At 42.2% G+C, this 72,089-nt stretch overlaps 2 protein-coding genes and 3 long non-coding RNA genes across 5 annotated transcripts; 3 read left to right on the top strand and 2 right to left on the bottom strand.

Annotated features, from left to right (window-relative positions):
- Positions 1-323: 323 nt before the first annotated feature.
- LOC115147383 (probable GPI-anchored adhesin-like protein PGA18) lies at positions 324-1,570 on the bottom strand. The gene is made up of 4 exons (XM_029689611.1): positions 1,431-1,570; positions 1,285-1,340; positions 891-1,198; positions 324-776 (listed from the first exon to the last, which is right to left on the bottom strand). Exons 1-4 carry the CDS (start codon positions 1,457-1,459, stop codon positions 324-326), a joined length of 846 nt encoding a protein of 281 aa, XP_029545471.1. The 5' UTR covers positions 1,460-1,570.
- An 8,371-nt stretch (positions 1,571-9,941) lies between these two features.
- LOC115154165 (uncharacterized) lies at positions 9,942-13,066 on the top strand. The gene is made up of 3 exons (XR_003867840.1): positions 9,942-10,332; positions 10,801-10,867; positions 12,612-13,066. It is a non-coding gene; the product is annotated as an uncharacterized LOC115154165 (long non-coding RNA).
- A 12,160-nt stretch (positions 13,067-25,226) lies between these two features.
- On the top strand, positions 25,227-28,349 carry LOC115154125 (uncharacterized). The gene is made up of 3 exons (XR_003867826.1): positions 25,227-25,617; positions 26,084-26,150; positions 27,895-28,349. It is a non-coding gene; the product is annotated as an uncharacterized LOC115154125 (long non-coding RNA).
- Positions 28,350-39,693: 11,344 nt separating this feature from the next.
- LOC115147374 (mucin-19) lies at positions 39,694-50,695 on the bottom strand. The gene is made up of 4 exons (XM_029689598.1): positions 50,558-50,695; positions 50,412-50,467; positions 49,832-50,325; positions 39,694-39,813 (listed from the first exon to the last, which is right to left on the bottom strand). Exons 1-4 carry the CDS (start codon positions 50,584-50,586, stop codon positions 39,694-39,696), a joined length of 699 nt encoding a protein of 232 aa, XP_029545458.1. The 5' UTR covers positions 50,587-50,695.
- Positions 50,696-50,736: 41 nt separating this feature from the next.
- Positions 50,737-55,281, top strand: LOC115154011 (uncharacterized). The gene is made up of 3 exons (XR_003867809.1): positions 50,737-51,672; positions 52,141-52,207; positions 55,078-55,281. It is a non-coding gene; the product is annotated as an uncharacterized LOC115154011 (long non-coding RNA).
- The last annotated feature ends 16,808 nt before the right edge of the window (positions 55,282-72,089 follow it).

The following is a 72,089-nucleotide window of genomic DNA, read 5'->3' as shown; positions in this document are numbered from 1 at the left end:
CAAATTGTTTATTTAGCAAATCATGCAAAAGTAGCAGGAACACCAGGCTAAATCAAAAGCATAACCGGAGAACCTAAAAGTGTCAGCAATATCGGCAAATCAGAAGTCCATTTTAGTCGTACGGTTATAAAAAACATTTCTACCATTGTAGCGTCCACCCCTGTAAACAATTTGCATGGCGATGCACAAGTGAAGGAGATCCTCCTTTCAAACAAGAGAATTAGTTGGCACATTTCCCCATCTCAGTTACCTTTTCTTCAAAAGGAGGCACAGTAACAGGGGAAAGACGATTAAGGAGTTGGGCAAACCATATTATGATCTCCCTAGTTGAGTGGTCGGGCCGTCTGTTCAAGGCTTGACGCTTCTGCTGAGGCGCCGGGGCCGGAGGCTTCTGCTGAGGCGCCGGGGCCGGACGCTATTGCTGAGGCGCCGGGGCCGGAGGCTTCTGCTGAGGCGCCGGACGCTATTGCTGAGGCGCCGGGGCCGGACTTAACACTTGAAGAAGCATCGTGGCCAGTAGCTTCTGCTGACGTGACATTGCGGCCAGTAGCTTCTGCTGACTTGGCATTGCGGCCAGTAGCTTCTGCTGAGGCGCCGGGGCCGGACGCTTCTGCTGAGGCGCCGGGGCCGGAGGCTTCTGCTGATGCGCCGGAGGCTTCTGCTGAGGCGCCGGGGCCGGACGCTTCTGCTGAGGCGCCGGGGCCGGACGCTTCTGCTGAGGCGCCGGGGCCGGACGCTTCTGCTGAGGCGCCGGGGCCGGACGCTTCTGCTGAGGCTCCGGGGCCGGACGCTATTGCTGAGGCGCCGGGGCCGGACGCTTCTGCTGAGGCGCCGGGGCCGGACGCTTCTGCTGAGGCGCCGGGGCCGGACGCTATTGCTGAGGCGCCGGGGCCGGACTTCACACTTGAAGAAGCATCATGGCCAGTAGCTTCTGCTGACGTGACATCGTGGCCAGTAGCTTCTGCTGACTTGGCATTGCGGCCAGTAGCTTCTGCTGACGTGGCATTGCGGCCAGTAGCTTCTGCTGACTTTGCATTGTGGCCAGTAGCTTCTGCTGATGTGGCATTGCGGCCAGTAGCTTCTGCTGATGTGGCATTGCGGCCATAAACTTTAGAATTTGGACTAGGCACCACACTTGCTTGGGCATAGGATCCAGTTGGGTCAGGTCCAGTGTGGGCAGGATGCCCATGAGAATTACCTAGAAAACAAAAAGAGGTAAAATCCCAGCCTTAAGCTATCGGAACAAAACTGATTTGAACTGAAGTAGTGTAAACCAAAACACACCTTTAAGTGTAAAACAAGTTATCCCTCCAATTAGCAGGCAGCAAATCCAGGAAACACTACAAAATATTCAGACAGTTAAACACAAGTAACCAGTGAAAACTTTAAGACAAGGTAAATCAACCAGATGACTACATTGAAAAACTAACCTCAACGAGAGTCCAAAAGTTACAGCCATTTTAGTGATCAAAACCACAACAGTATTCAGAACTAATGCTAGCCAGACACCCTGCCAGAATATCTGTTGCTATGACTAACAGCTGTTTTGGTTGCACCTCATAAAGGAAACCCAGACCCTTCTAACCTGGCTGGCTAATTATGTACAGCTGTCAACCAATGAACTTCATTTCAATTGGTTCAATTTCCCAAATGCGATTAGGTGCTCTGGATTTCATTCAGCTGGTGTGCTGGAGGGTGGAGTTTGCACATCATGGACCAATCCAATGGTTTTAAAGAGTGAACTCTACCCACCCATTCCGGATTGAGCAAATTGTTTTTCAACAGGAGTCACCGTTGATGTATGGTGAACAACAGAGGTGATTGGACGACAAAAGAAAAACACCAAATTCAGTTCAACATTTACAGAAATCAGATAATTGATGAATGCATTTTCAATTTCATACATGTTCATGCGTCTGTAGTTGCCAAATTCTGATCTTTTTCCCACTAATTGGTCTTTTCACCAATCAGATCAGCTGTTTTGCCCATAACGTGGGGCAAAAGGTCAGAATTGGGCTGCCTGTGCAACCACAGCCTGTGTGGCTGGGACCAAACAGACTATGAGGGAGTTTGTGGTTGCGGCCAGACAGACTTCGGCCGCTTTCCAAAGCTTAGAAGTTGCTGACGTCTGACAGATCTACATCACCTTGATCGGTATTTTAAGTATCTACTAACCACATCATATGTCAGTGGACGACACAGTTGATGATGTGGCACGCAACCATTGGTTGTTGCGTCACCTCACCTTAGCTGTAGAAAGTGACCTATGGCTGTGTTACACAGGCAGCCCAATTCTAATCGTTTTTCCACTTATTGGTCTTTTGACCAATCACATCAGATCTTTTCACATCAGATCTTTTCATAGCTGAATGGTCAAAATACGTATTAGTGAAAAAAATATCAGAATTGGGGTGCCTTCCTAAGTTAGCCTATGAGGGAGTTCTACCAACCTGAGCCGAGGCGCACCGTTTGGTGATGTGAACGGACAAAAGCAGTAAGGGAGGAGCGCCCTTTCAAATCGTACAGTCAGTGGTGTAATGGAGGCTATACGCAGGTATACCACTTTGTTTTCAGTAGACATTTCGTATAATCAATTCTTAATCCCCACTGATGTGTATCAAAGTAGCATAGTGGAGGTAAACACTGTATCAATTCATAAGGCTGATGGAACGTATCAGAATGTTCAGCTTAAAATGTTGAAAAACTATTATTTCTTCACATTTTAAGCGCATGAATATGTACATGTCGGTAGACCTATGCAGAATGTTCCAAAATGCAGTTTACCTTCATATGAAGTGTGTGTGACTGCCTTGCTCAGTAGCTAACTAATAATCTAGTGTACATTATCAAACCTAACAAAAAATCCTTCTTCAAACACAAAACTCTTAGCTAGACATAAAATATATAAAGACTTGATATAGAAAAAAAAGTTGTATTATGCAGCATTATTGTTTGAGGTACAACAATTCTGATGAAAATTGCCTTCTTTTTTTCCTTTTTCTTGTCGCTTCCCCACGTGGAGGTTCCTGCTCTCTGATTGGCTCAAAGTCAAGTTGTCAGCCAAAGTCAGGTTCATCCGTACACAACAGGTATGTCTTTTGTTCTAGCATGATAAGGAACGGCCTCCTACCGTGATGAGTACCAATCCACACTCTGTCGACAGTCAGACAATGAATGCTAGACATTAAAAGAAAGTTGATTTGAACAACTAGAGAGCACATTTGAGTTTATAAAATATTTCCCTCAACATTTCTAATGTAGTATTTGGCTACTTGGCTACTTTGAAGCAAGGTAAGTCATGCCTCATAATATGAAGAAAAAAGGTCCAGGTTTCAAACAATTAAGGAACAGGAAAAATATAGTGATGGTAATGATAGACCTAACTGTCTTCTGGTAGATGGAAAGGCTTTCCCTAAAACCTTCTCTATTAAATGTTAACTAGCTACGAAGTAGCCTATACCTACCTGTCAGAATGATATCATAACTACTTGCACAGTATAGAGTGTTCACCGACTGTACCCTACCTAATACGTCCGATAATAAGCACCAAGATCTGTTGACAGAGCGGTGAAGCTTTCTAGGATATTTAAATGTACACGTTTTGGTGATTGTCTTCAAAGTTATTTTCCACGGGTCTCCAAAAGCAAAATTAACATAACCTGAATTAAATGCAAAAGGCCTTGAAAAGAAAAGGCTTGTGGTACGCTCAGTCCTCCATTGATATTTCACAGAGATACGCTTGATTTTGTGAGAAATCTTTAAAAAATATCCTTAATTTCGCATTAATATGAACAGCATATATGAAAATATTTACGTGTCGTGTCGTTAAATCGAAATCTATCTTACCTCTATACTGTTTTATGTCCTCTGGATTCTAGAAGAAAGACGACGGGTTCAACAGTGAGCCTGTCAGGTAGCCTTAATTCTGACACGGCAGTAGTAGAGGTTTCAGTAGTAGTTTCAGTAGTAGAGGTAATATTTCATTGTGGATATAAACATAGGTGTAATACAAAACAAGAGCCCTACTAACTTCTAATAGACCCTCCCCCATCCCCCTAATCCCTTCCAACCCCCCCCAACCCAGTCCATTCTCAATGACCCTACACTTCAATCTTTCCCTCTCTTCAACATACTTACAACAATATAACAACACATGCTCCACCGTTTCATCGACTATACACTCCAGACACAAACCATTCACATGTTTGCCAACCAGATGTAATGATGAGTTCAATGTACAATGTCTTTAGGGCAATCGAGCAAACACCACCTCTTCCTTCCTAATCTGAGCTTCGAATCTTGGCCCACCAACCTTTCTTTGGAGGGAATATAAATGCCGGCCCTTGTGCTCAGAGTCCCATCTCTTCTGCCTCTCACCTATCAAAATGGCTCTGATCTTACATTTGGCCTCACCTGTACCCAGTGTAACATTAACGTCAGTTATATCTCGTCTCAAAACTATTTTGGCTAACTGGGCTACAATTTCAATCCCTTCCACAACTGTACAGTTGTGGCCAAAAGTTTTGAGAATGACACAAATATACATTTTCTCAAAGTGTGCTGCCAAAGTTTGTATGATGGCAATACGCATATACTCCATGATGATATGAGGAGTGATCAGATGAATTGTAATTAATTGCAAAGTCCCTCTTTGCCATGCAAATGAACTGAAAACCCCAAAAACTTTTTCCACTGCATTTCAGCCCTGCCACAAAAGGACCAGCTAACATCATGTCAGTGATTATCTCATTAACACAGGTGTGAGTGTTGACGGGGACAAGGCTGGAGATCACTATGTCATGCTCATTGAGTTCGTATAACAGACTGGAAGCTTCAAAAGGAGGGTGGTGCTTGGAATCAATAATTCTTCCTCTGTCAACCATGGTTACCTGGAAGGAAACACATGCCGTCATCATTGCTTTGCACGAAAAGGGCTTCACAGGCAAGGAAATTGCTGCCAGTAAGATTGCACCTAAATCAACCATTTATCGGATCATCAAGAACTTCAAGGAGAGCGGATCAATTGTTGTGAAGAAGGCTTCAGGGTGCCCAAGAAAGTCCAGCAAGCGCCAGGACCGTCTCCTAAAGTTGATTCAGCTGCGGAATCGGGGCACCACCAGTACAGAGCTTGCTCAGGAATGGCAGCAGGCAGGTGTGAGTGCATCTGCACGCACAGTATGGCGAAGACTTTTGGAGGATGGCCTGGTGTCAAGAAGGGCAGCAAAGAAGCCACTTCTCTCCAGGAAAAAACATCAGGGACAGACTGATATTCTGCAAAAGGTACAGGGAGTGGACTGCTGAGGACTGGGGTAAAGTCATTTTCTCTGATGAATCCCCTTTCCGATTTGTTTGGGGCATCCGGAAAAACGCTTGTCCGGAGAAGACAAGGTGAGCGCTACCATCAGTCCTGTGTCATGCCAACAGTAAAGCATCCTGAGACCATTCATGTGTGGGGTTGCTTCTCAGCCAAGGGAGTGGGCTCACAAACGTATACCAATTTAATTGTCAACCAGTTTCACTGACTTCTGACCAATATTTACTTTTCTCTACCAAGGTTAGATCAACAACAGGATCTGGGAGTAACCATGGAGGAACATCCCCTATTACCAAAGAAGGGCCAACCTCCAACTCTCTCAAACCACTCTCATCAGCAAGCTTTCCAACTGTCCAACCAAAACCACTACCTTGTCTACTAGTACATTCCCAACATTCATCTAGAACAGTAGCAGTGGTATGCTAAACCTCTCTAAGCCTTTCAACCCAATAAGCTACCAAAAAATCTTTTGCCGTGTATCCAAAGGCATCTCAACTGCCTCCTCTAGTAAGGCACATACAGATGTTGATTTAAATGCACCAATACATATTGTTTGTTGTGACGTGACTTTCATTAATGTGATGACTGTTATTTATTTCATCCACTAACTATGTTTAATTGTTACCCGATTTAAATTACCATGAAACTATTAACGAGTTACCATCGCCCAAATTAAACTCTAGAAATGATATATTGATAAGTAACTTATTAATCATCACCTCATATCAGTCTCATTCTGAAGAGTCGTAACCTTCTTGGATCTGCTAGAACCCCAGCTTTGCTTATTATTCAGTACTATTCAAATTGATTTAATTATTTATTTACTAACTAACTAAATAATTACATGGAATACACATACAATGACATGAGACAAAAGTCCCTAGTGGACTGACAAGATATGACGGCTTATTACACAGAGGTGTGGAAAATAGAGAGAAAAAGGGAATTAATCGTGGATACATTGTATAACTATTGTCACATTAATCATAGACCTTGCACATGAACCACCACCCATTTGGGGTAAGAAAATAATGAATGTATTTATGTGTTGAATGCCTTTGTTTTTCGTCTATCTTGGTCAGAACCAAGCCCTCGCGTGGGTGTAAGGCTCTGATTGTCCACCAGAGGCCACATTGTCCTTCTTCTTAGTTGTCTGTGCTTGTAGTGGAGTGAATTCAGAGCAGATATTCAGATGTACCAATGATTATCAGAGATGGGATTTTATCCTTCCCACCTTGTATCTTTAGTCAGTTTGAAGCACTTTACACGCACAGTTGCAAACTGGCAATGTTTAGGTCTGGGAGTTATCTTCTTCGCCTCAGGTTGAGTTTTAAGTTCTAACCATTTCCCACATGTAACTAACTCTCCATGCTTTTCTGGTCTGTTATGTTAATTCTTAGCGAGTACTTTTAAGCACTCTGGCCAAAGGGGGGGTTCCGTCATGCTGGCATGAACTCTGACATCACTCGTGGTGGGGCTAGTCACTGTGCATAGTTTATATGAAAAACAATTCTCATTAGAAACTAAAATCACATTCCTATCTTAACATAGTTTCATCAATTTTCATATCACATAGACAACGTATTGGATGGAAACTTGACCGATAGAATGTATACACTTTCCGAGGTACAGTATTTTTCTTGATACCATTCTTAATGTCATAAAATAAACAATGTGACATGATTATTCTTTAGATCCCCAATGCCCATTCCAAACATTCTGATGTTATATTGTTCCAGTGTTTACTTTTTGGACATTATTGTTTTGGAGGGAAAAGGTCTTCTGTAGACAAAGGAACATTCCTTTACCAATACTGAAGAGTAAGAGGGAGATCATGTAGTAACCAAAAAATTTGAAACATAAAGATATATATTTTTAAGATTCTTCTCAACAATTTCAACAAATTTACTCAGTTACAGTTCATATAAGGAAATCAGTCAATTGAAAGAAATGAATTAGATTGTAATCTATGGATTTCACGTGACTGGGCAGGGGCGCACCCAATCATGAGTGTTTCCCACAAAATGGCTTTATTACAGACATAAATACTTAGTTTCATCAGCTGTCTGGATGGCTGACCACCACTTTACATGTGTTTACATTGTCTATTATAGTTTCCTCGTGACAGTGTAGAAGTAGTACTGCAACCTGTCCAGTAGATGGCAAGGTGTAGACCTGTTCAAAGCACTCAAATTGGATTCTGTGACATGTGGAGTCAGATTGATGCTATCAGATTATTTTCTGAAAAAAAACATTAAAAAACTTTTAAAAACTATCAGATCGATCAGACCCTGGCTAACAAAGGATCACAGAATCCAGATTTCCCCCCAAAACCTTTAAGCCACCATTGGGGACATCTACCTCTGTTCCAGATGTAGTGCTTTAATCAAACCTTGTACTATTAAGTCCACTTTCTGCTCACCACTTTGTCCATTCCTCCATGAACTCAGTAACTAGTTCATTGAAAAATTCCAGAAGACCACATTGAGAGTTGACATAAGGAATGTCTGAACGACTCCAAGCGGAGTATTTAACAGCTGAAAGTGATGAATGCATAGACGATTGTATCCACGTTCATGTGTCTGGCCAGACCAACATTGTGAAACAGGCATAATGTGTCCAGTTGTTTTAATGTTTCTGAATAAGGCCAAGGAGAAACTTTAGCGTCCCTGGGACAGGTTAGTGACAAGCAATGGGACGATGAGGTAAACTGCACTCACATTCTTTAGGCACCTATGGTAACAGGCCGATTACTGTAAGTCAAACACCCTACACAAAAGGGACAGGTAAAGTAGGAACATATGAGGGAGCGCTGACAATTTAGAACTTCAGCATTTGAACTACCAGAAACATTTGTTTACACAAGTGTTGTGAATCACATTCTCTTTTACTCCAGACCCAGTCTATTCCCAAACAGCAAGCACATGGTAGGCAGAAGAGAACCCCACATTTTAAAGACAAGGCATTTTGAAAGTCAAATTGTTTATTGATCAAATCATGCAAGAGTAGCAGGAACACCAGGCCAAATCAATATCATAACCGTAGAACATAAGTGTGTCAGCAATAGTAGCGTCCACCACTGTAAACAATTTGCATGGCGATGCACAAGTGAAGGAGATCCTCATTTCAAACAAGTGCATTGGTTTGCACATTTCCTCACCTCAGTTACCTTTGCCCTTTTCTTCAAATGGAGGCACAGTAACAGGGGAAAGACGATTAAGGAGTTGGGCAAACCAAATTATGATCTCCCTATCTAGCTTGTTGAGGGGTCGGGCCGTCTGTTCAAGGCCGGCCGCTTCTGCCGAGGCGCGGGGGCCGGCCGCTTCTGCCGAGGCGCGGGGGCCGGCCGCTTCTGCCGAGGCGCGGGGGCCGGCCGCTTCTGCCGAGGCGCGGGGGCCGGCCGCTTCTGCCGAGGCGCGGGGGCCGGCCGCTTCTGCCGAGGCGCGGGGGCCGGCCGCTTCTGCCGAGGCGCGGGGGCCGGCCGCTTCTGCCGAGGCGCGGGGGCCGGCCGCTTCTGCTGAGGCATTTGGACACAGCTTCACACTTGCCAGGGTATTGTGGCCTGTAGCTTCAGCATTTTGACCAGACACCACACTTGCTTGGGCATGGGATCCAGTTGGTTCAGGTCCAGTGTAGGCAGGATGCCCATAAGTGTCACCTAGGAAACAAAGAAAACACTGTGGTAAAACGCCAACCTTAAGCTATTGGAACTAGACTGTGATTTGAACTGAAGTAGTTTAAACCAAAACGCACCTTGAAGGGTAAAACAAGTTATCCCTCCAATTAGCAGGCAGCAAATCCAAGAAACACTACAAAACATTCAGACAGTTAAACACAAATAACCAGTGAAAACTAAGGTAAACCACCCAGATGACTATATTGAAAAACTAACCTCAAAGAGAGTCCAAAAGTCACAGCCATTTTAGTGATCAAAACCACAACAGTATTCAGAACTAATGCTAGCCAGACACCCTGCCAGAATATCTCTGTTGCTATGTTTAACAGCTGTTTTGGTTGCACCTCATAAAGGAAACCCAGACCCTTCTATCCTGGCTGGCTAATTATGTACAGCTGTCAACCAATGAACTTCATTTCAATTGGTTCAATTTCCCAAATGCGATTAGGTGCTCTGGATTTCATTCAGCTGGTGTGCTGGAGGGTGGAGTTTGCACATCATGGACCAATCCGACGGTTTTAAAGAGTGAGCTCTACCCACCCATTCCGGATTGAGCAAATTGTTTTTCAACCGGAGTCACCCGTTGACGTGTGGTGAACAACAGAGATGAATGTACGACAAAAGAAAAACACCAAATTCAGTTCAACATTTACAGAAATCAGACAATTGATGAATGCATTTTCAATTTCATACATGTTCATGAGTCTATAGCTGCCAAATTCTGATCTTTTTCTCCTAATTGGTCTTTTCACCAATCAGATCAGCTGTTTTGCCCATAACGTGGGGCAAAAGGTCAGAATTGGGCTGCCTGTGCAACCACAGCCTGTGTGGCTGGGACCAAACAGACTATGAGGGAGTTTGTGGTTGCGGCCAGACAGACTTCGGCCGCTTTCCAAAGCTTAGAAGTTGCTGACGTCTGACAGATCTACATCACCTTGATCGGTATTTTAAGTATCTACTAACCACATCATATATCAGTGGACGACACAGTTGATGATGTGGCACGCAACCATTGGTTGTTGCGTCACCTCACCTTAGCTGTAGAAAGTGACCTATGGCTGTGTTACACAGGCAGCCCAATTCTAATCGTTTTTCCACTTATTGGTCTTTTGACCAATCACATCAGATCTTTTCACATCAGATCTTTTCGTAGCTGAATGGTCAAAATACGTATTAGTGAAAAAAATATCAGAATTGGGGTGCCTTCCTAAGTTAGCCTATGAGGGAGTTCTACCAACCTGAGCCGAGGCGCACCGTTTGGTGATGTGAACGGACAAAAGCAGTAAGGGAGGAGCGCCCTTTCAAATCGTACAGTCAGTGGTGTAATGGAGGCTATACGCAGGTATACCACTTTGTTTTCAGTAGACATTTCGTATAATCAATTCTTAATCCCCACTGATGTGTATCAAAGTAGCATAGTGGAGGTAAACACTGTATCAATTCATAAGGCTGATGGAACGTATCAGAATGTTCAGCTTAAAATGTTGAAAAACTATTATTTCTTCACATTTTAAGCGCATGAATATGTACATGTCGGTAGACCTATGCAGAATGTTCCAAAATGCAGTTTACCTTCATATGAAGTGTGTGTGACTGCCTTGCTCAGTAGCTAACTAATAATCTAGTGTACATTATCAAACCTAACAAAAAATCCTTCTTCAAACACAAAACTCTTAGCTAGACATAAAATATAGAAAGACTTGATATAGAAAAAAAAGTTGTGTTATGCAGCATTATTGTTTTAGGTACAACAATTCTGATGAAAATTGCCTTCTTTTTTTCCTTTTTCTTGTCGCTTCCCCACGTGGAGGTTCCTGCTCTCTGATTGGCTCAAAGTCAAGTTGTCAGCCAAAGTCAGGTTCATCCGTACAGAACAGGTATGTCTTTTGTTCTAGCATGATAAGGAACGGCCTCCTACCGTGATGAGTACCAATCCGCATTCTGTTGGCAGTCAGACAATGAATGCTAGACATTGAAAGAAAGTTGATTTGAACAACTAGAGAGCACATATGAGTTTATAAAATATTTCCCTCGACATTTCTATGGTAGTATTTTGGCTTTAGGCTACTTTGAAGCAAGGTAAGTCATGCCTCATTATATGAAGAACAAAGGTCCAGGTTTCAAACAATTAAGGAAAGAATAAAATATAGAGATGGTAATGATAGACCTAACTGTCTTCTGGTAGATGGAAAGGCTTTCCCTAAAACCTTCTCTATTAAATGTTAACCAGCTACAAAGTAGCCTATACCTACCTGTCAGAATGATATCATGACTACTTGCATCAATCAGTGGTCTTTTGTTTGGCAAACTCCATCTCATGTCTTCTACAGAAACACTGCTAACCCAACAACAGTGCTCGGTGCCTGTACTACAGAAACACAGCTAACCCAACAACAGTGCTAGGTGCCTGTACTACAGAAACACAGCTAACCCAACAACAGTGCTAGCTGCCTGTACTACAGAAACACAGCTAACCCAACAACAGTGCTAGGTGCCTGCTCACTTGAATTAAAGGGTAACTACACAAAAAAAAATCAAAATTTCATAGGATTTTCCCAGACCTTAAAGGTGGTCTCCTGATTTTCTTTTTACTTTTTTGTGTACATCCAATGTTGTTGTTTTTATATCAAGAAAGGTTGACTTTGAAAGCAAAAACATGAAAATTTTAAAAATGGCAATAGTAGGCCTACCAACAGCCTACTTGCACAGTATAGAATGCTCACCCACTCTACCCATTGTGAGTGAAAATGTGCTTTGGTGATACAATTTTACTTTTAAATACATTTTTACCAAGACAGATATGAGTCTTCATGTTCTAAATCGTTCAGTGGGATGTTTCTTTAGCATATCATTATACACAAAAAGTGGGATTTCATCACCTTCTGTTGACAGAGCCACGCAGCTTTCTCTAATCATTTTTGTTTTGTTTTACGCGTTGTGATGATTGTCTTCAAAGTTGCTTCCGTGGGTCTCAAAAAGCAAAATGAACATGACAAGACCTGAAATAAATATAAAGGCCTTGAAAATAAAAAGCTTGTGGTACGCTCAGTGCTCCATTGACATTTCACAGAGATACGCTTGTTTTTGTGACAAATATTTTTAAAAGAACAGTAATTTTGCATTAATATGAACAGCATATATTAAAATATTTACATGTTGTTAAATCGATATCCATCTTGCCTCTATACTGTTTTATGTCCTCTGGATTCTAGAAGAAAGATGACGAGTTCAACAGTAGCCTTAATTCTGACACGGCATCCAGTTTAGCTGACACAATGACATATACAAGAGTTTCAGTAGTAGCGGTAATATTTAATTGTGGATATAAACATATTTGTAATACATTTAATTGTTATTAATGATTAAGACACATGCGTCCTCCGAAACACGACCCCGCCAAGCCACGCTACATTCTTGACACCTGCCCTCTTAACCCGGAAGCCAGCTGCACCAATGTGTTGGATGAAACACAGTTCAACTGACGACTGAAGTCAGCCTGCAGGTGCCCTGCCAACCACAAGGAGTCGCTTGAGCGCAATGAGCAAAGTAAAGACATAGATCAATGTAATTGTCAACCAGTTTCACTGATTTCTGAACCAATATTTCCTTTTCTCTACCAAGGTTAGATCAACAACAGGATCTGGGAGTAACCATGGAGGAACATCCCCTATGACCACAGACGGGTCAACCACCGACTCCCTCAAACCACTCACATCAGCAAGCTTTCCAACAGTCCAACCAAAACCACTACCTTGTCTACTAGTATATTCCCAACATTCATCTAGAACAGTAGCAGTGGTATGCTAAACCTCACAGCCTTTCAACCCAATAAGCTACTGACAATTTTTTGTATATCTCACCTGCCTCCACTAATAGACACATACAGATGTTGATTTAAATGCACCAATACATATCCTTTGTCGTGACGTGACTTTCATTAATGTAATGACTGTTATTTATTTAATCCACTATGTTTAATTGTTAACCCATTTAAATGAACTAATTCGGAATTTGGGGCAACATGGAAGAAGTTGTTTAACGAGTTACCATCTCCCAAATAAAATTCTTGAAGAAATTATTTTTCAATAACAGTCGTTTATTAATCATTGCCTCAAATCAGTCTCAATCTGAGCAGTCGTAACCTTCTTGGATCTGCAAGAACCCCAGCTTTGCTGATTATTCAGTACTACACATTGATTTAATTATTTATTTTCTAACTAACTAAATAATAACACAGACTACACATACACACTTACATGAGACAAAAGTCCCTAGTGGACTGACAAGATATGACGTCTTATTACACAGAGATAGAGAAGGGGGTTGAGAAAACACAGAGAAAAAGGGAATTAATCGTGGATACATTCTATAACTATTCCCACAATAATCATATATCTTGCACATGAACCACCGCCCGTTTTGGGTAAGAAAATAACGAATGTATTTATGTGTTGAATGCTTTCGTTAGTCGTCTATCTCGGTCAGAACCAAGCCCTCTCGGAAGTTTGTTTCGGTGGGCTCTTACGTGGTTGAAAGGCTCTGATTGTCCACCAGAGGTCACAACGTCCTTCTTCTTAGTTGTCTGTGCTTGTAGTGGAGTGTTTTCACAGCAGATATTCAGACGCACCAATGATTATCTGAGATGGGATTTTATCCTTCCCACCTTGTGTCTTTAGTCTGAGTTTGAAGCACTTTACACGCACAGATGCAGACTGGCAATGTCCAGGTCTAGTCTGGGCGTTATCTTCTTCACCTCAGGTTGAGGTTAAGTTCTAACCATTTTCAACATGTAGCTAACGCTCCAAGCTTTTCTGGTCTGGTATGTTAATTCTTAGCGTGTCCTTTTAGGCACTCTGGCCAAAGGGGGTGTTCCGTCATGCTGACATGAACTCTGAGCTCACTTGGGGCGTGGCTAGTCACTGTGCATAGTTTATATGAAGAACAATTATCTCATTAGGAACTACAATCTCATTCCTATTCTTAACAAAGAAAGAAATATAGATATATTGTTCCAGTGTTTATTTTTTGGACGTTATAGTTTTAGCGGCAAAGGTCTTCCGTAGACAAAAGAACATTCCTTTCCCAATACTGCAGAATTTTTGACAGAGTTTTAAGGTGTCAAAACCGGCCCAGCCCCCCCTCTCTTCTCTTATGTGGGTGAGATGGGTCTGGTCATCGTCAGCCATTTGCCAAGCTGATATGAGGCCCTGAATCCTCAGCCAGGAGAGTCATGACACCTTAAAGCTATTTACTGGATTCTGTCCAGCTTCTGAAGCCAAGTCTTTGCCTCTTTTCCATAAAGTATTTACCCGTAATCAATTGTCGTCCTGATTCGAACTCTATAAATATCTTTCAACGATTGTCTGTCAGCACCCCATTCATAACCAGAGACCGAGCTCATAAGATTCAGCACCTTCTTACACTTTATTTCAACATTTATGACATGATCTTTCCATTTACAGTACCAGTCAAAAGTTTAGACGCACCGGCTCATTCCAAGGTTTTTCTTTATTTATACAACTTTCTACCTTGTAGAATAATATTTTGTAACCAAAAAAGTTTCAAATAAATCAAAATATATTTGACATTGTTCTAAGTAGCCACCCTTTGCCTTGGTTGGCATTCTCTCAACCAGCTTCATGAGGTAGTCACCTGGAATGCATTTCAATTAACAGGTATGCCTTGTTAAAAGTCCATTTGTGGAATTTCTTTCCTTCTTATTACTGAGTTTGAGTCAATCATTTGTATTGTGACAAGGTAGGGGTGGCATACAGATAGCCTTATTTGGTAAAAGACCAAGTCCATATTATGGCAAAAACAGCTCAAATAAGAACATGAAGGTCAGTCAATCCAGAAAATGTCAAGAACTTTCAAAGTTTCTTCAATTGCAGTCGCAAAACCATCTAGCGCTATGATGAAACTAGGTCTCATGAAGACGGCCACAGGAAAGGAAAATCCCAAAATACCTCTGCTGCAGAGGATAACTTCATTAGAGATACCAGCCTCAGAAATTGCTTCCTGATTAAATGCTTCACAAAGTTCAAGTAACAGACACATCTCAACTTCAACTGTTCATAGGAGACTGTGTGAATCAGGCCTTCATAGTTGAATTGCTTAAAAGGACATCAATAATAAGAAGAGACTTGCTTGGGCCAAGAAACACGAGCAATGGATATTAGACCGGTGGCAATCTGTCCTTTGGTTTGATGAGTCCAAATGAGTCCACAGCCTTCTGCAGCGATATGCCATCCCATCTGGTTTGCGCTTAGTGGGACTATCATTTGTTTTTCAACAGGACAATGACCCACAATACACCTCCAGGCTGTCTAAGGGCTATTTGACCAAGGAGAGTGATGGCGTGCTGCAATACCCGACGTCAACCCAATTGAGATGGTTTGGGATGAGTTGGACCGCAGAGTGAAGGAATAGCAGCCAAAAAGTGCTCAGCATATGTGTGAACTCCTTCAATACTGTTGGGAAAGCAATCCAGGTGAAGCTGGTTGAGAGAATGCCAAGAGTGTGCAAAGCTGTCATCAAGGCAAAGGGTGGCAACTTTGAAGAATCTCATATAAAATATATTTTGATTTGATTAACACTGTTTTGGATACTACAGGATTCCATATGTGTTATTTCATAGTGTTGATGTCTTCTATTATTCTACAATGTAGAAAACAGTAAAAATAAAGAAAAACGCTTGAATGAGTAGGTGTGTCCAAACTTTTGACTGGTACTGTACACTGAAAAAATATAAACACAACATGCAACAATTATCAAATTGACTCAGTTACAGTTCATATAAGGAAATTAGTCAATTGACATATATTTAGAAGGTTGTAATCTATGGATTTCCACATAACTGGGCAGGGGCACAGCCAATCAGAATGAGTTTTCCCCACAAAAGGGCTTTATTACAGACAGAAATACCCCTTAGTTTCATCAGCTGTCCGGATGGCTGGTCTCAGACGATCCCACAGGTAAAGAAGCCGGTTGTGGATGTCCTTGGTTGACGTGGTTACACGTAGTCTGTGGTTGTGAGGCCGGTTGGATGTGCTGCCAAGTTCTCTAAATCGAAGTTGAGGCGGCTTATTGTAAAAAACTGAACATTAAATCCTCTGGCAACAGATCTTTTATTTTAGCTCATGAAACATGGGACCAACACTTTACAAGTTGCGTTTATTTTTGTTCACTACAGTTTACTCATGTCTCCCTATGAAAGTGTAGAAGTAGTACAGCAACCTGTCCAGTAGATGGCAAGGTGTAGGCCTGTTCATAGCACTCAAACTGGATTCTGTGACGTGGATCAGATTGATGCCATCAGATTATTTTCTGAAAAAAATGTTTATAAACTCAGATCGATCTGATCATGGATAAATGATCACAGAATCCAAATCATTCAGACCCCCCCACCACCAAAAAAAAGTTTCAAAGCAGCGCCAGAGGACATGTACCTCTCACAAATGTAGTGCTTTAATCAAACATTTTATTAGAGTCCAGACTTGCAGCTTTAGATTTAATTCCTCTATGAACAAATTGTCAGTAACTAAACGTCCCTTTTTCAGGATCCTGTCTTTCAAAGATGAATTGTAAAAATCCAAATAACTTCACAGATCTTCATTGTAAAGGGTTTAAACATTGTTTCCCATGCTTGTTCAATGAACCATAAACAATTAATGAACATGCACCTGTCGAACGGTCATTAAGACACTAACAGCTTACTGACGGTAGGCAATTAAGGTCACAGTTATGAAAACTTAAAACACAAGAGGCCTTTCTATTGACTCTGAAAAACACCAAAAGAAAGATGCCCAGGGTCCCTGCTCATCTGTGTGAAAGTGCCTTAGGTATGATGCAAGGAGGCATGAGGACTGCAGATGTGGCCAGGGCAATAAATTGCAGTGTTCGTACTGTGAGACGCCTAAGACAGCGCTACAGGGAGACAGGATGGACAGCTGATCGTCCTCGCAGTGGCAGACCACTTGTGACAACACCTGCACAGGATCGGTACATGTGAATATCACACCTGCGGGACAGGTACAGGAAGGCAACAACTGCTCGAGTTGCACCAGGTACGCACAATCCCTCCATCAGTGCTCAGACTGTCCGCAATAGGCTGAGAGAGACTGGACTGAGGGCTTGTAGGCCTGTTGTAAGGCAGGTCATCACAAGACATCACCGGCAACAATGTCACCTATGGGCACAAACCCACCGTTGCTGGACAAGACAGGACTGGCAAAAAGTGCTCTTCACTGACGAGTTGCGGTTTTGTCTCACCAGAGGTGATGGACAGATTTGCATTTGAGCGTTACACCGAGGCCTGTACTCTGGAGCGGGATCGATTTGGAGGTGGAGGGTCCGTCGTGGTCTGGGGCGGTGTGTCACAGCATCATCGGATGGAGCTTGTTGTCATTGCAGGCAATCTCAATGCTGTGCGTTACAGGGAAGACATCCTCCTCCCTCATGTGGTACCCTTTCCCCCCTTTCCTCATGTGGTACCCTTTCCCATGTGGTACCCATTCCCCCCAGAAATTTCTGGGAACTTTCAGCTGCCTTGTAGTGGAGCAACATCTCAAGAAAGAACTGGCAAAAATGGTGCAGTCTGTGAGGAGATGCACTGCAGTTCTTAATGCATCTGGTGTCCACAACAGATACTGTTACTTTTGACCCCCCCTTTGCTCCGGGACACATTATTCCATTTGTTAGTCACATCTGTGGAACTTGTTTAGTTTGTCTCAGTTGTTGAATCTTATGTTCATACAAATCTTTGTATGTTAAGTTTGCTGAAAATTAACACCTGACAGTGAGGATTTTTTACCCCCGAGTATAGTTGCTTGACAATCCTAAAATGTCAGAACGCTAAGTGCTTCTTGAAATTGTTTGAAGCCTTGATAACAAAAAGCAAAAGTAGTTAGTCACCAGCCAGGCTTAAGAAACAATTCATATTTACGTCTCTAGATAATTTTGTACAAAGTGAGATCTTAAGTGCACCTTTTAAAATCAAAAAGTTCCTGCCAGGTGCTTCTGCAAGTACAACCTCATTGTGGTCAGATAGAAATGGATTGTGCAGAAGACCACATTGAGAGTTGACATAAGGAATGTCTGAACGACTCCGAGTATTTTTTACAGCTGAATACGAGGAACGCATATACGATTGCATCCATGTGTCTGGCCAGACCAACATTGTGGAACAGGCACAATGTGTCAAGTTGTTTTGTTTCTGAATAAGGCCAAGGAGAAACTTTAGCGTCCCTGGGACAGGTTAGTGACAGGCAATGGGACCATAAGGTAAACTGCACTCACATTCTTCAGGCAACTATGGTAACAGGCAGAGTCATGTAAATCCAACACCCTACAAAGGTACAAGTCAATATGAACATTTGAGGGAGCTCTGACAATTTAGAGAACTTGAGCATTTGAACCATCAGAAACAAAGGTAAACAAATCTGTTTACACAAGTGTTGTGATCCACATTCACTTTTACTCCAGACCATTCCCAAACAGCAAGCACATGTTATGCAGAAGAGAACATAATATTTTAAGGACAAGGTATATTGAAAATCAAATTGTTTATTTAGCAAATCATGCAAGAGTAGCAGGAACACCAGGCTAAATCAAAAGCATAACCGGAGAACCTAAAAGTGTCAGCAATACCGGCAAATCAGAAGTCCATTTTAGTCGTACGGTTATAAAAAACATTTCTACCATTGTAGCGTCCACCCCTGTAAACAATTTCCATGGCGATGCACAAGTGAAGGAGATCCTCCTTTCAAACAAGAGAATTAGTTGGCACATTTCCCCATCTCAGTTACCTTTTCTTCAAAAGGAGGCACAGTAACAGGGGAAAGACGATTAAGGAGTTGGGCAAACCATATTATGATCTCCCTAGTTGAGTGGTCGGGCCGTCTGTTCAAGGCTTGACGCTTCTGCTGAGGCGCCGGGGCCGGAAGCTTCTGCTGAGGCGCCGGGGCCGGACGCTTCTGCTGAGGCGCCGGGGCCGGACGCTATTGCTGAGGCGCCGGGGCCGGACGCTATTGCTGAGGCGCCGGGGCCGGACGCTTCTGCTGAGGCGCCGGACGCTTCTGCTAAGGCACCGGGGCCGGACGCTTCTGCTGAGGCGCCGGACGCTTCTGCTGAGGCGCCGGGGCCGGACGCTATTGCTGAGGCGCCGGGGCCGGACGCTTCTGCTGAGGCGCCGGGACCGGACGCTTCTGCTGAGGCGCCGGGGCAACATTAACGTCAGTTATATCTCGTCTCAAAACTATTTTGGCTAACTGGGCTACAATTTCCATCCTTTCCACACCTGTACAGTTGTGGCCAAAAGTTTTGAGAATGACACAAATATACATTTTCTCAAAGTCTGCTGCCTCAGTTTGTATGATGGCAATTTGCATATACTCCAGAATGATATGAAGAGTGATCAGATGAATTGTAATTAATTGCAAAGTCCCTCTTTGCCATGCAAATGAACTGAAAACCCCAAAAACTTTTTCCACTGCATTTCAGCCCTGCCACAAAAGGACCAGCTAACATCATGTCAGTGATTATCTCATTAACACAGGTGTGAGTGTTGACGGGGACAAGGCTGGAGATCACTATGTCATGCTGATTGAGTTCGAATAACAGACTGGAATCTTCAAAAGGAGGGTGGTGCTTGGAATCAATAATTCTTCCTCTGTCAACCATGGTTACCTGGAAGGAAACACGTGCCGTCATCATTGCTTTGCACAAAAAGGGCTTCACAGGCAAGGATATTACTGCCAGTAAGATTGCACCTAAATCAACCATTTATCGGATCATCAAGAACTTCAAGGAGAGCGGATCAATTGTTGTGAAGAAGGCTTCAGGGCGCCCAAGAAAGTCCAGCAAGCGCCAGGACCGTCTCCTAAAGTTGATTCAGCTGCGGAATTGGGGCACCACCAGTACAGAGCTTGCTCAGGAATGGCAGCAGGCAGGTGTGAGTGCATCTGCACACACAGTATGGCGAAGACTTTTGGAGGATGGCCTGGTGTCAAGAAGGGCAGCAAAGAAGCCACTTCTCTCCAGGAAAAACATCAGGGACAGACTGATATTCTGCAAAAGGTACAGGGAGTGGACTGCTGAGGACTGGGGTAAAGTCATTTTCTCTGATGAATGCCCTTTCCGATTTGTTTGGGGCATCCGGAAAAACGCTTGTCCGGAGAAGACAAGGTGAGCGCTACCATCAGTCCTGTGTCATGCCAACAGTAAAGCATCCTGAGACCACTCATGTGTGGGGTTGCTTCTCAGCCAAGGGAGTGGGCTCACTCACATTTTTGCCTAAGATCACAGCCATCAATAAAAAATGGTACCAACACAATTTCAATCCCTTTCACACCTGTATGTGCTGGGACCCAGCAGAATCTCACTACACCCATTCTCTCAATTCTCCCCAATAACATGAATACCTCCAATAGTAGGTCACTCCTATTAAATTTACCAGATTATAAACTATTCGATACAGACAGAGAATCTAAGCATATTATCATTTTAACAGGTTGTACGTCCTCCACCCACTGGAGGGCAATTATTATCGCCAACAGTTCAACTTAGTAAACTGACAGTTCATCTGTTAGTCTTCTGCACATCAAATTCTGAAACGTAAACGCCTGCTCCTGTGAGCCCAACATCTGGGTCCTTGGAGCCATCTGTGAAAAGTTGTATAAAAGCATAAACGTATACCAATTTAATTGTCAACCAGTTTCACTGACTTCTGACCAATATTTACTTTTCTCTACCAAGGTTAGATCAACAACAGGATCTGGGAGTAACCATGGAGGAACATCCCCTATTACCAAAGAAGGGCCAACCTCCAACTCTCTCAAACCACTCTCATCAGCAAGCTTTCCAACTGTCCAACCATAACCACTACCTTGTATACTAGTATATTCCCAACATTCATCTAGAACAGTAGCAGTGGTATGCTAAACCTCGCAGCCTTTCAACCCAATAAGCTACAAAAAATGTTTTTGCCGTGTATCCAAAGACATCTCAACTGCCTCCTCTAGTAAGGCACATACAGATGTTGATTTAAATGCACCAATACATATTGTTTGTTGTGACGTGACTTTCATTAATGTGATGACTGTTATTTATTTCATCCACTAACTATGTTTAATTGTTACCCGATTTAAATTACTATGAAACTATTAACGAGTTACCATCGCCCAAATTAAACTCTAGAAATGATCTATTGATAAGTCACTTATTAATCATCACCTCATATCAGTCTCATTCTGAAGAGTCGTAACCTTCTTGGATCTGCTAGAACCCCAGCTTTGCTTATTATTCACTACTATTCAAATTGATTTAATTATTTATTTACTAACTAACTAAATAATTACATGGAATACACATACAATGACATGAGACAAAAGTCCCTAGTGGACTGACAAGATATGACGGCTTATTACAGAGAGGTGTGGAAAATAGAGAGAAAAAGGGAATTAATCGTGGATACATTGTATAACTATTGTCACATTAATCATAGACCTTGCACATGAACCACCACCCGTTTGGGGTAAGAAAATAATGAATGTATTTATGTGTTGAATGCCTTCGTTTTTCATCTATCTTGGTCAGAACCAAGCCCTCGCGTGGGTGTAAGGCTCTGATTGTCCACCAGAGGCCACATTGTCCTTCTTCTTAGTTGGCTGTGCTTGTAGTGGAGTGAATTCAGAGCAGATATTCAGATGTACCAATGATTATCAGAGATGGGATTTTATCCTTCCCACCTTGTATCTTTAGTCAGTTTGAAGCACTTTACACGCACAGTTGCAAACTGGCAATGTTTAGGTCTGGGAGTTATCTTCTTCACCTCAGGTTGAGTTTTAAGTTCTAACCATTTCCCACATGTAACTAACTCTCCATGCTTTTCTGGTCTGTTATGTTAATTCTTAGCGAGTACTTTTAAGCACTCTGGCCAAAGGGGGGGTTCCGTCATGCTGACATGAACTCTGACATCACTCGTGGTGGGGCTAGTCACTGTGCATAGTTTATATGAAAAACAATTCTCATTAGAAACTAAAATCACATTCCTATCTTAACATAGTTTCATCAATTTTCATATCACATAGACAACGTATTGGATGGAAACTTGACCGATAGAATGTATACACTTTCCGAGGTACAGTATTTTTCTTGATACCATTCTTAATGTCATAAAATAAACAATGTGACATGATTATTCTTTAGATCCCCAATGCCCATTCCAAACATTCTGATGTTATATTGTTCCAGTGTTTACTTTTTGGACATTATTGTTTTGGCGGGAAAAGGTCTTCTGTAGACAAAGGAACATTCCTTTACCAATACTGAAGAGTAAGAGGGAGATCATGTAGTAACCAAAAAATTTGAAACATAAAGATATTTTTAAGATTCTTCTCAACAATTTCAACAAATTTACTCAGTTACAGTTCATATAAGGAAATCAGTCAATTGAAAGAAATGAATTAGATTGTAATCTATGGATTTCACGTGACTGGGCAGGGGCGCACCCAATCATGAGTGTTTCCCACAAAATGGCTTTATTACAGACATAAATACTTAGTTTCATCAGCTGTCTGGATGGCTGACCACCACTTTACATGTGTTTACATTGTCTATTATAGTTTCCTCGTGACAGTGTAGAAGTAGTACTGAAACCTGTCCAGTAGATGGCAAGGTGTAGACCTGTTCAAAGCACTCAAACTGGATTCTGTGACATGTGGAGTCAGATTGATGCTATCAGATTATTTTCTGAAAAAAATTAAAAAACTTTTAAAAACTATCAGATCGATCAGACCCTGGCTAACAAATGATCACAGAATCCAGATTTCCCCCCCAAAACCTTTAAGCCACCATTGGGGACATCTACCTCTGTTCCAGATGTAGTGCTTTAATCAAACCTTGTACTATTAAGTCCACTTTCTGCTCACCACTTTGTCCATTCCTCCATGAACTCAGTAACTAGTTCATTGAAAAATTCCAGAAGACCACATTGAGAGTTGACATAAGGAATGTCTGAACGACTCCAAGCGGAGTATTTAACAGCTGAAAGTGATGAATGCATAGACGATTGTATCCACGTTCATGTGTCTGGCCAGACCAACATTGTGAAACAGGCATAATGTGTCCAGTTGTTTTAATGTTTCTGAATAAGGCCAAGGAGAAACTTTAGCGTCCCTGGGACAGGTTAGTGACAAGCAATGGGACGATGAGGTTAACTGCACTCACATTCTTTAGGCACCTATGGTAACAGGCCGATTACTGTAAGTCAAACACCCTACACAAAAGGGACAGGTAAACTAGGAACATATGAGGGAGCGCTGACAATTTAGAACTTCAGCATTTGAACTACCAGAAACATTTGTTTACACAAGTGTTGTGAATCACATTCTCTTTTACTCCAGACCCAGTCTATTCCCAAACAGCAAGCACATGGTAGGCAGAAGAGAACCCCACATTTTAAAGACAAGGCATTTTGAAAGTCAAATTGTTTATTGATCAAATCATGCAAGAGTAGCAGGAACACCAGGCCAAATCAATATCATAACCGTAGAACATAAGTGTGTCAGCAATAGTAGCGTCCACCACTGTAAACAATTTGCATGGCGATGCACAAGTGAAGGAGATCCTCATTTCAAACAAGTGCATTGGTTTGCACATTTCCTCACCTCAGTTACCTTTGCCCTTTTCTTCAAATGGAGGCACAGTAACAGGGGAAAGACGATTAAGGAGTTGGGCAAACCAAATTATGATCTCCCTATCTAGCTTGTTGAGGGGTCGGGCCGTCTGTTCAAGGCCGGCCGCTTCTGCCGAGGCGCGGGGGCCGGCCGCTTCTGCCGAGGCGCGGGGGCCGGCCGCTTCTGCCGAGGCGCGGGGGCCGGCCGCTTCTGCCGAGGCGCGGGGGCCGGCCGCTTCTGCCGAGGCGCGGGGGCCGGCCGCTTCTGCCGAGGCGCGGGGGCCGGCCGCTTCTGCCGAGGCGCGGGGGCCGGCCGCTTCTGCCGAGGCGCGGGGGCCGGCCGCTTCTGCCGAGGCGCGGGGGCCGGCCGCTTCTGCCGAGGCGCGGGGGCCGGCCGCTTCTGCCGAGGGGGCCGGCCGCTTCTGCCGAGGCGCGGGGGCCGGCCGCTTCTGCTGAGGCATTTGGACACAGCTTCACACTTGCCAGGGTATTGTGGCCTGTAGCTTCAGCATTTTGACCAGACACCACACTTGCTTGGGCATGGGATCCAGTTGGTTCAGGTCCAGTGTAGGCAGGATGCCCATAAGTGTCACCTAGGAAACAAAGAAAACACTGTGGTAAAACGCCAACCTTAAGCTATTGGAACTAGACTGTGATTTGAACTGAAGTAGTTTAAACCAAAACGCACCTTGAAGGGTAAAACAAGTTATCCCTCCAATTAGCAGGCAGCAAATCCAAGAAACACTACAAAACATTCAGACAGTTAAACACAAATAACCAGTGAAAACTAAGGTAAACCACCCAGATGACTATATTGAAAAACTAACCTCAAAGAGAGTCCAAAAGTCACAGCCATTTTAGTGATCAAAACCACAACAGTATTCAGAACTAATGCTAGCCAGACACCCTGCCAGAATATCTCTGTTGCTATGTTTAACAGCTGTTTTGGTTGCACCTCATAAAGGAAACCCAGACCCTTCTATCCTGGCTGGCTAATTATGTACAGCTGTCAACCAATGAACTTCATTTCAATTGGTTCAATTTCCCAAATGCGATTAGGTGCTCTGGATTTCATTCAGCTGGTGTGCTGGAGGGTGGAGTTTGCACATCATGGACCAATCCGACGGTTTTAAAGAGTGAGCTCTACCCACCCATTCCGGATTGAGCAAATTGTTTTTCAACCGGAGTCACCCGTTGACGTGTGGTGAACAACAGAGATGAATGTACGACAAAAGAAAAACACCAAATTCAGTTCAACATTTACAGAAATCAGACAATTGATGAATGCATTTTCAATTTCATACATGTTCATGAGTCTATAGCTGCCAAATTCTGATCTTTTTCTCCTAATTGGTCTTTTCACCAATCAGATCAGCTGTTTTGCCCATAACGTGGGGCAAAAGGTCAGAATTGGGCTGCCTGTGCAACCACAGCCTGTGTGGCTGGGACCAAACAGACTATGAGGGAGTTTGTGGTTGCGGCCAGACAGACTTCGGCCGCTTTCCAAAGCTTAGAAGTTGCTGACGTCTGACAGATCTACATCACCTTGATCGGTATTTTAAGTATCTACTAACCACATCATATATCAGTGGACGACACAGTTGATGATGTGGCACGCAACCATTGGTTGTTGCGTCACCTCACCTTAGCTGTAGAAAGTGACCTATGGCTGTGTTACACAGGCAGCCCAATTCTAATCGTTTTTCCACTTATTGGTCTTTTGACCAATCACATCAGATCTTTTCACATCAGATCTTTTCGTAGCTGAATGGTCAAAATACGTATTAGTGAAAAAAATATCAGAATTGGGGTGCCTTCCTAAGTTAGCCTATGAGGGAGTTCTACCAACCTGAGCCGAGGCGCACCGTTTGGTGATGTGAACGGACAAAAGCAGTAAGGGAGGAGCGCCCTTTCAAATCGTACAGTCAGTGGTGTAATGGAGGCTATACGCAGGTATACCACTTTGTTTTCAGTAGACATTTCGTATAATCAATTCTTAATCCCCACTGATGTGTATCAAAGTAGCATAGTGGAGGTAAACACTATCAATTCATAAGGCTGATGGAACGTATCAGAATGTTCAGCTTAAAATGTTGAAAAACTATTATTTCTTCACATTTTAAGCGCATGAATATGTACATGTCGGTAGACCTATGCAGAATGTTCCAAAATGCAGTTTACCTTCATATGAAGTGTGTGTGACTGCCTTGCTCAGTAGCTAACTAATAATCTAGTGTACATTATCAAACCTAACAAAAAATCCTTCTTCAAACACAAAACTCTTAGCTAGACATAAAATATAGAAAGACTTGATATAGAAAAAAAAGTTGTGTTATGCAGCATTATTGTTTTAGGTACAACAATTCTGATGAAAATTGCCTTCTTTTTTTCCTTTTTCTTGTCGCTTCCCCACGTGGAGGTTCCTGCTCTCTGATTGGCTCAAAGTCAAGTTGTCAGCCAAAGTCAGGTTCATCCGTACAGAACAGGTATGTCTTTTGTTCTAGCATGATAAGGAACGGCCTCCTACCGTGATGAGTACCAATCCGCATTCTGTTGGCAGTCAGACAATGAATGCTAGACATTGAAAGAAAGTTGATTTGAACAACTAGAGAGCACATATGAGTTTATAAAATATTTCCCTCGACATTTCTATGGTAGTATTTTGGCTTTAGGCTACTTTGAAGCAAGGTAAGTCATGCCTCATTATATGAAGAACAAAGGTCCAGGTTTCAAACAATTAAGGAAAGAATAAAATATAGAGATGGTAATGATAGACCTAACTGTCTTCTGGTAGATGGAAAGGCTTTCCCTAAAACCTTCTCTATTAAATGTTAACCAGCTACAAAGTAGCCTATACCTACCTGTCAGAATGATATCATGACTACTTGCATCAATCAGTGGTCTTTTGTTTGGCAAACTCCATCTCATGTCTTCTACAGAAACACTGCTAACCCAACAACAGTGCTCGGTGCCTGTACTACAGAAACACAGCTAACCCAACAACAGTGCTAGGTGCCTGTACTACAGAAACACAGCTAACCCAACAACAGTGCTAGCTGCCTGTACTACAGAAACACAGCTAACCCAACAACAGTGCTAGGTGCCTGCTCACTTGAATTAAAGGGTAACTACACAAAAAAAAATCAAAATTTCATAGGATTTTCCCAGACCTTAAAGGTGGTCTCCTGATTTTCTTTTTACTTTTTTGTGTACATCCAATGTTGTTGTTTTTATATCAAGAAAGGTTGACTTTGAAAGCAAAAACATGAAAATTTTAAAAATGGCAATAGTAGGCCTACCAACAGCCTACTTGCACAGTATAGAATGCTCACCCACTCTACCCATTGTGAGTGAAAATGTGCTTTGGTGATACAATTTTACTTTTAAATACATTTTTACCAAGACAGATATGAGTCTTCATGTTCTAAATCGTTCAGTGGGATGTTTCTTTAGCATATCATTATACACAAAAAGTGGGATTTCATCACCTTCTGTTGACAGAGCCACGCAGCTTTCTCTAATCATTTTTGTTTTGTTTTACGCGTTGTGATGATTGTCTTCAAAGTTGCTTCCGTGGGTCTCAAAAAGCAAAATGAACATGACAAGACCTGAAATAAATATAAAGGCCTTGAAAATAAAAAGCTTGTGGTACGCTCAGTGCTCCATTGACATTTCACAGAGATACGCTTGTTTTTGTGACAAATATTTTTAAAAGAACAGTAATTTTGCATTAATATGAACAGCATATATTAAAATATTTACATGTTGTTAAATCGATATCCATCTTGCCTCTATACTGTTTTATGTCCTCTGGATTCTAGAAGAAAGATGACGAGTTCAACAGTAGCCTTAATTCTGACACGGCATCCAGTTTAGCTGACACAATGACATATACAAGAGTTTCAGTAGTAGCGGTAATATTTAATTGTGGATATAAACATATTTGTAATACATTTAATTGTTATTAATGATTAAGACACATGCGTCCTCCGAAACACGACCCCGCCAAGCCACGCTACATTCTTGACACCTGCCCTCTTAACCCGGAAGCCAGCTGCACCAATGTGTTGGATGAAACACAGTTCAACTGACGACTGAAGTCAGCCTGCAGGTGCCCTGCCAACCACAAGGAGTCGCTTGAGCGCAATGAGCAAAGTAAAGACATAGATCAATGTAATTGTCAACCAGTTTCACTGATTTCTGAACCAATATTTCCTTTTCTCTACCAAGGTTAGATCAACAACAGGATCTGGGAGTAACCATGGAGGAACATCCCCTATGACCACAGACGGGTCAACCACCGACTCCCTCAAACCACTCACATCAGCAAGCTTTCCAACAGTCCAACCAAAACCACTACCTTGTCTACTAGTATATTCCCAACATTCATCTAGAACAGTAGCAGTGGTATGCTAAACCTCACAGCCTTTCAACCCAATAAGCTACTGACAATTTTTTGTATATCTCACCTGCCTCCACTAATAGACACATACAGATGTTGATTTAAATGCACCAATACATATCCTTTGTCGTGACGTGACTTTCATTAATGTAATGACTGTTATTTATTTAATCCACTATGTTTAATTGTTAACCCATTTAAATGAACTAATTCGGAATTTGGGGCAACATGGAAGAAGTTGTTTAACGAGTTACCATCTCCCAAATAAAATTCTTGAAGAAATTATTTTTCAATAACAGTCGTTTATTAATCATTGCCTCAAATCAGTCTCAATCTGAGCAGTCGTAACCTTCTTGGATCTGCAAGAACCCCAGCTTTGCTGATTATTCAGTACTACACATTGATTTAATTATTTATTTTCTAACTAACTAAATAATAACACAGACTACACATACACACTTACATGAGACAAAAGTCCCTAGTGGACTGACAAGATATGACGTCTTATTACACAGAGATAGAGAAGGGGGTTGAGAAAACACAGAGAAAAAGGGAATTAATCGTGGATACATTCTATAACTATTCCCACAATAATCATATATCTTGCACATGAACCACCGCCCGTTTTGGGTAAGAAAATAACGAATGTATTTATGTGTTGAATGCTTTCGTTAGTCGTCTATCTCGGTCAGAACCAAGCCCTCTCGGAAGTTTGTTTCGGTGGGCTCTTACGTGGTTGAAAGGCTCTGATTGTCCACCAGAGGTCACAACGTCCTTCTTCTTAGTTGTCTGTGCTTGTAGTGGAGTGTTTTCACAGCAGATATTCAGACGCACCAATGATTATCTGAGATGGGATTTTATCCTTCCCACCTTGTGTCTTTAGTCTGAGTTTGAAGCACTTTACACGCACAGATGCAGACTGGCAATGTCCAGGTCTAGTCTGGGCGTTATCTTCTTCACCTCAGGTTGAGGTTAAGTTCTAACCATTTTCAACATGTAGCTAACGCTCCAAGCTTTTCTGGTCTGGTATGTTAATTCTTAGCGTGTCCTTTTAGGCACTCTGGCCAAAGGGGGTGTTCCGTCATGCTGACATGAACTCTGAGCTCACTTGGGGCGTGGCTAGTCACTGTGCATAGTTTATATGAAGAACAATTATCTCATTAGGAACTACAATCTCATTCCTATTATTAACAAAGAAAGAAATATAGATATATTGTTCCAGTGTTTATTTTTTGGACGTTATAGTTTTAGCGGCAAAGGTCTTCCGTAGACAAAAGAACATTCCTTTCCCAATACTGCAGAATTTTTGACAGAGTTTTAAGGTGTCAAAACCGGCCCAGCCCCCCCTCTCTTCTCTTATGTGGGTGAGATGGGTCTGGTCATCGTCAGCCATTTGCCAAGCTGATATGAGGCCCTGAATCCTCAGCCAGGAGAGTCATGACACCTTAAAGCTATTTACTGGATTCTGTCCAGCTTCTGAAGCCAAGTCTTTGCCTCTTTTCCATAAAGTATTTACCCGTAATCAATTGTCGTCCTGATTCGAACTCTATAAATATCTTTCAACGATTGTCTGTCAGCACCCCATTCATAACCAGAGACCGAGCTCATAAGATTCAGCACCTTCTTACACTTTATTTCAACATTTATGACATGATCTTTCCATTTACAGTACCAGTCAAAAGTTTAGACGCACCGGCTCATTCCAAGGTTTTTCTTTATTTATACAACTTTCTACCTTGTAGAATAATATTTTGTAACCAAAAAAGTTTCAAATAAATCAAAATATATTTGACATTGTTCTAAGTAGCCACCCTTTGCCTTGGTTGGCATTCTCTCAACCAGCTTCATGAGGTAGTCACCTGGAATGCATTTCAATTAACAGGTATGCCTTGTTAAAAGTCCATTTGTGGAATTTCTTTCCTTCTTATTACTGAGTTTGAGTCAATCATTTGTATTGTGACAAGGTAGGGGTGGCATACAGATAGCCTTATTTGGTAAAAGACCAAGTCCATATTATGGCAAAAACAGCTCAAATAAGAACATGAAGGTCAGTCAATCCAGAAAATGTCAAGAACTTTCAAAGTTTCTTCAATTGCAGTCGCAAAACCATCTAGCGCTATGATGAAACTAGGTCTCATGAAGACGGCCACAGGAAAGGAAAATCCCAAAATACCTCTGCTGCAGAGGATAACTTCATTAGAGATACCAGCCTCAGAAATTGCTTCCTGATTAAATGCTTCACAAAGTTCAAGTAACAGACACATCTCAACTTCAACTGTTCATAGGAGACTGTGTGAATCAGGCCTTCATAGTTGAATTGCTTAAAAGGACATCAATAATAAGAAGAGACTTGCTTGGGCCAAGAAACACGAGCAATGGATATTAGACCGGTGGCAATCTGTCCTTTGGTTTGATGAGTCCAAATGAGTCCACAGCCTTCTGCAGCGATATGCCATCCCATCTGGTTTGCGCTTAGTGGGACTATCATTTGTTTTTCAACAGGACAATGACCCACAATACACCTCCAGGCTGTCTAAGGGCTATTTGACCAAGGAGAGTGATGGCGTGCTGCAATACCCGACGTCAACCCAATTGAGATGGTTTGGGATGAGTTGGACCGCAGAGTGAAGGAATAGCAGCCAAAAAGTGCTCAGCATATGTGTGAACTCCTTCAATACTGTTGGGAAAGCAATCCAGGTGAAGCTGGTTGAGAGAATGCCAAGAGTGTGCAAAGCTGTCATCAAGGCAAAGGGTGGCAACTTTGAAGAATCTCATATAAAATATATTTTGATTTGATTAACACTGTTTTGGATACTACAGGATTCCATATGTGTTATTTCATAGTGTTGATGTCTTCTATTATTCTACAATGTAGAAAACAGTAAAAATAAAGAAAAACGCTTGAATGAGTAGGTGTGTCCAAACTTTTGACTGGTACTGTACACTGAAAAAATATAAACACAACATGCAACAATTATCAAATTGACTCAGTTACAGTTCATATAAGGAAATTAGTCAATTGACATATATTTAGAAGGTTGTAATCTATGGATTTCCACATAACTGGGCAGGGGCACAGCCAATCAGAATGAGTTTTCCCCACAAAAGGGCTTTATTACAGACAGAAATACCCCTTAGTTTCATCAGCTGTCCGGATGGCTGGTCTCAGACGATCCCACAGGTAAAGAAGCCGGTTGTGGATGTCCTTGGTTGACGTGGTTACACGTGGTCTGTGGTTGTGAGGCCGGTTGGATGTGCTGCCAAGTTCTCTAAATCGAAGTTGAGGCGGCTTATTGTAAAAAACTGAACATTAAATCCTCTGGCAACAGATCTTTTATTTTAGCTCATGAAACATGGGACCAACACTTTACAAGTTGCGTTTATTTTTGTTCACTACAGTTTACTCATGTCTCCCTATGAAAGTGTAGAAGTAGTACAGCAACCTGTCCAGTAGATGGCAAGGTGTAGGCCTGTTCATAGCACTCAAACTGGATTCTGTGACGTGGATCAGATTGATGCCATCAGATTATTTTCTGAAAAAAATGTTTATAAACTCAGATCGATCTGATCATGGATAAATGATCACAGAATCCAAATCATTCAGACCCCCCCACCACCAAAAAAAAGTTTCAAAGCAGCGCCAGAGGACATGTACCTCTCACAAATGTAGTGCTTTAATCAAACATTTTATTAGAGTCCAGACTTGCAGCTTTAGATTTAATTCCTCTATGAACAAATTGTCAGTAACTAAACGTCCCTTTTTCAGGATCCTGTCTTTCAAAGATGAATTGTAAAAATCCAAATAACTTCACAGATCTTCATTGTAAAGGGTTTAAACATTGTTTCCCATGCTTGTTCAATGAACCATAAACAATTAATGAACATGCACCTGTCGAACGGTCATTAAGACACTAACAGCTTACTGACGGTAGGCAATTAAGGTCACAGTTATGAAAACTTAAAACACAAGAGGCCTTTCTATTGACTCTGAAAAACACCAAAAGAAAGATGCCCAGGGTCCCTGCTCATCTGTGTGAAAGTGCCTTAGGTATGATGCAAGGAGGCATGAGGACTGCAGATGTGGCCAGGGCAATAAATTGCAGTGTTCGTACTGTGAGACGCCTAAGACAGCGCTACAGGGAGACAGGATGGACAGCTGATCGTCCTCGCAGTGGCAGACCACTTGTGACAACACCTGCACAGGATCGGTACATGTGAATATCACACCTGCGGGACAGGTACAGGAAGGCAACAACTGCTCGAGTTGCACCAGGTACGCACAATCCCTCCATCAGTGCTCAGACTGTCCGCAATAGGCTGAGAGAGACTGGACTGAGGGCTTGTAGGCCTGTTGTAAGGCAGGTCATCACAAGACATCACCGGCAACAATGTCACCTATGGGCACAAACCCACCGTTGCTGGACAAGACAGGACTGGCAAAAAGTGCTCTTCACTGACGAGTTGCGGTTTTGTCTCACCAGAGGTGATGGACAGATTTGCATTTGAGCGTTACACCGAGGCCTGTACTCTGGAGCGGGATCGATTTGGAGGTGGAGGGTCCGTCGTGGTCTGGGGCGGTGTGTCACAGCATCATCGGATGGAGCTTGTTGTCATTGCAGGCAATCTCAATGCTGTGCGTTACAGGGAAGACATCCTCCTCCTTCATGTGGTACCCTTTCCCCCCTTTCCTCATGTGGTACCCTTTCCCATGTGGTACCCATTCCCCCCAGAAATTTCTGGGAACTTGCAGCTGCCTTGTAGTGGGGCAACATCTCACAAGAAAGAACTATCAAAAATGGTGCAGTCTGTGAGGAGATGCACTGCAGTTCTTAATGCATCTGGTGTCCACAACAGATAGTTACTTTTGACCCCCCCTTTGCTCCGGGACACATTATTCCATTTGTTAGTCACATCTGTGGAACTTGTTTAGTTTGTCTCAGTTGTTGAATCTTATGTTCATACAAATCTTTGTATGTTAAGTTTGCTGAAAATTAACACCTGACAGTGAGGATTTTTTACCCCCGAGTATAGTTGCTTGACAATCCTAAAATGTCAGAACGCTAAGTGCTTCTTGAAATTGTTTGAAGCCTTGATAACAAAAAGCAAAAGTAGTTAGTCACCAGCCAGGCTTAAGAAACAATTCATATTTACGTCTCTAGATAATTTTGTACAAAGTGAGATCTTAAGTGCACCTTTTAAAATCAAAAAGTTCCTGCCAGGTGCTTCTGCAAGTACAACCTCATTGTGGTCAGATAGAAATGGATTGTGCAGAAGACCACATTGAGAGTTGACATAAGGAATGTCTGAACGACTCCAAGTAGAGTATTTTTTACAGCTGAATACGAGGAACGCATATACGATTGCATCCATGTGTCTGGCCAGACCAACATTGTGGAACAGGCACAATGTGTCAAGTTGTTTTGTTTCTGAATAAGGCCAAGGAGAAACTTTAGCGTCCCTGGGACAGGTTAGTGACAGGCAATGGGACCATAAGGTAAACTGCACTCACATTCTTCAGGCAACTATGGTAACAGGCAGAGTCATGTAAATCCAACACCCTACAAAGGTACAAGTCAATATGAACATTTGAGGGAGCTCTGACAATTTAGAGAACTTGAGCATTTGAACCATCAGAAACAAAGGTAAACAAATCTGTTTACACAAGTGTTGTGATCCACATTCACTTTTACTCCAGACCATTCCCAAACAGCAAGCACATGTTATGCAGAAGAGAACATAATATTTTAAGGACAAGGTATATTGAAAATCAAATTGTTTATTTAGCAAATCATGCAAGAGTAGCAGGAACACCAGGCTAAATCAAAAGCATAACCGGAGAACCTAAAAGTGTCAGCAATACCGGCAAATCAGAAGTCCATTTTAGTCGTACGGTTATAAAAAACATTTCTACCATTGTAGCGTCCACCCCTGTAAACAATTTCCATGGCGATGCACAAGTGAAGGAGATCCTCCTTTCAAACAAGAGAATTAGTTGGCACATTTCCCCATCTCAGTTACCTTTTCTTCAAAAGGAGGCACAGTAACAGGGGAAAGACGATTAAGGAGTTGGGCAAACCATATTATGATCTCCCTAGTTGAGTGGTCGGGCCGTCTGTTCAAGGCTTGACGCTTCTGCTGAGGCGCCGGGGCCGGAAGCTTCTGCTGAGGCGCCGGGGCCGGACGCTTCTGCTGAGGCGCCGGGGCCGGACGCTATTGCTGAGGCGCCGGGGCCGGACGCTATTGCTGAGGCGCCGGGGCCGGACGCTTCTGCTGAGGCGCCGGACGCTTCTGCTAAGGCACCGGGGCCGGACGCTTCTGCTGAGGCGCCGGACGCTTCTGCTGAGGCGCCGGACGCTTCTGCTGAGGCGCCGGGGCCGGACGCTATTGCTGAGGCGCCGGGGCCGGACGCTTCTGCTGAGGCGCCGGGACCGGACGCTTCTGCTGAGGCGCCGGGGCAACATTAACGTCAGTTATATCTCGTCTCAAAACTATTTTGGCTAACTGGGCTACAATTTCCATCCTTTCCACACCTGTACAGTTGTGGCCAAAAGTTTTGAGAATGACACAAATATACATTTTCTCAAAGTCTGCTGCCTCAGTTTGTATGATGGCAATTTGCATATACTCCAGAATGATATGAAGAGTGATCAGATGAATTGTAATTAATTGCAAAGTCCCTCTTTGCCATGCAAATGAACTGAAAACCCCAAAAACTTTTTCCACTGCATTTCAGCCCTGCCACAAAAGGACCAGCTAACATCATGTCAGTGATTATCTCATTAACACAGGTGTGAGTGTTGACGGGGACAAGGCTGGAGATCACTATGTCATGCTGATTGAGTTCGAATAACAGACTGGAATCTTCAAAAGGAGGGTGGTGCTTGGAATCAATAATTCTTCCTCTGTCAACCATGGTTACCTGGAAGGAAACACGTGCCGTCATCATTGCTTTGCACAAAAAGGGCTTCACAGGCAAGGATATTACTGCCAGTAAGATTGCACCTAAATCAACCATTTATCGGATCATCAAGAACTTCAAGGAGAGCGGATCAATTGTTGTGAAGAAGGCTTCAGGGCGCCCAAGAAAGTCCAGCAAGCGCCAGGACCGTCTCCTAAAGTTGATTCAGCTGCGGAATTGGGGCACCACCAGTACAGAGCTTGCTCAGGAATGGCAGCAGGCAGGTGTGAGTGCATCTGCACACACAGTATGGCGAAGACTTTTGGAGGATGGCCTGGTGTCAAGAAGGGCAGCAAAGAAGCCACTTCTCTCCAGGAAAAACATCAGGGACAGACTGATATTCTGCAAAAGGTACAGGGAGTGGACTGCTGAGGACTGGGGTAAAGTCATTTTCTCTGATGAATGCCCTTTCCGATTTGTTTGGGGCATCCGGAAAAACGCTTGTCCGGAGAAGACAAGGTGAGCGCTACCATCAGTCCTGTGTCATGCCAACAGTAAAGCATCCTGAGACCACTCATGTGTGGGGTTGCTTCTCAGCCAAGGGAGTGGGCTCACTCACATTTTTGCCTAAGATCACAGCCATCAATAAAAAATGGTACCAACACAATTTCAATCCCTTTCACACCTGTATGTGCTGGGACCCAGCAGAATCTCACTACACCCATTCTCTCAATTCTCCCCAATAACATGAATACCTCCAATAGTAGGTCACTCCTATTAAATTTACCAGATTATAAACTATTCGATACAGACAGAGAATCTAAGCATATTATCATTTTAACAGGTTGTACGTCCTCCACCCACTGGAGGGCAATTATTATCGCCAACAGTTCAACTTAGTAAACTGACAGTTCATCTGTTAGTCTTCTGCACATCAAATTCTGAAACGTAAACGCCTGCTCCTGTGAGCCCAACATCTGGGTCCTTGGAGCCATCTGTGAAAAGTTGTATAAAAGCATAAACGTATACCAATTTAATTGTCAACCAGTTTCACTGACTTCTGACCAATATTTACTTTTCTCTACCAAGGTTAGATCAACAACAGGATCTGGGAGTAACCATGGAGGAACATCCCCTATTACCAAAGAAGGGCCAACCTCCAACTCTCTCAAACCACTCTCATCAGCAAGCTTTCCAACTGTCCAACCATAACCACTACCTTGTATACTAGTATATTCCCAACATTCATCTAGAACAGTAGCAGTGGTATGCTAAACCTCGCAGCCTTTCAACCCAATAAGCTACAAAAAATGTTTTTGCCGTGTATCCAAAGACATCTCAACTGCCTCCTCTAGTAAGGCACATACAGATGTTGATTTAAATGCACCAATACATATTGTTTGTTGTGACGTGACTTTCATTAATGTGATGACTGTTATTTATTTCATCCACTAACTATGTTTAATTGTTACCCGATTTAAATTACTATGAAACTATTAACGAGTTACCATCGCCCAAATTAAACTCTAGAAATGATCTATTGATAAGTCACTTATTAATCATCACCTCATATCAGTCTCATTCTGAAGAGTCGTAACCTTCTTGGATCTGCTAGAACCCCAGCTTTGCTTATTATTCACTACAATTCAAATTGATTTAATTATTTATTTACTAACTAACTAAATAATTACATGGAATACACATACAATGACATGAGACAAAAGTCCCTAGTGGACTGACAAGATATGACGGCTTATTACAGAGAGGTGTGGAAAATAGAGAGAAAAAGGGAATTAATCGTGGATACATTGTATAACTATTGTCACATTAATCATAGACCTTGCACATGAACCACCACCCGTTTGGGGTAAGAAAATAATGAATGTATTTATGTGTTGAATGCCTTCGTTTTTCATCTATCTTGGTCAGAACCAAGCCCTCGCGTGGGTGTAAGGCTCTGATTGTCCACCAGAGGCCACATTGTCCTTCTTCTTAGTTGGCTGTGCTTGTAGTGGAGTGAATTCAGAGCAGATATTCAGATGTACCAATGATTATCAGAGATGGGATTTTATCCTTCCCACCTTGTATCTTTAGTCAGTTTGAAGCACTTTACACGCACAGTTGCAAACTGGCAATGTTTAGGTCTGGGAGTTATCTTCTTCACCTCAGGTTGAGTTTTAAGTTCTAACCATTTCCCACATGTAACTAACTCTCCATGCTTTTCTGGTCTGTTATGTTAATTCTTAGCGAGTACTTTTAAGCACTCTGGCCAAAGGGGGGGTTCCGTCATGAACTCTGACATCACTCGTGGTGGGGCTAGTCACTGTGCATAGTTTATATGAAAAACAATTCTCATTAGAAACTAAAATCACATTCCTATCTTAACATAGTTTCATCAATTTTCATATCACATAGACAACGTATTGGATGGAAACTTGACCGATAGAATGTATACACTTTCCGAGGTACAGTATTTTTCTTGATACCATTCTTAATGTCATAAAATAAACAATGTGACATGATTATTCTTTAGATCCCCAATGCCCATTCCAAACATTCTGATGTTATATTGTTCCAGTGTTTACTTTTTGGACATTATTGTTTTGGCGGGAAAAGGTCTTCTGTAGACAAAGGAACATTCCTTTACCAATACTGAAGAGTAAGAGGGAGATCATGTAGTAACCAAAAAATTTGAAACATAAAGATATTTTTAAGATTCTTCTCAACAATTTCAACAAATTTACTCAGTTACAGTTCATATAAGGAAATCAGTCAATTGAAAGAAATGAATTAGATTGTAATCTATGGATTTCACGTGACTGGGCAGGGGCGCACCCAATCATGAGTGTTTCCCACAAAATGGCTTTATTACAGACATAAATACTTAGTTTCATCAGCTGTCTGGATGGCTGACCACCACTTTACATGTGTTTACATTGTCTATTATAGTTTCCTCGTGACAGTGTAGAAGTAGTACTGCAACCTGTCCAGTAGATGGCAAGGTGTAGACCTGTTCAAAGCACTCAAACTGGATTCTGTGACATGTGGAGTCAGATTGATGCTATCAGATTATTTTCTGAAAAAAAACATTAAAAAACTTTTAAAAACTATCAGATCGATCAGACCCTGGCTAACAAAGGATCACAGAATCCAGATTTCCCCCCAAAACCTGTAAGCCACCATTGGGGACATCTACCTCTGTTCCAGATGTAGTGCTTTAATCAAACCTTGTACTATTAAGTCCACTTTCTGCTCACCACTTTGTCCATTCCTCCATGAACTCAGTAACTAGTTCATTGAAAAATTCCTACAATGCTAAGGGTTTTTGGAAAGTGAGTCACCAGGCAGGCTTTTAGGATTAAGAAAATATTTACAATGGCTCCAGATTAAATTAGTACCAAATCAAGTGCAGCTGTTGAAGTTCATGTTCACAACTTCTCTAGATAAATTAGTACAAAGTGAGAGCTTAAGTGCACCTTTTAAAATCAAAAAGTTTCTGCCAGGTGCTTCTGCAAGTGCAACCCCACTGTGGTCACCTAGAAATGGATTGTGCAGAAGACCACATTGAGAGTTGACATAAGGAATGTCTGAACGACTCCAAGCAGAGTATTTTTTAACAGCTGAAAGTGATGAATGCATAGACGATTGTATCCACGTTCATGTGTCTGGCCAGACCAACATTGTGAAACAGGCATAATGTGTCCAGTTGTTTTAATGTTTCTGAATAAGGCCAAGGAGAAACTTTAGCGTCCCTGGGACAGGTTAGTGACAAGCAATGGGATGATGAGGTAAACTGCACTCACATTCTTTAGGCACCCATGGTAACAGGCCGATTACTGTAAGTCAAACACCCTACACAAAAGGGACAGGTAAACTAGGAACATATGAGGGAGCGCTGACAATTTAGAACTTCAGCATTTGAACTACCAGAAACATTTGTTTACACAAGTGTTGTGAACCACATTCTCTTTTACTCCAGACCCAGTCTATTCCCAAACAGCAAGCACATGGTAGGCAGAAGAGAACCCCACATTTTAAAGACAAGGCATTTTGAAAGTCAAATTGTTTATTGATCAAATCATGCAAGAGTAGCAGGAACACCAGGCCAAATCAATATCATAACCCTAGAACATAAGTGTGTCAGCAATAGTAGCGTCCACCACTGTAAACAATTTGCATGGCGATGCACAAGTGAAGGAGATCCTCATTTCAAACAAGTGCATTGGTTTGCACATTTCCTCACCTCAGTTACCTTTGCCCTTTTCTTCAAATGGAAGCACAGTAACAGGGGAAAGACGATTAAGGAGTTGGGCAAACCAAATTATGATCTCCCTATCTAGCTTGTTGAGGGGTCGGGCCGTCTGTTCAAGGCCGGCAGCTTCTGCCGAGGCGCGGGGACCGGCCGCTTCTGCCGAGGCGCGGGGGCCGGCCGCTTCTGCCGAGGCGCGGGGGCCGGACGCTTCTGCCGAGGCGCGGGGGCCGGACGCTTCTGCCGAGGCGCGGGGGCCGGACGCTTCTGCCGAGGCGCGGGGGCCGGACGCTTCTGCCGAGGCGCGGGGGCCGGACGCTTCTGCCGAGGCGCGGGGGCCGGACGCTTCTGCCGAGGCGCGGGGGCCGGACGCTTCTGCCGAGGCGCGGGGGCCGGACGCTTCTGCCGAGGCGCGGGGGCCGGACGCTTCTGCCGAGGCGCGGGGGCCGGACGCTTCTGCTGAGGCATTTGGACACAGCTTCACACTTGCCAGGGTATTGTGGCCTGTAGCTTCAGCATTTTGACCAGACACCACACTTGCTTGGGCATGGGATCCAGTTGGTTCAGGTCCAGTGTAGGCAGGATGCCCATAAGCGTCACCTAGGAAACAAAGAAAACACTGTGGTAAAACGCCAACCTTAAGCTATTGGAACTAGACTGTGATTTGAACTGAAGTAGTGTAAACCAAAACGCACCTTGAAGGGTAAAACAAGTTATCCCTCCAATTAGCAGGCAGCAAATCCAAGAAACACTACAAAACATTCAGACAGTTAAACACAAATAACCAGTGAAAACTAAGGTAAACCACCCAGATGACTATATTGAAAAACTAACCTCAAAGAGAGTCCAAAAGTCACAGCCATTTTAGTGATCAAAACCACAACGGTATTCAGAACAAATGCTAGAGAGACACCCTGACAGAATATCCCTGTTGCTATGTCAAACAGCTGTTTTGGTTGCACCTCATAAAGGAATCCCAGACCCTTCTATCCTGGATGGCTAATTATGTACAGCTGTTAGCCAATGAACGTCATTTCAATTGGTTCAATTTCCCAATTGCGATTAGGTGCTCTTGATTTCATTCAGCTGGTGTGCACTGGTGTGCTGGAGGGTGGAGTTTGCACATTGACATTTTTTTTTCACCTTTATTTAACCAAGTCGGCTAGGTGAGAACAAGTTCTCATTTACAACTGCGACCTGGCAAAGATAAAACAAAGCAGTGTGACACAAACAACACAGAGTTTACACATGGAATAAACAAACATGCAGTCAATAATACAATAGAGAAAAAGTCTATATACAGTGAGTGCAAATGAGGTAAGATAAATGAGGTAGACAATAAATAGGCCATAGTGGCGAAATAATTACAATTTAGCAATTAAACACTGGAGTGATAGATGTGCAAAAGATGAATGTGCAAGTAGAGATAGGTACTGGGGTGCAAAGGAGCAAAAAAATGAATAATACATTATTTTATGGGGATGAGGTAGTTGGATGGGCTATTTACAGATGGGCTATGTACAGGTGCAGTGATCTGTGAGCTGCTCTGACAGCTGGTGCTTAAAGCCATTGAGGGAGATATGGGTCTCCAGCTTCAGTGATTTTTGCAATTCGTTCCAGTCATTGGCAGCAGAGAACTGGAAGGAAAGGCGGCCAAACGAGGAATTGGCTTTGGGGATGACCAGTGAAATATACCTGCTGGAGCATGTGCTACGGGTGGGTGCTGCTATGGTGACCAGTGAGCTGAGATAAGGCGGGGCTTTACTTAGCAAAGACTTATAGATGACCTGGAGCCAGTGGGTTTGGCGACGAATATGTAGCGAGGGCCAGCCAACGAGAGCATACAGGTCGCAGTGTTGGGAAGTATATGGGGCTTTGGTGACAAAACTGATTGCACTGTGATAGACTGCATCCAATTTGCTGAGTAGAATGTTGGAGGCTATTTTGTAAATGACATCGCCGAAGTCAAGGATCGGCAGGATAGTCAGTTTTACGAGGGTATGTTCGGCAGCATGAGTGAAGAATGCTTTGTTGCAAAATAGGAAGCCGATTGGAGATTTAATTTTGGATTGGAGATGCTTCATGTGAGTCTGGAAGGAGAGTTTACAGTCTAACCAGAAACCTAGGTATTTGTAGTTGTCGACATATTCTAAGTCGGAACCGTCCAGAGTAGTGATGCTTCTCTATTAAATGTTAACTAGCTACAAAGTAGCCTATACCTACCTGTCAGAATGATATCATGACTACTTGCATCAATCCAGTGGTCTTTTGTTCGGCAAACTCCATCTCATGTCTTCTACAGAAACACTGCTAACCCAACAACAGTGCTAGGTGCCTGTACTACAGAAACACTGCTAACCCAACAACAGTGCTCGGTGCCTGTACTACAGAAACACTGCTAACCCAACAACAGTGCTAGCTGCCTGTACTACAGAAACACAGCTAACCCAACAACAGTGCTAGCTGCCTGTACTACAGAAACACAGCTAACCCAACAACAGTGCTAGGTGCCTGTACTACAGAAACACAGCTAACCCAACAACAGTGCTAGCTACCTGTACTACAGAAACACAGCTAACCCAACAACAGTGCTAGGTGCCTGCTCACTTGAATTAAAGGGTAACTACACAAAAAAAATCAAAATTTCATAGGATTTTCCCAGACGTTAAAGGTGGTCTCCTGATTTTCTTTTTACTTTTTTGTGTACATCCAATGTTATTGTTTTTATATTAACAAAGGTTGACTTTGAAAGTAAAAACATGAATTTTAAAAATGGCAATAGTAGGCCTACCAACAGCCTACTTGCACAGTATAGAATGCTCACCCACTCTACCCATTGTGAGTGAAAATGCGCTTTGGTGATACAATTTTACTTTTAAATACATTTTTACCAAGACAGATATGAGTCTTCATGTTGTAAATCGTTCAGTGGGGTGTTTCTTTAGCATATCATTATACACAAAATTTCGTCAGATTTCATCACCTTCTGTTGACAGAGCCACGCAGCTTTCTCTAATCATTTTTGTTTTGTTTTACACGTTGTGATGATTGTCTTCAAAGTTGCTTCCGTGGGTCTCAAAAAGCAAAATGAACATGACAAGACCTGAAATAAATATAAAAGGCCTTGAAAATAAAAAGCTTGTGGTACGCTCAGTGCTCCATTGACATTTCACAGAGATACGCTTGTTTTTGTGACAAATGTTTTTAAAATAACAGTTATTTTGCATTAATATGAACAGCATATATTAAAATATTTACATCTCGTTAAATCGATATCCATCTTGCCTCTATACTGTTTTATGTCCTCTGGATTCTAGAAGAAAGATGACGAGTTCAACAGTAGCCTTAATTCTGACACGGCATCCAGTTTAGCTGACACAATGACATATACAAGAGTTTCAGTAGTAGCGGTAATATTTAATTGTGGATATAAACATAGTTGTAATACATTTAATTGTTATTAATGATTAAGACACATGCGTCCTCCGAAACACGACCCCGCCAAGCCACGCTACTTTCTTGACACCTGCCCTCTTAACCCGGAAGCCAGCTGCACCAATTTGTTGGATGAAACACAGTTCAACTGACGACTGCAGTCAGCCTGCAGGTGCCCGGCCAACCACAAGGAGTCGCTAGAGCGCAATGAGCCAAGTAAAGACATAGATCAATGTAATTGTCAACCAGTTTCACTGATTTCTGAACCATTATTTCCTTTTCTCTACCAAGGTTAGATCAACAACAGGATCTGGGAGTAACCATGGAGGAACATCCCCTATGACCACAGACGGGTCAACCTCCGACTCCCTCAAACCACTCACATCAGCAAGCTTTCCAACAGTCCAACCAAAACCACTACCTTGTCTACTAGTATATTCCCAACATTCATCTAGAACAGTAGCAGTGGTATGCTAAACCTCACAGCCTTTCAACCCAATAAGCTACTGACAATTTTTTGTATATCTCACCTGCCTCCACTAATAGACACATACAGATGTTGATTTAAATGCACCAATACATATCCTTTGTCGTGACGTGACTTTCATTAATGTGATGACTGTTATTTATTTAATCCACTATGTTTAATTGTTAACCCATTTTAATGAACTAATTCGGAATTTGGGGCAACATGGAAGAAGTTGTTTAACGAGTTACCATCTCCCAAATAAAATTCTTGAAGAAATTATTTTTCGATAACAGTCGCTTATTAATCGTTGCCTCAATTCAGTCTCATTCTGAGCAGTCGTAACCTTCTTGGATCTGCAAGAACCCCAGCTTTGCTGATTATTCAGTACTACACATTGATTAAATTATTTATTTTCTAACTAACTAAATAATAACACAGACTACACATACACACTTACATGAGACAAAAGTCCCTAGTGGACTGACAAGATATGACGTCTTATTACACAGAGATAGAGAAGGGGGTTGAGAAAACACAGAGAAAAAGGGAATTAATCGTGGATACATTCTATAACTATTCCCACAATAATCATATATCTTGCACATGAACCAACGCCCGTTTTGGGTAAGAAAATAACGAATGTATTTATGTGTTGAATGCTTTCGTTAGTCGTCTATCTCGGTCAGAACCAAGCCCTCTCGGAAGTTTGTTTCGGTGGGCTCTTACATGGTTGAAAGGCTCTGATTGTCCACCAGAGGTCACAACGTCCTTCTTCTTAGTTGTCTGTGCTTTTAGTGGAGTGTTTTCACAGCAGATATTCAGACGCACCAATGATTATCTGAGATGGGATTTTATCCTTCCCACCTTGTGTCTTTAGTCTGAGTTTGAAGCACTTTACACGCACAGATGCAGACTGGCAATGTCCAGGTCTAGTCTGGGCGTTATCTTCTTCACCTCGGGTTGAGGTTAAGTTCTAACCATTTTCAACATGTAGCTAACGCTCCACGCTTTTCTGGTCTGGTATGTTAATTCTTAGCGTGTCCTTTTAGGTACTCTGGCCAAAGGGGGTGTTCCGTCATGCTGACATGAACTCTGAACTCACTTGGGGCGTGGCTAGTCACTGTGCATAGTTTATATGAAGAACAATTATCTCATTAGGAACTACAATCTCATTCCTATTCTTAACAAAGAAAGAAATATAGATATATTGTTCCAGTGTTTATTTTTTGGACGTTATAGTTTTAGCGGCAAAGGTCTTCCGTAGACAAAAGAACATTCCTTTCCCAATACTGAAGAATTTTTGACAGAGTTTTAAGGTGTCAAAACCGGCCCAGCCCCCCCTCTCTTCTCTTATGTGGGTGAGATGGGTCTGGTCATCGTCAGCCATTTGCCAAGCTGATATGAGGCCCTGGATCCTCAGCCAGGAGAGTCATGACACCTTAAAGCTATTTACTGGATTCTGTCCAGCTTCTGAAGCCAAGTCTTTGCCTCTTTTCCATAAAGTATTTACCCGTAATCAATTGTCGTCCTGATTCGAACTCTATAAATATCTTTCAACGATTGTCTGTCAGCACCCCATTCATAACCAGAGACCGAGCGCATAAGATTCAGCACCTTCTTACACTTTATTTCAACATTTATGACATGATCTTTCCATTTACAGTACCAGTCAAAAGTTTAGACGCACCGACTCATTCCAAGGTTTTTCTTTATTTATACAACTTTCTACCTTGTAGAATAATATTTTGTAACCAAAAAAGTTTCAAATAAATCAAAATATATTTGAGATTGTTCTAAGTAGCCACCCTTTGCCTTGGTTGGCATTCTCTCAACCAGCTTCATGAGGTAGTCACCTGGAACGCATTTCAATTAACAGGTATGCCTTGTTAAAAGTCCATTTGTGGAATTTCTTTCCTTCTTATTACTGAGTTTGAGTCAATCATTTGTATTGTGACAAGGTAGGGGTGGCATACAGATAGCCTTATTTGGTAAAAGACCAAGTCCATATTATGGCAAAAACAGCTCAAATAAGAACATGAAGGTCAGTCAATCCAGAAAATGTCAAGAACTTTCAAAGTTTCTTCAATTGCAGTCGCAAAACCATCTAGCGCTATGATGAAACTAGGTCTCATGAAGACGGCCACAGGAAAGGAAAATCCCAAAATACCTCTGCTGCAGAGGATAACTTCATTAGAGATACCAGCCTCAGAAATTGCTTCCTGATTAAATGCTTCACAAAGTTCAAGTAACAGACACATCTCAACTTCAACTGTTCATAGGAGACTGTGTGAATCAGGCCTTCATAGTTGAATTGCTTAAAAGGACATCAATAATAAGAAGAGACTTGCTTGGGCCAAGAAACACGAGCAATGGATATTAGACCGGTGGAAATCTGTCCTTTGGTTTGATGAGTCCAAATGAGTCCACAGCCTTCTGCAGCGATATGCCATCCCATCTGGTTTGCGCTTAGTGGGACTATCATTTGTTTTTCAACAGGACAATGACCCACAATACACCTCCAGGCTGTCTAAGGGCTATTTGACCAAGGAGAGTGATGGCGTGCTGCAATACCCGACGTCAACCCAATTGAGATGGTTTGGGATGAGTTGGACCGCAGAGTGAAGGAATAGCAGCCAACAAGTGCTCAGCATATGTGTGAACTCCTTCAATACTGTTGGGAAAGCAATCCAGGTGAAGCTGGTTGAGAGAATGCCAAGAGTGTGCAAAGCTGTCATCAAGGCAAAGGGTGGCAACTTTGAAGAATCTCATATAAAATATATTTTGATTTGATTAACACTGTTTTGGATACTACAGGATTCCATATGTGTTATTTCATAGTGTTGATGTCTTCTATTATTCTACAATGTAGAAAACAGTAAAAATAAAGAAAAACGCTTGAATGAGTAGGTGTGTCCAAACTTTTGACTGGTACTGTACACTGAAAAAATATAAACACAACATCCAACAATTATCAAATTTACTCAGTTACAGTTCATATAAGGAAATTAGTCAATTGACATATATTTAGAAGGTTGTAATCTATGGATTTCACATAACTGGGCAGGGGCACAGCCAATCAGAATGAGTTTTCCCCACAAAAGGGCTTTATTACAGACAGAAATACCCCTTAGTTTCATCAGCTGTCCGGATGGCTGGTCTCAGACGATCCCACAGGTAAAGAAGCCGGTTGTGGATGTCCTTGGTTGACGTGGTTACACGTGGTCTGTGGTTGTGAGGCCGGTTGGATGTGCTGCCAAGTTCTCTAAATCGAAGTTGAGGCGGCTTATTGTAAAAAACTGAACATTAAATCCTCTGGCAACAGATCTTTTATTTTAGCTCATGAAACATGGGACCAACACTTTACAAGTTGCGTTTATTTTTGTTCACTACAGTTTACTCATGTCTCCCTATGAAAGTGTAGAAGTAGTACAGCAACCTGTCCAGTAGATGGCAAGGTGTAGGCCTGTTCATAGCACTCAAACTGGATTCTGTGACGTGGATCAGATTAATGCCATCAGATTATTTTCTGAAAAAAATGTTTATAAACTCAGATCGATCTGATCATGGATAAATGATCACAGAATCCAAATCATTCAGACCCCCCCACCACCAAAAAAAAGTTTCAAAGCAGCGCCAGAGGACATGTACCTCTCACAAATGTAGTGCTTTAATCAAACATTTTATTAGAGTCCAGACTTGCAGCTTTAGATTTAATTCGTCTATGAACAAATTGTCAGTAACTAAACGTCCCTTTTTCAGGATCCTGTCTTTCAAAGATGAATTGTAAAAATCCAAATAACTTCACAGATCTTCATTGTAAAGGGTTTAAACATTGTTTCCCATGCTTGTTCAATGAACCATAAACAATTAATGAACATGCACCTGTCGAACGGTCATTAACACACTAACAGCTTACTGACGGTAGGCAATTAAGGTCACAGTTATGAAAACTTAAAACACAAAAGAGACCTTTCTATTGACTCTGAAAAACACCAAAAGAAAGATGCCCAGGGTCCCTGCTCATCTGTGTGAAAGTGCCTTAGGTATGATGCAAGGAGGCATGAGGACTGCAGATGTGGCCAGGGCAATAAATTGCAGTGTTCGTACTGTGAGACGCCTAAGACAGCGCTACAGGGAGACAGGATGGACAGCTGATCGTCCTCGCAGTGGCAGACCTCTTGTGACAACACCTGCACAGGATCGGTACATGTGAATATCACACCTGCGGGACAGGTACAGGAAGGCAACAACTGCTCGAGTTGCACCAGGTACGCACAATCCCTCCATCAGTGCTCAGACTGTCCGCAATAGGCTGAGAGAGACTGGACTGAGGGCTTGTAGGCCTGTTGTAAGGCAGGTCATCACAAGACATCACCGGCAACAATGTCACCTATGGGCACAAACCCACCGTTGCTGGACAAGACAGGACTGGCAAAAAGTGCTCTTCACTGACGAGTTGCGGTTTTGTCTCACCAGGGGCGATGGATGGATTTGCGTTTGAGCGTTACACCGAGGCCTGGACTCTGGAGCGGGATCGATTTGGAGGTGGAGGGTCCGTCGTGGTCTGGGGCGGTGTGTCACAGCATCATCGGACGGAGCTTGTCATTGCAGGCAATCTCAATGCTGTGCGTTACAGGGAAGACATCCTCCTCCCTCATGTGGTACCCTTTCCCCCCTTTCCTCATGTGGTACCCTTTCCCATGTGGTACCCATTCCCCCCAGAAATTTCTGGGAACTTGCAGCTGCCTTGTAGTGGAGCAACATCTCAAGAAAGAACTGGCAAAAATGGTGCAGTCTGTGGAGATGCACTGCAGTTCTTAATGCATCTGGTGTCCACAACAGATACTGTTACTTTTGACCCCCCCTTTGCTCCGGGACACATTATTCCATTTGTTAGTCACATCTGTGGAACTTGTTTAGTTTGTCTCAGTTGTTGAATCTTATGTTCATACAAATCTTTGTATGTTAAGTTTGCTGAAAATTAACACCTGACAGTGAGGATTTTTTACCCCCGAGTATAGTTGCTTGACAATCCTAAAATGTCAGAACGCTAAGTGCTTCTTGAAATTGTTTGAAGCCTTGATAACAAAAAGCAAAAGTAGTTAGTCACCAGCCAGGCTTAAGAAACAATTCATATTTACGTCTCTAGATAATTTTGTACAAAGTGAGATCTTAAGTGCACCTTTTAAAATCAAAAAGTTCCTGCCAGGTGCTTCTGCAAGTACAACCTCATTGTGGTCAGATAGAAATGGATTGTGCAGAAGACCACATTGAGAGTTGACATAAGGAATGTCTGAACGACTCCAAGTAGAGTATTTTTTACAGCTGAATACGAGGAACACATATACGATTGCATCCATGTGTCTGGCCAGACCAACATTGTGGAACAGGCACAATGTGTCAAGTTGTTTTGTTTCTGAATAAGGCCAAGGAGAAACTTTAGCGTCCCTGGGACAGGTTAGTGACAGGCAATGGGACCATAAGGTAAACTGCACTCACAGTCTTCAGGCACCTATGGTAACAGGCAGAGTCGTGTAAATCGAACACCCTACAAAGGTACAAGTAAATATGAACATTTGAGGGAGCTCTGACAATTTAGAGAACTTGAGCATTTGAACCATCAGACACAAAGGTAAACAAATCTGTTTACACAAGTGTTGTGATCCACATTCCCTTTTACTCCAGACCATTCCCAAACAGCAAGCACATGTTATGCAGAAGAGAACATAATATTTTAAGGACAAGGTATATTGAAAATCAAATTGTTTATTTAGCAAATCATGCAAGAGTAGCAGGAACACCAGGCTAAATCAAAAGCATAACCGGAGAACCTAAAAGTGTCAGCAATACTGGCAAATCAGATGTCCATTTTAGTCGTACGGTTATAAAAAACATTTCTACCATTGTAGCGTCCACCCCTGTAAACAATTTGCATGGCGATGCACAAGTGAAGGAGATCCTCGTTTCAAACAAGAGAATTAGTTGGCACATTTCCCCATCTCAGTTACCTTTTCTTCAAAAGGAGGCACAGTAACAGGGGAAAGACGATTAAGGAGTTGGGCAAACCATATTATGATCTCCCTAGTTGAGTGGTCGGGCCGTCTGTTCAAGGCTTGACGCTTCTGCTGAGGCGCCGGGGCCGGACGCTATTGCTGAGGCGCCGGACTTCACACTTGAAGCATCGGGGCCAGTAGCTTCTGCTGACGTGACATTGCGGCCAGTAGCTTCTGCTGACTTGGCATTGCGGCCAGTAGCTTCTGCTGAGGCGCCGGGGCCGGAGGCTTCTGCTGAGGCGCCGGGGCCGGAGGCTTCTGCTGAGGCGCCGGGGCCGGACGCTTCTGCTGAGGCGCCGGGGCCGGACGCTTCTGCTGAGGCGCCGGGGCCGGACGCTTCTGCTGAGGCGCCGGGGCCGGACGCTTCTGCTGAGGCGCCGGGGCCGGACGCTTCTGCTGAGGCGCCGGGGCCGGACGCTTCTGCTGAGGCGCCGGGGCCGGACGCTTCTGCTGAGGCGCCGGGGCCGGACGCTTCTGCTGAGGCGCCGGGGCCGGACGCTTCTGCTGAGGCGCCGGGGCCGGACGCTTCTGCTGAGGCGCCGGGGCCGGACGCTTCTGCTGAGGCGCCGGGGCCGGACGCTTCTGCTGAGGCGCCGGACGCTTCTGCTGAGGCGCCGGGGCCGGACGCTTCTGCTGAGGCGCCGGGGCCGGACGCTATTGCTGAGGCGCCGGGGCCGAACGCTTCTGCTGAGGCGCCGGGGCCGGACGCTATTGCTGAGGCGCCGGGGCCGGACTTCACACTTGAAGAAGCATCATGGCCAATAGCTTCTGCTGACGTGACATCGTGGCCAGTAGCTTCTGCTGACGTGACATCGTGGCCAGTAGTTTCTGCTGACGTGACATCGTGGCCAGTAGTTTCTGCTGACGTGGCATTGCGGCCAATAGCTTCTGCTGACGTGGCATTGCGGCCAGTAGCTTCTGCTGACTTGGCATTGCGGCCAGTAGCTTCTGCTGACTTGGCATTGCGGCCAGTAGCTTCTGCTGACTTGGCATTGCGGCCAGTAGCTTCTGCTGACTTGGCATTGCGGCCAGTAGCTTCTGCTGACGTGGCATTGTGGCCAGAAACTTTAGAATTTGGACTAGGCACCACACTTGCTTGGGCATAGGATCCAGTTGGGTCAGGTCCAGTGTGGGCAGGATGCCCATGAGAATTACCTAGAAAACAAAAAGAGGTAAAATCCCAGCCTTAAGCTATCAGAACTAGACTGATTTGAACTGAAGTAGTGTAAACCAAAACACACCTTTGAGTGTAAAACAAGTTATCCCTCCAATTAGCAGGCAGCAAATCCAGGAAACACTACAAAATATTCAGACAGTTAAACACAAGTAACCAGTGAACACTTTAAGACAAGGTAAACCAACCAGATGACTACATTGAAAAACTAACCTCAACGAGAGTCCAAAAATTACAGCCATTTTAGTGATCAAAACCACAACAGTATTCAGAACTAATGCTAGCCAGACACCCTGCCAGAATATCTGTTGCTATGTCTAACAGCTGTTTTGGTTGCACCTCATAAAGGAAACCCAGACCCTTCTAAATTGGCTGGCTAATTATGTACAGCTGTCAACCAATGAACTTCATTTCAATTGGTTCAATTTCCCAAATGCGATTAGGTGCTCTGGATTTCATTCAGCTGGTGTGCTGGAGGGTGGAGTTTGCACATCATGGACCAATCCAATGGTTTTAAAGAGTGAACTCTACCCACCCATTCCGGATTGAGCAAATTGTTTTTCAACAGGAGTCACCGTTGATGTATGGTGAACAACAGAGGTGATTGGACGACAAAAGAAAAACACCAAATTCAGTTCAACATTTACAGAATTGATGAATGCATTTTCAATTTCATACATGTTCATGAGTCTATAGCTGCCAAATTCTGATCTTTTTCCTTCTAATTGGTCTTTTCACCAATCAGATCAGCTGTTTTGCCCATAACGTGGGGCAAAAGGTCAGAATTGGGCTGCCTGTGCAACCACAGCCTGTGTGGCTGGGACCAAACAGACTATGAGGGAGTTTGTGGTTGCGGCCAGACAGACTTCGGCCGCTTTCCAAAGCTTAGAAGTTGCTGACGTCTGGCAGATCTACATCACCTTGATCGGTATTTTAAGTATCTACTAACCACATCATATATCAGTGGACGACACAGTTGATGATGTGGCACGCAACCATTGGTTGTTGCGTCACCTCACCTTAGCTGTAGAAAGTGACCTATGGCTGTGTTACACAGGCAGCCCAATTCTAATCGTTTTTCCACTTATTGGTCTTTTGACCAATCACATCAGATCTTTTCACATCAGATCTTTTCATAGCTGAATGGTCAAAATACGTATTAGTGAAAAAAATATCAGAATTGGGGTGCCTTCCTAAGTTAGCCTATGAGGGAGTTCTACCAACCTGAGCCGAGGCGCACCGTTTGGTGATGTGAACGGACAAAAGCAGTAAGGGAGGAGCGCCCTTTCAAATCGTACAGTCAGTGGTGTAATGGAGGCTATACGCAGGTATACCACTTTGTTTTCAGTAGACATTTCGTATAATCAATTCTTAATCCCCACTGATGTGTATCAAAGTAGCATAGTGGAGGTAAACACTGTATCAATTCATAAGGCTGATGGAACGTATCAGAATGTTCAGCTTAAAATGTTGAAAAACTATTATTTCTTCACATTTTAAGCGCATGAATATGTACATGTCGGTAGACCTATGCAGAATGTTCCAAAATGCAGTTTACCTTCATATGAAGTGTGTGTGACTGCCTTGCTCAGTAGCTAACTAATAATCTAGTGTACATTATCAAACCTAACAAAAAATCCTTCTTCAAACACAAAACTCTTAGCTAGACATAAAATATATAAAGACTTGATATAGAAAAAAAAGTTGTGATATGCAGCATTATTGTTTGAGGTACAACAATTCTGATGAAAATTGCCTTCTTTTTTTCCTTTTTCTTGTCGCTTCCCCACGTGGAGGTTCCTGCTCTCTGATTGGCTCAAAGTCAAGTTGTCAGCCAAAGTCAGGTTCATCCGTACAGAACAGGTATGTCTTTTGTTCTAGCATGATAAGGAACGGCCTCCTACCGTGATGAGTACCAATCCACACTCTGTCGACAGTCAGACAATGAATGCTAGACATTAAAAGAAAGTTGATTTGAACAACTAGAGAGCACATTTGAGTTTATAAAATATTTCCCTCAACATTTCTAATGTAGTATTTGGCTACTTGGCTACTTTGAAGCAAGGTAAGTCATGCCTCATAATATGAAGAAAAAAGGTCCAGGTTTCAAACAATTAAGGAACAGGAAAAATATAGTGATGGTAATGATAGACCTAACTGTCTTCTGGTAGATGGAAAGGCTTTCCCTAAAACCTTCTCTATTAAATGTTAACTAGCTACGAAGTAGCCTATACCTACCTGTCAGAATGATATCATGACTACTTGCACAGTATAGAGTGTTCACCGACTGTACCCTACCTAATACGTCCAATAATAAGCACCAAGTTCTGTTGACAGAGCGGTGAAGCTTTCTAGGATATTTAAATGTACACGTTTTGATGATTGTCTTCAAAGTTATTTTCCACGGGTCTCCAAAAGCAAAATGAACATAACCTGAATTAAATGCAAAAGGCCTTGAAAAGAAAAGGCTTGTGGTACGCTCAGTCCTCCATTGATATTTCACAGAGATACGCTTGTTTTTATGAGAAATCTTTAAAAAAAGAACCGTAATTTCGCATTAATATGAACAGCATATATGAAAATATTGACGTGTCGTGTCATTAAATCGAAATCTATCTTACCTGTATACTGTTTTATGTCCTCTGGATTCTAGAAGAAAGACGACGGGTTCAACAGTGAGCCTGTCAGGTAGCCTTAATTCTGACACCGCAGTAGTAGAGGTTTCAGTAGTAGTTTCAGTAGTAGAGGTAATATTTCATTGTGGATATAAATATAGGTGTAATACAAAACAAGAGCCCTACTAACTTCTAATAGACCCTCCCCCATCCCACTAATCCCTTCCAACCCCCCCCAACCCAGTCCATTCTCAATGACCCTACACTTCAATCTTTCCCTCTCTTCAACATACTTACAACAATATAACAACACATGCTCCACCGTTTCATCGACTATACACTCCAGACACAAACCATTCACATGTTTGCCAACCAGATGTAATGATGAGTTCAATGTACAATGTCTTTAGGGCAATCGAGCAAACACCACCTCTTCCTTCCTAATCTGAGCTTCGAATCTTGGCCCACCAACCTTTCTTTGGAGGGAATATAAATGCCGGCCCTTGTGCTCAGAGTCCCATCTCTTCTGCCTCTCACCTATCAAAATGGCTCTGATCTTACATTTGGCCTCACCTGTACCCAGTGTAACATTAACGTCAGTTATATCTCGTCTCAAAACTATTTTGGCTAACTGGGCTACAATTTCAATCCCTTCCACACCTGTACAGTTGTGGCCAAAAGTTTTGAGAATGGCACAAATATACATTTTCTCAAAGTCTGCTGCCTCAGTTTGTATGATGGCAATACGCATATACTCCATGATGATATGAGGAGTGATCAGATGAATTGTAATTAATTGCAAAGTCCCTCTTTGCCATGCAAATGAACTGAAAACCCCAAAAACTTTTTCCACTGCATTTCAGCCCTGCCACAAAAGGACCAGCTAACATCATGTCAGTGATTATCTCATTAACACAGGTGTGAGTGTTGACGGGGACAAGGCTGGAGATCACTATGTCATGCTGATTGAGTTCGTATAACAGACTGGAAGCTTCAAAAGGAGGGTGGTGCTTGGAATCAATAATTCTTCCTCTGTCAACCATGGTTACCTGGAAGGAAACACATGCCGTCATCATTGCTTTGCACGAAAAGGGCTTCACAGGCAAGGAAATTGCTGCCAGTAAGATTGCACCTAAATCAACCATTTATCGGATCATCAAGAACTTCAAGGAGAGCGGATCAATTGTTGTGAAGAAGGCTTCAGGGTGCCCAAGAAAGTCTAGCAAGCGCCAGGACCGTCTCCTAAAGTTGATTCAACTGCGGAATCGGGGCACCACCAGTACAGAGCTTGCTCAGGAATGGCAGCAGGCAGGTGTGAGTGCATCTGCACGCACAGTATGGCGAAGACTTTTGGAGGATGGCCTGGTGTCAAGAAGGGCAGCAAAGAAGCCACTTCTCTCCAGGAAAAAACATCAGGGACAGACTGATATTCTGCAAAAGGTACAGGGAGTGGACTGCTGAGGACTGGGGTAAAGTCATTTTCTCTGATGAATCCCCTTTCCGATTTGTTTGGGGCATCCGGAAAAACGCTTGTCCGGAGAAGACAAGGTGAGCGCTACCATCAGTCCTGTGTCATGCCAACAGTAAAGCATCCTGAGACCATTCATGTGTGGGGTTGCTTCTCAGCCAAGGGAGTGGGCTCACTCACAATTTTGCCTAAGATCACAGCCATGAATAAAGAATGGTACCAACACAATTTCAATCCCTTTCACACCTGTATGTGCTGGGACCCAGCAGAATCTCACTACACCCATTCTCTCAATTCTCCCCAATAACATGAATACCTCCAATAGTAGGTCACTCCTATTAAATTTACCAGATGATAAACTATTCGATACAGACAGAGAATCTGAGCATATTATCATTTTAACAGGTTGTACGTCCTCCACCCACTGGAGGGCAAATATTATCGCCAACAGTTCAACTTAGTAAACTGACAGTTCATCTGTTAGTCTTCTGCACATCAAATTCAGAAACGTAAACGCCTGCTCCTGTGAGCCCAACATCTGGGTCCTTGGAGCCATCTGTTAAAAGCTGTATAAAAGCATAAACGTATACCAATTTAATTGTCAACCAGTTTCACTGACTTCTGACCAATATTTACTTTTCTCTACCAAGGTTAGATCAACAACAGGATCTGGGAGTAACCATGGAGGAACATCCCCTATTACCAAAGAAGGGCCAACCTCCAACTCTCTCAAACCACTCTCATCAGCAAGCTTTCCAACTGTCCAACCAAAACCACTACCTTGTCTACTAGTACATTCCCAACATTCATCTAGAACAGTAGCAGTGGTATGCTAAACCTCTCTAAGCCTTTCAACCCAATAAGCTACCAAAAAATATTTTGCCGTGTATCCAAAGGCATCTCAACTGCCTCCTCTAGTAAGGCACATACAGATGTTGATTTAAATGCACCAATACATATTGTTTGTTGTGACGTGACTTTCATTAATGTGATGACTGTTATTTATTTCATCCACTAACTATGTTTAATTGTTACCCGATTTAAATTACCATGAAACTATTAACGAGTTACCATCGCCCAAATTAAACTCTAGAAATGATATATTGATAAGTAACTTATTAATCATCACCTCATATCAGTCTCATTCTGAAGAGTCGTAACCTTCTTGGATCTGCTAGAACCCCAGCTTTGCTTATTATTCAGTACTATTCAAATTGATTTAATTATTTATTTACTAACTAACTAAATAATTACATGGAATACACATACAATGACATGAGACAAAAGTCCCTAGTGGACTGACAAGATATGACAGCTTATTACAGAGAGGTGTGGAAAATAGAGAGAAAAAGGGAATTAATCGTGGATACATTGTATAACTATTGTCACATTAATCATAGACCTTGCACATGAACCACCACCCGTTTGGGGTAAGAAAATAATGAATGTATTTATGTGTTGAATGCCTTCGTTTTTCGTCTATCTTGGTCAGAACCAAGCCCTCGCGTGGGTGTAAGGCTCTGATTGTCCACCAGAGGCCACATTGTCCTTCTTCTTAGTTGTCTGTGCTTGTAGTGGAGTGAATTCAGAGCAGATATTCAGATGTACCAATGATTATCAGAGATGGGATTTTATCCTTCCCACCTTGTATCTTTAGTCAGTTTGAAGCACTTTACACGCACAGTTGCAAACTGGCAATGTTTAGGTCTGGGAGTTATCTTCTTCGCCTCAGGTTGAGTTTTAAGTTCTAACCATTTCCCACATGTAACTAACTCTCCATGCTTTTCTGGTCTGTTATGTTAATTCTTAGCGAGTACTTTTACATTTACATTACATTTAAGTCATTTAGCAGACGCTCTTATCCAGAGCAACTTACAAATTGGTGCATTCACCTATAATATCCAGTAGAACAACCACTTTACAATAGTGCATCTAAATATTTTAAAGGGGGGGGGGGGTTAGAAGGATTTAAGCACTCTGGCCAAAGGGGGGGTTCCGTCATGCTGACATGAACTCTGACATCACTCGTGGTGGGGCTAGTCACTGTGCATAGTTTATATGAAAAACAATTCTCATTAGAAACTAAAATCACATTCCTATCTTAACATAGTTTCATCAATTTTCATATCACATAGACAACGTATTGGATGGAAACTTGACCGATAGAATGTATACACTTTCCGAGGTACAGTATTTTTCTTGATACCATTCTTAATGTCATAAAATAAACAATGTGACATGATTATTCTTTAGATCCCCAATGCCCATTCCAAACATTCTGATGTTATATTGTTCCAGTGTTTACTTTTTGGACATTATTGTTTTGGAGGGAAAAGGTCTTCTGTAGACAAAGGAACATTCCTTTACCAATACTGAAGAGTAAGAGGGAGATCATGTAGTAACCAAAAAATTTGAAACATAAAGATATATATTTTTAAGATTCTTCTCAACAATTTCAACAAATTTACTCAGTTACAGTTCATATAAGGAAATCAGTCAATTGAAAGAAATGAATTAGATTGTAATCTATGGATTTCAGGTGACTGGGCAGGGGCGCACCCAATCATGAGTTTTTCCCACAAAATGGCTTTATTACAGACATAAATACTAAGTTTCATCAGCTGTCTGGATGGCTGACCACCACTTTACATGTGTTTACATTGTTTATTATAGTTTCCTCGTGACAGTGTAGAAGTAGTACTGCAACCTGTCTAGTAGATGGCAAGGTGTAGGCCTGTTCAAAGCACTCAAACTGGATTCTGTGACATGTGGAGTCAGATTGATGCTATCAGATTATTTTCTGAAAAAAAACATTAAAAAACTTTTAAAAACTATCAGATCGATCAGACCCTGGCTAACAAAGGATCACAGAATCCAGATTTCCCCCCAAAACCTTTAAGCCACACCTGGGGACATCGACCTCTGTTCCAGATGTAGTGCTTTAATCAAACCTTGTACTATTAAGTCCACTTTCTGCTCACCACTTTGTCCATTCCTCCATGAACTCAGTAACTAGTTCATTGAAAAATTCCTACAATGCTAAGGGTTTTTGGAAAGTGAGTCACCAGGCAGGCTTTTAGGATTAAGAAAATATTTACAATGGCTCCAGATTAAATTAGTACCAAATCAAGTGCAGCTGTTGAAGTTCATGTTCACAACTTCTCTAGATAAATTAGTACAAAGTGAGAGCTTAAGTGCACCTTTTAAAATCAAAAAGTTTCTGCCAGGTGCTTCTGCAAGTGCAACCCCACTGTGGTCAGGTAGAAATGGATTGTGCAGAAGACCACATTGAGAGTTGACATAAGGAATGTCTGAACGACTCCAAGCAGAGTATTTTTTAACAGCTGAAAGTGATGAATGCATAGACGATTGTATCCACGTTCATGTGTCTGGCCAGACCAACATTGTGAAACAGGCATAATGTGTCCAGTTGTTTTAATGTTTCTGAATAAGGCCAAGGAGAAACTTTAGCGTCCCTGGGACAGGTTAGTGACAAGCAATGGGATGATGAGGTAAACTGCACTCACATTCTTTAGGCACCCATGGTAACAGGCCGATTACTGTAAGTCAAACACCCTACACAAAAGGGACAGGTAAACTAGGAACATATGAGGGAGCGCTGACAATTTAGAACTTCAGCATTTGAACTACCAGAAACATTTGTTTACACAAGTGTTGTGAACCATATTCTCTTTTACTCCAGACCCAGTCTATTCCCAAACAGCAAGCACATGGTAGGCAGAAGAGAACGCCACATTTTAAAGACAAGGCATTTTGAAAGTCAAATTGTTTATTGATCAAATCATGCAAGAGTAGCAGGAACACCAGGCCAAATCAATATCATAACCGTAGAACATAAGTGTGTCAGCAATAGTAGCGTCCACCACTGTAAACAATTTGCATGGCGATGCACAAGTGAAGGAGATCCTCATTTCAAACAAGTGCATTGGTTTGCACATTTCCTCACCTCAGTTACCTTTGCCCTTTTCTTCAAATGGAGGCACAGTAACAGGGGAAAGACGATTAAGGAGTTGGGCAAACCAAATTATGATCTCCCCATCTAGCTTGTTGAGGGGTCGGGCCGTCTGTTCAAGGCCGGCAGCTTCTGCCGAGGCGCGGGGGCCGAGCGCTTCTGCCGAGGCGCGGGGGCCGGCCGCTTCTGCCGAGGCGCGGGGGCCGGCCGCTTCTGCCGAGGCGCGGGGGCCGGCCGCTTCTGCCGAGGCGCGGGGGCCGGACGCTTCTGCCGAGGCGCGGGGGCCGGACGCTTCTGCCGAGGCGCGGGGGCCGGACGCTTCTGCCGAGGCGCGGGGGCCGGACGCTTCTGCCGAGGCGCGGGACGCTTCTGCCGAGGCGCGGGGGCCGGACGCTTCTGCCGAGGCGCGGGGGCCGGACGCTTCTGCCGAGGCGCGGGGGGCGGACGCTTCTGCTGAGGCATTTGGACACAGCTTCACACTTGCCAGGGTATTGTGGCCTGTAGCTTCAGCATTTTGACCAGACACCACACTTGCTTGGGCATGGGATCCAGTTGGTTCAGGTCCAGTGTAGGCAGGATGCCCATAAGCGTCACCTAGGAAACAAAGAAAACACTGTGGTAAAACGCCAACCTTAAGCTATTGGAACTAGACTGTGATTTGAACTGAAGTAGTGTAAACCAAAACGCACCTTGAAGGGTAAAACAAGTTATCCCTCCAATTAGCAGGCAGCAAATCCAAGAAACACTACAAAACATTCAGACAGTTAAACACAAATAACCAGTGAAAACTAAGGTAAACCACCCAGATGACTATATTGAAAAACTAACCTCAAAGAGAGTCCAAAAGTCACAGACATTTTAGTGATCAAAACCACAACGGTATTCAGAACAAATACTAGAGAGACACCCTGACAGAATATCCCTGTTGCTGTGTCAAACAGCTGTTTTGGTTGCACCTCATAAAGGAATCCCAGACCCTTCTATCCTGGATGGCTAATTATGTACAGCTGTTAGCCAATGAACGTCATTTCAATTGGTTCAATTTCCCAATTGCGATTAGGTGCTCTTGATTTCATTCAGCTGGTGTGCACTGGTGTGCTGGAGGGTGGAGTTTGCACATTGACATTTTTTTTCACCTTTATTTAACCAAGTCGGCTAGGTGAGAACAAGTTCTCATTTACAACTGCGACCTGGCAAAGATAAAACAAAGCAGTGTGACACAAACAACACAGAGTTTACACATGGAATAAACAAACATGCAGTCAATAATACAATAGAGAAAAAGTCTATATACAGTGAGTGCAAATGAGGTAAGATAAATGAGGTAGACAATAAATAGGCCATAGTGGCGAAATAATTACAATTTAGCAATTAAACACTGGAGTGATAGATGTGCAAAAGATGAATGTGTAAGTAGAGATAGGTACTGGGGTGCAAAGGAGCAAAAAAATGAATACTAAATTATTTTATGGGGATGAGGTAGTTGGATGGGCTATTTACAGATGGGCTATGTACAGGTGCAGTGATCTGTGAGCTGCTCTGACAGCTGGTGCTTAAAGCTATTGAGGGAGATATGGGTCTCCAGCTTCAGTGATATTTGCAATTCGTTCCAGTCATTGGCAGCAGAGAACTGGAAGGAAAGGCGGCCAAACGAGGAATTGGCTTTGGGGATGACCAGTGAAATATACCTGCTGGAGCACGTGCTACGGGTGGGTGCTGCTATGGTGACCAGTGAGCTGAGATAAGGCGGGGCTTTACCTAGCAAAGACTTATAGATGACCTGGAGCCAGTGGGTTTGGCGACGAATATGTAGCGAGGGCCAGCCAACGAGAGCATACAGGTCGCAGTGTTACGAAGTATATGGGGCTTTGGTGACAAAACTGATTGCACTGTGATAGACTGCATCCAATTTGCTGAGTAGAATGTTGGAGGCTATTTTGTAAATGACATCGCCAAAGTCAAGGATCCGCAGGATAGTCAGTTTTACGAGGGTATGTTTGGCAGCATGAGTGAAGAATGCTTTGTTGCAAAATAGGAAGCCGATTGGAGATTTAATTTTGGATTGGAGATGCTTCATGTGAGTCTGGAAGGAGAGTTTACAGTCTAACCAGAAACCTAGGTATTTGTAGTTGTCGACATATTCTAAGTCGGAACCGTCCAGAGTAGTGATGCTGGACGGGCGGGCAGGTGCGGGCAGCGATCGGTTGAAGAGCATGCATTTAGTTTTACTTGCATTTAAGAGCAGTTGGAGGCCACGGAAGGAGAGTTGTATGGCATTGAAGCTCGTCTGGAGGTTAGTTAACACAGTGTCCAAAGAAGAGCCAGAAGTATACGGAATGGTGTCGTGTGCGTAGAGGTGGATCCGAGAATCACCAGCAGCAAGAGCGACATGATTGATATATACAGAGAAAAGAGTCAGCTGGAGAATTGAACCCTGTGGCACCCCCATAGAGACTCCCAAAGGTCCGGACAACAGGCCCTCCGATTTGACACACTGAACTCTGTCTGAGAAGTAGTTGGTTAACCAGGCGAGGCAGTCATTTGAGAAACCAAGGCTATTGAGTCTGCCGACAAGAATGTGGTGATTGACAGAGTCGAAAGCATTGGCCAGGTCGATGAATACTGCTGCCCAGTATTGTCTCTTATCGATGGTGGTTATGATATCGTTTAGGACCTTGAGCGTGCCTGAGGGGCACTCATGACCAGCTCGGAAACCAGATTGCATAGCGGAGAAGGTACGGTGGGATTCGAAATGGTCGGTGATCTGTTTGTTAACTTGGCTTTCGAAGACCTTAGAAAGGCAGGGTAGGATAGATATAGGTCTGTAGCAGTTTGGGTCTAGCGTGTCTCCCCCTGTGAACAGGAGGATGACCGCGGCAGCTTTCCAATCTTTGGGGAACTCAGACGCTACGAAACAGAGGTTGAACAGGTCTGGAGTTAACCACGGGATATATCTGTTCCTGGTTCAACATTTTTTGAATGGGGCATGATTATTTGAGATTGTGAGGAAAGCACTTTTAAAGAATAACCAGGCATCTTCTACTGACGGAATGAGGTCAATATCCTTCCAGGATACCAGGGCCAGGTAGATTAGAAAGGCCTGCTCGCTGAAGTGTTTTAGGGAGCGTTTGACAGTGATGAGGGTTGGTCGTTTGACCGCTGACCCATTACGGACGCAATGAATGAGGCAGTGATCGCTGAGATCCTGGTTGAAGACAGCAGAGGTGTATTTGGAGGGAAGGTTGGTTAGGATGATATCTATGAGGGTGCCTGTGTTTACGGATTTGGGGTTGTACCTGGTAGGTTCATTGATAATTTGTGTGAGATTGAGGACATCAAGCTTAGATTGTATGATGGCTGGGGTGTTAAGCATGTCCCAGTTTAGGTCACCTAACAGCACGAGCTCTGAAGATAGATGGGGGGCAATCAATTCATATATGGTGTCCAGGGCACAGCTGGGGGCAGTAGGTGGTCTATAGCAAGCGGCAATGGTTAGAGACTTGTTTCTGGAAAGGTGGATTTTTAAAAGTAGAAGCTCAAATTGTTTGGGCACAGACCTGGATAGTAAGACAGAACTCTGCATCACATCATGGACCAATCCGACAGGTTTTAAAAGGGTGAACTCTACCCACCCATTCTGGATTGAGCCAATTGTTTTTCAACAGGAGTCAACCGTTGACGTATGGTGAACAACAGAGATGATTGTATGACAAAAGAAACACCAAATTCAGTTCAACATTTTACAGAAAAACAGTCCGTTTAACATTCATCAATCTGTTACAGATCAGACACACCGGTAGGATTGTCAAATGTTTGCCTGCCGATTAGTATTTAACACCTCCAATTATTGTCAGCAGTCAATCTCTTTTATGTTCACACAGAAAAGATTGTGAAGTCGTCAACCACTCAGCCTTGTTAAAATATTCCAAACCAGAAGCTAGTGTTTGTTGGTAATGTATGTCCGTGTGAGTTGCTTTATGGTCTCGTCAATGTTAGCTAGCTGTGCTGGTGTTGTAGAAAGACCTTGTTGATACTAGTCAGATGCCCACAGCTAGATAACTCGCTAGCAAGATGACAAAGAAACCATTTTATCCACTCTCCATAATTGCATACAGCCAAAATATACATTTTTTTTAGCTACCTGGCTAAAGTTAGCTAAATGGTTACCATGATTCGCTAGCTAGCTAGCTGTTGTGCTAGCATTATGCTGCACTCACCACACCATTCGTTTCATATGAAGTGTGTGTGACTGCCTTGCTCAGTAGCTAACTAATAATCTAGTGTACTTTATCAAACCTAACAAAAAATCCTTCTTCAAACACAAAACTCTTAGCTAGACATAAAATATATAAAGACTTGATATAGAAAAAAAAGTTGTATTATGCAGCGTTATTGTTTTAGGTACAACAATTCTGATGAAATTTGCCTTCTTTTTTTCCTTTTTCTTGTCGCTACCCCACGTGGAGGTTCCTGCTCTCTGATTGGCTCAAAGTCAAGTTGTCAGCCAAAGTCAGGTTCATCCGTACACAACAGGTATGTCTTTTGTTCTAGCATGATAAGGAACGGCCTCCTACCGTGATAAGTACCAATCCGCAATCTGTCGACAGTCAGACAATGAATGCTAGACATTGAAAGAAAGTTGATTTGAACAACTAGAGAGCACATATGAGTTTATAAAATATTTCCCTCAACATTTCTATGGTAGTATTTTGGCTACTTGGCTACTTTGAAGCAAGGTAAGACATGCCTCATTATATGAAGAAAAAAGGTCCAGGTTTCAAACAATTAAGGAACGAATAAAATATAGAGATGGTAATGATAGACCTAACTGTCTTCTGGTAGATGGAAAGGCTTTCCCTAAAACCTTCTCTATTAAATGTTAACTAGCTACAAAGTAGCCTATACCTACCTGTCAGATTGATATCATGACTACTTGCATCAATCAGTGGTCTTTTGTTTGGCAAACTCCATCTCATGTCTTCTACAGAAACACTGCTAACCCAACAACAGTGCTAGGTGCCTGTACTACAGAAACACTGCTAACCCAACAACAGTGCTAGGTGCCTGTACTACAGAAACACTGCTAACCCAACAACAGTGCTAGGTGCCTGTACTACAGAAACACAGCTAACCCAACAACAGTGCTCGGTGCCTGTACTACAGAAACACAGCTTACCCAACAACAGTGCTAGCTGCCTGTACTACAGAAACACTGCTAACCCAACAACAGTGCTAGCTGCCTGTACTACAGAAACACTGCTAACCCAACAACAGTGCTAGGTGCCTGCTCACTTGAATTAAAGGGTAACTACACAAAAAGAAATCTAAATTTCATAGGATTTTCCCAGACCTTAAAGGTGGTCTCCTGATTTTCTTTTTACTTTTTTGTGTACATCCAATGTTATTGTTTTTATATTAACAAAGGTTGACTTTGAAAGCAAAAACATGAAAATTAAAAAAAAATGGCAATAGAATGTATAGAATGCACAGTATAGAATGCTCACCCACTCTACCCATTGTGAGTGAAAATGCGCTTTGGTGATACAATTTTACTTTTAAATACATTTTTACCAAGACAGATATGAGTCTTCATGTTATAAATCGTTCAGTGGGGTGTTTCTTTAGCATATCATTATACACAAAAAGTGGGATTTCATCACCTTCTGTTGACAGAGCCACGCAGCTTTCTCTAATCATTTTTGTTTTGTTTTACACATTGTGATGATTGTCTTCAAAGTTGCTTCCGTGGGTCTCAAAAAGCAAAATGAACATGACAAGACCTGAAATAAATGTAAAAGGCCTTGAAAATAAAAAGCTTGTGGTACGCTCAGTACTCCATTGACATTTCACAGAGATACGCTTGTTTTTGTGACAAATATTTTTAAAAGAACAGTAATTTTGCATTAATATGAACAGCATATATTAAAATATTTACATGTCGTTAAATCGATATCCATCTTGCCTCTATACTGTTTTATGTCCTCTGGATTCTAGAAGAAAGATGACGAGTTCAACAGTAGCCTTAATTCTGACACGGCATCCAGTTTAGCTGACACAATGACATATACAAGAGTTTCAGTAGTAGAGGTAATGATTCATTGTGGATATAAACATAGGTGTAATACATTTAATTGCTATTAATGATTAAGTACTTCTTTTTTCCCCCCATTTTTCATGATATCCAATTGGTAGTTATAGTCCTGTCCCATGGCTACAACTCCCTTATGGACTCAGGAGAGGCAAAGGTCGAGAGCCATGCATCCTCCGAAACACAACCCCGCCAAGCCACACTGCTTTTTGACACCCGCCCGCTTAAGCCAGCCCACCAATGTGTTGGAGGAAATGCTGTTCAACTGACAACTGAAGACTGCAGGCGCCCGGCCCACCACGAGGTGTCACTACAGTTCAATGAGCCAATGAAAGCTTGGCCATCCTACAAGGGTAAAACCTCAAATATTTCTTAACTTCTCCAGGCACCACTACACACTGTGTACAGTAATCTGCAGCACTCAGTCATGTTGTCAATGGTACATCCTCCAGAAACATACATCTGTTTTCCATGTTTCAAGTTTTATTAGTCGTATGTACAGAATACACATGGTATACACCATCCAAGAAAAACATTGTGTGCAAAGCTGTCATCAAGTCAAAGGGTGGCCACTTTGAACTATCTCAAATATAAAATATATTTTGATTTAACACTTTTTTTGGTTACTACATGATTATGTGACTACGAAATGTGTTATTTCATAGTTTTGATGTCTTCACTATTATTCTACACTGTAGAAAATAGTCAAAATTAAGAAAAACCCTTGAATTAGTAGGTGTTCTAAAACTTTTGACCGGTAGTGTATGTTTGGGTGCACCCCTGCCCAGTCATGTGGAATCCATAGATTACAGCCAAATTAATTTATTTCAATTTACTGATTTCCTTATATGTAACTCAGTAAAATTGTTGCATTTATTTGGACACACCTACTCATTCAAGGGCTTTTCTTTATTTGACTATTTTCTACATTGTAGGATAATAGTGAGGACATCAACACTGTGAAATAACACATATGGAATCAAGTAGTAACCAAAAAAGTGTTAAACCAATCAAAACATTGTAGAATAACACATATGGAGTCATGTAGTGTCACGGATCCCCCGGTACTGCTGCTCATACCGTTCACCAGCTCCGGAGGTCTACGTCACTGGCCTTCTAGGCGTCACTGAACTGGATTCATAACCACCTGGTTCCTATTTCCCCTAATTAGTGTGTGTATACATGTGCCCTCTGTTCCCCATTGTCCTTGTCGATTATTGTTCCATGTCCGTTGGTCATGTGAGTACCTGTGCTCTGTGGTATCGGCTTTCGTGCTACGTTTGCATTTCGTGCTACTGTACATTGTATTTCGTTTACATACCATGTTAGTGTGCACTTGTTATTACAGGCCTCGTCCCGTGTATCGTTATAACGGGCCTCGTCCCGTGTATTGTTATTACAGGCCTCGTCCCGTGTATCGTTATTACAGGCCTCGTCCCGTGTATCGTTATTACAGGCCTCGTCCCGTGTATCGTTATTACAGGCCTCGTCCCGTGTATCGTTATTACAGGCCTCGTCCCGTGTATCGTTAGTACGGGTCTCGTCCCGTGTATCGTTACTACGGGTCTCGTTCCGTGTATCGTTATAACGGGCCTCATCCCGTGTATCGTTATAACGGGCCTCATCCCATGTATCGTTATAACGGGTCTCGTCCCGTGTATCGTTACTACGGGCCTCGTCCCGTGTATCGTTATAACGGGTCTCGTCCCGTGTATTGTTATTACAGGCCTCGTCCCGTGTATCGTTACTACGGGTCTCGTCCCGTGTATCGTTATAACGGGCCTCGTCCCGTGTATCGTTATAACGGGCCTCGTCCCGTGTATTGTTATTACAGGCCTCGTCCCGTGTATTTATTTGAGGTTTACACCTCGCTCTTAAGTTTGCGTTACAGCCCTGTGTGATATATATACTCATGTGTTTGTTTTTGGGCTTCGTCCCCATCATGTTCATGACCTATGCTATTTTTGGGTATTGAAATAAAAAATCTATTTTGTGTTCCTGCTCCTGTCTCCAATCAGTATACAATGTGACATGTAGTAACCAAAAAAGTGTTAAACCAATCAAAACATTGGAGAATAACACATATGGAGTCATGTAGTAACCAAAAAAGGGTTAAACCAATCAAAACATTGGAGAATAACACATATGGAGTCATGTAGTAACCAAAAAGGTGTTAAACAAATCAAAATATTGTAGAATAACACATATGGAATCATGTAGGAACCAAAAAATGGTTAAAGCAGCTCCTTATTTATAATCACTATATTTACTTCACAAGCAGTAATTATACCAGTTGACTGAACATAGCATGGACACATAGTACTGACACTCACTCCGCAGTGGTTGGGAATGGGAGCTGAACACGCAGCAACCCAGACCCTCTACTGTCGGAGATTACACATACCGACTCAAATAAAAGTAATTCATAAAAAAATAATTTCAATGAATTCAAAAATAATAATAATCATTATAATTACATGTTTCATTGGACTTACCAATGGAATCATAAGTCGTATTTATATATATATATATATATATATATATATATTATACTGAACAAATATATAAACACAATTTTGAGCCACCCTATGAAACTCCCAATCATGGCCGTATGTGAAGCAGCCTGGATTCGAACCAGGTACTGCAGTGATGCCTCTTGCACTGAGATGCTGTGTCTTAGACTACTGCGCCACTCGGGAGACATTTTGTGCACGTATTTGTTTACATGCTTGGGATGGGTTGCATTCCCTTCCACATTCTCCTCTACAGAAATTACTACAAACCCAAATGGACATTATATAATGCTTAAAGGAAATCTGGCACAAGGATGGGTTCCCTTCCACATTCTCCTCTACAGAAATTACTACAAACCCAAATGGACATTATATAATGCTTAAAGGAAATCTGGCACAAGAAAAAATCTATTTTCTGAACTGTTGTTTCCCAAATGAAGATGAACCAAAGTTCATTAATATACGAAAACTATCTCAATGTAACAGGAATATTATATTTGATTTGAATTGTGCACGGGATGTAACTCTAGACAAGTCCTCGACTAAACTACAGTATATCCTCTTCCTAACATGTCTAAGGTATTAAATCACAGCATCAAAGAGATGGGTCTATGTGAACTGTGGAGATATAAACATCCTGTATGGATCGACGCTGGTAGACGAGAAGCAAATACAGGGAGTGAACATTTCATTAACAACGGACATGAAACAGGACAGGACAGCCTGGCGCCCACGAGCGCCAGAGAGGGTGACACATCCTACTGAAATAGAATATTCCTTTCCTGATATATTTACAACTCATAATCAATAATTTTACTTTTTTATTGTAAACTTTTCTTTAATTGACTGTTTCTGAATGAAAATACCTTCTTAGAATAAATTCTGACCATAACCCATAGTCCTTCATGTTAAAGCCCAAACCTCCTACGCCAATAACAAAGACTGGGTGATTCAACACAATATTACTTGGAGATAAGGAGTTTACCTCATATATCAACACACAGATAGACAGGTTTTTGGAAATAAATGTAGATAATGAAGTATGCCCAACTGTTGTCCTAGGGATGCTCTTAAAGTATATATGAGAGGTTGTATCATGTCTTGCTCTTCACGTAAGACACACAAGATCCATAAAGAATTAGACTTAGAAAGAAAACAGTTTAGATAGAAAATGCGAAAACCCTTCAACAGTTGAACACTTTGAAGCTCCAATATAACACAATAAAACACCTGATCTGCAGAGATTGCTGCCATGATATCCAAGACAACAATATGTTGAGCAAGGTGAAAGTGCAGGGAAAAATGCTTGTTTGGAACGGACCATCTATAAAATTCAAACCCAGATGGTAGCATAACAATGGATCCGTCTGAAATCAACTCAGTCATTAAAACATTTTATCACAAACTTTATCAATTTGAAAACAAGAGTTGAAAGGAGGATATAGACGATTTCCATTTTACCAATGATAAGTGAACCAGACAAAATAAATATGGATAGAAACTGTCACGTCCTGACCAGCAGGTGGAGTAGGTGTATAAGGGTTGGTCAGGGCATGGCAGAAGAAGTTGGGTTTTCTTTGTTCTGTCTAGGTTGGGTGTTTCTATGTAGAGGTAATTGGGGTGGACTTCCAATTGAAGGCAGCTGTGTGGTGTTGCCTTTGATTGGAAGTCCTATATTAGTTGGGTGTGTTTGTCTGTGTGTTTGTGGGGAATTGTGGTGAGCACTGCTTTTTTTGGTTTAGCATGCTACACTGTCGTATTGTGAGTACTGTTCATTGTTTTCCCAGTGGATACTTTACTTGTTTTGTTAATTAAAGAAACATGAGTGTCCACACTTCTGCTGCGCCTTGGTCTTCCTTTCAAATCTACGATGGATACTGTGACAGAAACATTACCGAGGTCACTTTTTGGAGGCTATCAATAATCTAGAGATTGGGAAATCTCCTGGAAATGTTGGATTCCAAGTGGAATTTTATACACACTTTCGTCATAAATTACTAAAGCCTATGTTACTTATGCTAACAGCAGCTCTAGAGAAAAATGAACTACGATCACCCTACAGTACATAAAATGAAAGATAAGGATCCACTGTCATGAGGATCCTTCCGCCCAGTATTACCCTTGAATGTGGATTACAAAATCATTGCTAAGGTACTGGCTTTTTGCATAGAAACAGTAATGCGAAAGTTGATTCACTCAGATCAAACAGGTTTAATATGGAACAGGATGTTTTCAGACAATCTCCACTGGTTTTATCAATATAATCTATCATACCAGGCACTGGAACATTCCATATGTGGTAGAATCATAAAAAAGCATTTGATTGTGTGGAATGGGCATATTTGGTGGCTGTTTAAAAAAAGTTTTTTTTGTGCGTTATTTATTTCCTGGATAGAGTTATTGTACAATTCCCCCAAAGCATCTCTATAAATAAATGGACAGATCTTTGAGTCATTTAAGTTATCCAGAGGGACAAGACAAGGATGACCTTTGTGTTCTTTTTCCCCCCCCTAGCCACAGAACCCCTAGCATCAATAATTACAACTCATGGTTTAATCCAGGGCCTAGAGATTGGTGGAGATCAACATGTGATGTCATTTATCTGAACCAGAAATGACATTCTCTGTCATTTATTTTACTGCTGTTGGACGCATGGTGATCAGGATTCAAAGTGAATTAGGAGAAAATTAGAAATGGGAATTATTTCAGTTATGGCTTCTCAAGTAAATGTAAGGATAAATGGTCAATGAGACATATTAAATACCTGGCCGTACTGACACTATACAATCTGGAGGAGGCATATCAAATAAATTATTTCCTTTAAAAGTAACTTTCATAAAAAATATATATATATATATATATATATATATATATATATTCAAAACCAAATGTTTTAGGCTTAGTGATAGTGAAACATCATTTCTGGTCTTCATTTTGACAGTTCATTGCAAAAGTGATATATTTTAGTAGTAAATCTAGCTCTTTCTGCCCCTAGCGGTTAACTCGACCAAAGAAATCGTGAAGTAGAGGCACCTTAAGAAGGTACCTTTGGTATGTGGAGCGTGCCAATATATTTTGCCTGATGCTTCCTTGACTAGACTGACATTACACAATTCAAAAGGCAGTAAGGCACATTTCTGCATATGACCAAATTCAATGTTTTTTTTGCTTACTGTTTCATACGCATCTACATATGCTTTTACAAAGAAATGAAACATGCAATCTATGAGGATTAGTCATAGTTACGTCCGTCCTAAGAAGAAATAGATCACAACGGTCGTCATGTCAACTTGGAGTATTTCTTCCCAACTGATTGGTGGCAATAGTTTGCTAAAACGTAAATGTTTGTGAAATCTAATCCCACATGAGGCAGATATATATTATCCTTTATGTACAATATTCATCCCGTGCCCACACCATTTTTATTCCGACAAGTAAAAGCATACCTGGTCACCCTGGTAATAGAAGTTTTTATACAGTACCCTAACCAATCTGAGAGTTAATTCAACCATTGGAATAATAGATGTAAGTGTTTATACAGTACCCTAACCAATCTGAGAGTTAATTCAACCATTGGAATAATAGATGTAAGTGTTTATACAGTACCCTAACCAATCTGAGAGTTAATTCAACCATTGGAATAATAGATGTAAGTGTTTATACAGTACCCTAACCAATCTGAGAGTTAATTCGACCATTGGAATAATAGATGTAAGTCTTTATACAGTACCCTAACCAATCTGAGAGTTAATTCGACCATTGGAATAATAGATGTAAGTGTTTATACAGCACCCTAACCAATCTGAGAGTTAATTCAACCATTGGAATAATAGATGTAAGTCTTTATACAGTACCCTAACCAATCTGAGAGTTAATTCGACCATTGGAATAATAGATGTAAGTGTTTATACAGCACCCTAACCAATCTGAGAGTTAATTCAACCATTGGAATAATAGATTTAAGTCTTTATACAGTACCCTAACCAATCTGAGAGTTAATTCAACCATTGAAATAATAGATGTAAGTGTTTATACAGTACCCTAACCAATCTGAGAGTTAATTCAACCATTGGAATAATAGATGTAAGTGTTTATACAGTACCCTAACCAATCTGAGAGTTAATTCAACCATTGGAATAATAGATGTAAGTGTTTATACAGTACCCTAACCAATCTGAGAGTTAATTCAACCATTGGAATAATAGATGTAAGTGTTTATACAGTACCCTAACCAATCTGAGAGTTAATTCAACCATTGGAATAATAGATGTAAGTGTTTATACAGCACCCTAACCAATCTGAGAGTTAATTCAACCATTGGAATAATAGATGTAAGTGTTTATACAGTACCCTAACCAATCTGAGAGTTAATTTGACCATTGGAATAATAGATTTAAGTCTTTATACAGCACCCTAACCAATCTGAGAGTTAATTCAACCATTGGAAAAATATCTACTGCTTAAATACTGCTGGTTGGATTGAATTGAGCCCCTAATCTTCATTTTCAAGGTGATGGTTGCACTTTTCTTCGCAACACAATACCGCAATAAATGTGAGTCCACATTTCAAAGATTTGTTTTGGGGGATTGCAACATACACTGCAAGGGGAAATAGATGTCAGAAATCCAGTGCTTTACCACTGTAAGCTAACTGTCCAGAACCATATTTGCTTGCAATGCACATCATTGTATTATCAGATCATGCCAGTGGACTTCTGGTAAGTATACTTTAGTGAGCAAGTGTTGGGATCAAGTGTAACTATGTTTACCCTCACCCAAAATGAATGCTGTATTTATGAGTAATTCCCCCCCACCCACAACTTCTCACCAAAATGCATTTTTTATTTTAGGGTTTTGGGCAAAGGCTGAAATTGGGGTTGAGAGTTACCCTTTAATATTACTGAACTTAACTATAAATGCAACATGCAATAATTTCAAACATTTTACTGAGTTACAGTTCGTTTAGAAATCAGTCAATTGAAATCAATTCATTAGGCCCTAATCTGTTGATTTCAAATGACTGGGAATATAAAATATCTGTTGATCACAGATAAAGTTTAAAAAAAAGTAGGGGTGTGGATCAGAAAA

This window comes from Salmo trutta, chromosome 1 (genome assembly GCF_901001165.1).
Source record: "Salmo trutta chromosome 1, fSalTru1.1, whole genome shotgun sequence".
NCBI lineage: Eukaryota > Metazoa > Chordata > Actinopteri > Salmoniformes > Salmonidae > Salmo > Salmo trutta.
Note: the sequence above shows the minus strand (reverse complement) of the source record. Positions and strands in the feature narration are given on the sequence as shown.

Bases quoted from the DNA above. Each gene is read 5' to 3' on its own strand.
- LOC115147374 (XM_029689598.1), bottom strand. From the start codon at position 50,586: ATGGCTGTAATTTTTGGACTCTCGTTGAG. The intron at 50,468-50,557 runs GTTAGTTTTTCA...AATATTTTGTAG, and splicing joins ATTTTTGGACTCTCGTTGAG to TGTTTCCTGGATTTGCTGCC. The intron at 39,814-49,831 runs GCAATAGCGTCC...TTTGTTTCCTAG, and splicing joins CGTTCGGCCCCGGCGCCTCA to GTGACGCTTATGGGCATCCT.
- LOC115147383 (XM_029689611.1), bottom strand. From the start codon at position 1,459: ATGGCTGTAACTTTTGGACTCTCGTTGAG. The intron at 1,199-1,284 runs GTGTGTTTTGGT...TTTGTTTTCTAG, and splicing joins AACTTGTTTTACACTTAAAG to GTAATTCTCATGGGCATCCT. The intron at 777-890 runs CCCGGCGCCTCA...TCCGGCCCCGGA, and splicing joins CTTCAAGTGTGAAGTCCGGC to GCCTCAGCAGAAGCGTCCGG.